This window comes from Gobio gobio (genome assembly GCF_949357685.1).
Source record: "Gobio gobio genome assembly, chromosome: 8".
NCBI lineage: Eukaryota > Metazoa > Chordata > Actinopteri > Cypriniformes > Gobionidae > Gobio > Gobio gobio.
Window position 1 is genome coordinate 46,669,365 of NC_137114.1, and position 72,089 is coordinate 46,741,453.

Here is a 72,089-nt window from a genome sequence, read left to right on the forward strand (position 1 = left end):
TTTTCACCACCGCCGTTGTGTGACATAATTCAACTTGCGTCGGGGTCACCTATGTGGAGTGTTATAAGTGAGGAGACTGGAGACAGAGATGCGTCTTGTCAGCTTTATTATCCACTTCAATAACTTACATTACTGTACAGCGAAATGTAAACAACAGTCACACAACGTTAACCCGGAAGCACTTAACTCCAAACCCCGCTCCCTTAAAGGTACAGTCTCTGGGTGAATGTCTCTCTGTTTAACTTGTGGGTCACCTCACTTTAAAGATTTAAAGGACAGGAAAAGTCATATTATTGTAGAAATACATGTTATTTCTATTCAGATTTCTTGCATCTTTCTCTAATTTCTTTTTTTTCTCGGTTCAGATGCGCTTTATTGACATGAATGTTTCAAGAACCTGTTCACCCAAATCTTTGAACAGTATGCAATAACAGTAATATGAATATTATTTGTAATGAAGATTTATATAATTTTGTATTGTATATAATGTGTGTGCTCTGTGGTGACTAAGATTTGAAATTTTTTTATTTGATATAAAAAATTAGAGAGTTGAACAAGTTCAACTCAATGTTCCTTATTTCATTAACTTCTCTATCTTTCTCTCTCTTAGGAGTCAGTGAAGATGTTGTCCATGAAGTTCTTCCTATGTGGTTCATGTCATGAACAAATTTGTTTTTGTGTGTGTTCAAATTCAACTGTTGCAATATATTATTTCATAAAATATACACAATCTTAAATCTACCCCAGAGTCATCCTTGTGTATTCCCTCTGTACTTGAAAATGTGATTGACTGAAAAGGCTCCATTCGTTGTTTATTTTACTGGATGAGTTATTAAATTATGCAACTTGGACCCAATAATTACTCAACATTCCTAGAAACCAGATTTAATTGCAATAAAGAAAGCAGTATTTGGGAGTAATAAACCTTTAAAAACCTCAAAAAAAAAAAAATGGGTTAAAATACTGCCTTGGTGGCACTTGTTTCGGATCTCCAAAACTAGGCTCCTGGAAATGCGTTCCTGTGATTGCGGTTCTCCGAATCGGTTAGTTGACGCTGTCACAAAAAAATAGGGTCCTAGAAATGCGGTCCTGAAAGGGCAGCCTCCGGTATTGCAGACGGATAATGTTGCTCAAGACCCATAAAAGGTACTAAAGACGTTGTTACAAAGTCCATCTCACAACAGTGGTTCTACAATAACTTTATGAAGCGACGATAATAGTTCTTGTAAACAAAAAAAACCCCTAAATAACGACTTATATAGTGATGACCGATTTCAGAACAATGCATCATGAAGCTTCGAAGCGTTAGGAATCAGCGATTGATTCTGAAACCGTTTAAGAATAAGCGGCCCCTTTAAGAAAAATGACGCGCACTGAGCATGCGCAGAAGAGAGAAACGCGAGAGAGGAGAGCAGACACTCCAGTTGAAGCTGAAAGCGACGCTGTTAACGAACGTGAATGAAGGACAAAAGTGGAATATTTCTTTCAGATGCCTTATATTTCCAGTCTGCAGGTGAGAGATGTTTCTCAGATTACAGAGTTTAACATTAATCAGCTCCAGAGTTTACATGTTTAAGGACCAATGTAATGAAATGCGTTGTGTGTCCTGGTTTATTATTAGAGTAATAATATGTTGGCAGAGAGTTTTTCACAGACTCTGACTCTATTACACCAATAAAATGTGCTTAATGTGCCACTTTACAGAAGATCTCAGACATCAGCATAATGAATGAGGTGAAAACAGGGAACTTTTGGAGGCAAAGAGGCTTTTCAGCAGCTCAGCTAAACATGGTCCTGTTGTTTCTCTCAGACTTTGGACAAGAGTTGAACAAACCTTGTTTTTAATGCAAATAATATCTAACTTGTATCAAAATACTACATATTTCTGACAGAAAACATATGTTCACTTCGTTTAAATGTAATTAAAGGGTCATTCCATGTCACAGCAGCAACCATTTTACCCAATGAAAATAATTAAGAATAGAAGGATCTCAAGATATCTTTAAAGCTGTTGTCCGTAACTTTTTTTGTGTTCAAGAATTACAAAAATTATACAATGAGAATGTACAACATGAATCCATTTTCCAAACCGTGTTTTATCTTACTCTGAATCAGTATGGTACACTTATAATAAGTGTTTATATTGGGACTATTTCAGACCGGTCTGGTAGGAGCCGCTGTGGAGGAGCACAGTCCCTGCGTGACTCGCCATAGACATAAACAGAGAGAAGTAGCTCCAGCTGCAATGTTTTTCTGCAAGACGCATGCAGTTCTGTTTATTAAAGGTCCCGTTCTTCGTGTTTTTTTGAAGCTTTGATTGTGTTTACAGTGTGCAATATAACATGTGTTCATGTTTCGCGTGTAAAAAAACACAGTATTTTTCATACAATGTACTTATCTGTGTACCGCTGTTTTCACTGTCCTAAAAACGGCTGGTGATTTCCTCTTTCTATGAAGTCCCTCCTTCAGAAACACGTAACGAGTTCTGATTGTGCAAGCGCTTACCGTGTTGTAATTCGACCGCAGCTTAGCGCAGGTGCCAGCAGTTCCTGTGTTGTGATTCGACAGCAGCTTAGCGCATGTTGGAAAGGTCACGCCTCTTAACGGAGAGATGTATGCGTTCAATAATCTCTACAGCGTCCCTGGGAAAGCCAAACAAAGGTGATTTGACTCCTGGATGAAAATAACAGCGTCTCGACGACATGGCGATAAACACACTCAACGCAACAGTTCCTTTTCTCCACGCGACACGTCCGCTTCTCCACGTGGGACAGCAACAAGACCGCGCCCCCTTTTTCGCGTTTCTTTGTGGGCGGAGGTTAGTCTGTTCTACTGCTCTACTGACGTAATTAAAGCAGGAAATACCAGGATGTAGTCCAAGCCAGCCGTTCACTGTAGGCTTTGAAAGGGAACTTCTGTTAAATAAAATATCTCGCTTGGCATTGAACTTTCAGCTTTATAATTTTACAGGTATTATTTATGCTCTAACAGCAACATTACACACTAACTAAAGTTTGAACAATGGGATCATGCGGAATGGGACCTTTAACCGATAGAGCGCAAAAAGTTACAGACTGCAGCTTTAATACTTTTAGAGTGACAGGCACATAAACTTTGGAAAAATAATATTTATGGCTCTCAGGTATATTATGTAATTGTGTTGATAGAAAAAAACGAGATCCATTTCTAGTTTCAACATTATTTGTTCAGATATTCCTCTGTAAAAGACAAAAGTATCAGCTGTATGCAAAGTAACCCACGTTTGGTTTTTGACCACTGAAAATGTGAACAATTGACCAATTTACTCATGGAACAACATCAAGATCTCCATATCTCTGGCATTTTACCATATTGGGCCTTTAAAATGAAGAAACCAAAATAAATGCTTGATAAGAACCAGAATATAAGAGGATTTTGGGATATCATTAATACTTCTTGAGTTACAGGCATGCAAACTTGGGGCAGTGTTTTTTCCCATTTTAAATGGCCATTGTTGGCATATAATGCAACAATTTTTCTAATTTGGCTCCAAATCTCAGATTATTTCACCCAATATTCACCCAACGTAAAAAAATTTTTTTTTTAAAACCTGTGCGTTACTCAGTAAATATACAGCCATGACATTTAATATTTCGGTTTTCATCAGTATTTATGTTTGTCTTGAAAAAAAATATTAACAAAATAAAAATTGAGCTGGGTCTGGTCAACTCTGGTAATCCAGTATAAATTTCAGTAATTTATCTTTGATTTTTCCAGATCTGGTCCTGTGGGCGTCAGTATCTCACAGTGATCACAGTTCACACCTGCAGTGAAGCCCCTCCCACAACAATTCACCAATAAATACTGGAAATATTCACATCATCCTACAAGAGAAGGACAAACTCCAGGTGTAGCAGCTGAAATTTGTGTGACTGTTAAAGATGGAGTTTATTAAAGAGGAGATTAAAGAGGAGATTGAAGACATGAGTTATCCAGATCCATCCAGAATAAAACATGAAGATACTGAGGAACAAATAGGTTGGTGTCCATTCTTGATTCTTCATTATTGACTGCTTTAGTAGCTGTGAAATAATAATCAGTATATGGATGATAAATGATAGAGAAATGCATCTAAATGATCATATTTTATCAGTTTTAATCGCAGTGAATTACAGAACTGACCTTTGCACATCAAATATCGGTGTATGAATGGATGAATGTGAGGCAATATGTAAAGTGCTTTGGATGGCCATGGGTCTGTTGAAAGCGCTATATAAATGCAGTCCATTTACCATTTTTATTTTAAAGATACTTTAACACTTTACAATAAGGTCTCATTTGTTAACATTAGTTAATGTATTAACTAACAATCAACGAAACATTTGTTACAATATTTATTCATCTTTGTTAATGTTAGTTCAGTCAGGTCCACTTAAGTCAAAAACACCATAGGCTAACATTTAATCAACTTTTTATTGGCGATATGGCTCTGTTCTAAATTCTCCATCCTTTTCATGAGCTCCATGAAAAGCCAAGACTGGGAAAAGCATCTTCTAGGGACAACCTCCCATTTTATAAACTGGGAGGGCAGCATAAATCCCCCTTTGAGAACAGAGCATGCATCAGTCAGTACGTTTACATAGACAACAATACTCCGATATTAATCTGATTAAGACCATACTCTGATTAAGAAACTACCATGTAAATAGCGATTTCTAATTACCTTAATCCGGTTAAAGCCATACTCGAATTAAACACAAATCGAATTAAGACATGTGGAGTATGCCTATTTTAATCGCATTATCGAAGTGCATTGTAGACATGGACTACGTTTACATGGACAGCAGTAATCTAATTATTGACCTTACTCTGAATAAGACAATATTCTGATTAAGGCGTTTACATGAGTTGCTTTTAGAATATTACATTCATGTTCCCGTTTTACATGTTACAGAACATAGCTCGATTAATGGTACGTCATTACGTCCCCATGCCACACTACGCTGTCCGGCGTCCAATCATAGCGCGACTTTCGTGGGTCTGTTCAAATCAATGGGCTCAGGCAGGCAACCCACTGTAACTTTACCTGCGGGTGTCGCTGTTGAACAGTGTGACTATATAAAAACGAGTGATTTTTATACTTTTTAATGTAATTTATATATTTATATATATATATATATATATATATATATATATATATATATATATATATATATATATATATATATATATATATATTAGTTTTATATATTGTGTCTTTCAGTTTTTTTTAAGAGACACTGCCCATCTTGCCTCCTTCTTGACAGCCTACATTTCGAATAATAGCTTTGATTAATGATGAAAATTGAGGTTTCAAAATCGTGATTGTTTGGATTGTTTTTTTCTGCCATCGAGCCACAAGAGTTCACTGAATGGCATATGGCTCGCGAGCCTAGAGGTTCCCGACCGCTGTTGGCAGCAGACAATTATGAATCTGGGATTACAGATACAAACTTATTGTATTTTACTTTTACAATGAGCAGAATTATTACAACACAAAGAAAAAAAATATAGAGGAGGCCGACCGTCCGAGTGAGCAGTCAAGCAAGACACGCAGTCACTCACCATAGCAACATGTCATGGCAACAACATTTAAGACTAAAAGACACGTAAAAGATAAACGGGAATTTGAGCGCATTTTTACTGTTTTGTACGCGCGGTTATATTAATTATAATTCAAATTTTATTTGTCACAATATTATTGATGATTGTTTAGAGGGGCGCTTTATATACTTTTGATACGAGCCTCCAAAGCCCTCCCCTCTGCACTTGCCTGGTGTGTGTGCCTGGTGTGTGTGTGTGTCCTGTCACAAAATGCGGCGAAAACTCCTACACGACGTTAATAGTTTGATTAAGGTGTGTACATGTCTACAATGCACTTGGATAATGCGACTAAAATAGGCATACTCCACATGTCTTAATTCGATTTTTGTTTAATTCGAGTATGGCTTTAACCGGATTAAGGTAATTAGAAATTGCTGTTTACATGGTAGTTTCTTAATCAGAGTATGGTCTTAATCAGCTTAATATCGGAGTATTGTTGTTCATGTAAACGTACTGATGGACACATCTTAATCTAACTATTAACGTCATGTAGGAGTTTTCGCCGCATTTTGTGACAGGACACACCAAGCCTGTAGTGCTCCTGTCAGAAACTGAAGCTTCCGTGTCTCGATCGCCCCCCAGTGGCTGGTCCCAGTATAGCTCCTAAACCCCACCCCTCCATGCATTTGAATGGACGCGAGACACACTAAACAATTCAATTACACTTCAAATAATTGTTTCCTAAAGATGGTTTCTGTCATTTTAGGCAGTTTTTATTACGATGATTTCATTTCAAGTGTTCGTTTTTTAAATAAGTTTAGTTTTAGTGAGTTATGTGATGCTATAAAAACGGGGGGTGTGAGGTCATGATTGACAGCTGAGATTGACGGCTTCTCTGAGTGAAGTTTTCACTGAGGCACTAACAGACTTTTTTCGGATTTTTGGGAGGAGATTGGAGCTTTAGCTTTAATTTCTATGTAGAGGCCAAAGTGCAATTCATGGTAATGTAAATAAGAATTAATGTTAAATAGTACTTAAAATGTTAAAAGCATGCTAGAATTCATGTGTTTGTAAGTTTTAGTTCATATTGGTAAAATAGTGTACTGCCGCTTTATGAAAAGCGCTTCTCCGGCTGCATAATGTTGATTTCATTATGTTAGTCTGATCTTGAGAACGGTGGAAGCGAACGGTTTTCTTTCATGATAACTGATAACTGCTACAATAAGTGTATTAGTCAGCTCACATTCTTTTTTGTATACCTAAAAACAAGGAATAAACCGGAGATTTCGTATTTCATTTCAACAACGTTTCTGGAGTGAATTTTTTGAACTGTGACGCTGTGCTAGCAATGGAACTAGCTGCTTGGAACAAGGTTATATAGTTATCAGCGTAAGCCATCGCATTTCTCAAGTTTTCAAACCTCTACATTCTACATTTCTATAACTGTTTATTTCACACCAACATAATGAATTATTTTGCATCTGCGAGAGTGTGGGCGGGCTCTTGATAATCGCGCCTCTACTTCCTGCTCTCTACTGCGCAACTCCGGTCCCGAGATCGCTACTGCGCAGACTCGGTCCCAAGATGTCAGCGCCGTGAGCGGGCATACGAAAGCTTCAACTATGGTCAGCGGAAGTCAATGAAGTCGCGTCGTCCATATTTTTTTACGGTCTATGGGGGACACACACCAGGCAAGTGCAGAGGGGAGGGCTTTTGGGGCTCGAGCCCCTGCCCTTTTAAAAAATGTATCAAAAGTGCCCCTCTCAACAATCATCAATAATATTGTGACAAATAAAACAGAATTTGAATTATAATTAATATAACAGCTCGTACAAAACAGTAACAAAGCGCTCAAATGTCCCATTTATCTTTTACGTATCTGTCAGTCTGAAAAGTCGTTGCCATGACATGACATGCGTGTCTTGCTTTGACTGCTCATTCTGACACGGTGTCCTCTATATTTTTTTCATTGTGTTGTAATAATTTTTCTGTTAAGTGTTTGTAATTTTCACATTTAACCTCATTGAACTGATTCTGACTACTTTATATGTTTATTTTAGACCAGACGGAAGTGAAGGAGCAACGACACAAACTAAATGACATAAAGAAACTCTGTGACTTCACAACTAAAAAAACAAAAGACAAAAAGCGGCACACCTGCTCTCATTGTGGAAAGAGTTTCAGACAAAAAGTAAGCTTTACCAGACACACAAGAATTCACACTGGAGAGAAACCGTATACATGCACTCAGTGTGGAAAGAGTTTTACTCAAGCATCAGGTCTCAGGAATCATCTGCTCCATCACTCTGGAGAAAAACCATTCAACTGTGATCAGTGTGGTAAAGGTTTTATTTCATCATCAAGTCTAAAACAACACATGATAGTTCATTCAGATGAGAGACCTCATGTGTGTTCTCTCTGTGGAAAGAGTTTTCCACGGCTGATCAGTTTTAAACTGCACCAGAAAACACACACAGGTGTGAGAGATCATGTGTGTTATGACTGTGGGATGAGCTTTACTAGAGCTGACGGTCTGAAACTGCACCAAAGAATTCACACTGGAGAAAAACCTTACAAGTGCTCATATTGTGACAAGAGTTTCACTCATTCTGGAAACTTGAAACTACATGAGCGAGTTCATACTGGAGAGAAGCCGTACTACTGTACTCAGTGTGAGAAGAGTTTCAGAAATGCTTCAGGTTTAAAAAATCATCTTCACGTTCACTCTGGAGAAAAGCCATTTATCTGTGATCAGTGTGGTAAAGTTTTTAAATTATCATCACATCTAAAACAACACCTGACAATTCATTCAGGTGAGAAGCCTCATGTGTGTTGTGACTGTGGGAAGAGCTTTACTTTATCTAGTCATCTGAAACGACACCAAAGAATTCATACATGAGAAAAACCTTTCAAGTGCTCATATTTTCTATATATTGTAATCATTACGTTGACAACTTCCAATAAATACTTCAATGAGCTCACAGTTTCTGGCTATAATTAATACATTGTTAGCTAACTGCGTGATTTGTGTTGCGGCAAAAAATTAACTCAATTATTTGTTCCCAGTTATTAACTGCTTTTTATTTGTTGTTTATAGTTTTACAGTTAGTTTCTTTCATTTTCTTGTGCTTTGATATAATTCTGCAACTGTCAGTTGTTGTTATTTGACATACATTTGTGTCAATAAACTGTGGCAAGATGTGAAGGGGGAGGAGAATTAATACGTGTGTCATGTTTAGTCGATAAAACACTTCCGCAAAGGATACACCCGTGTATCCTCGCTCATGACTCCTCAGGAAGCCTCCTCACTCCTCGATCCTCGCCTCCTCACGGTGCAATTAGAGAATTGAGATGTCCTACAAGATGGCTGAGCTCGGTCGGTTTCTGGGTCATAGGATGGAGGACAGAGGAGCGAGGAAACGAGGAGGGATATTGAGAAGCACCCATAGATGTTCCCTTATTCCCTACATCGTTCGCAGTGCCCTCTGAACTGAACATATTCCCTCCCTTCGGATTGGAATCTCACTTAAGATTGCAGAAAACCCTGTGAACTCCACTTCGCAGTCCACTTACGGTTGAATGGAACGCACCTCTTGTCTTGATTGATGTATTTAATGAACACTAATCATCACAGCTTTTCGTCATCTAGGTTATCACCATGTGTGTATTAGTTCCTCACATCACTCGTAATTCTTTCTTAATACGGTAATATGTTTGGGATGTACAGTATTATTGTCAACCAAATGATCAGATCTTGTATCACACAAAGAGTTGGAGTTCATTTTTGTCCTTCATTATTGCTGCATCCAAACCAGAATTCTGGCCACAAATGTTTTATGATATTTAGGGCATATTTGCCCTAACAGCTCAACTGTGCACCAAAAGTGACCCAAATTATTATTAATTATGTAGTAAGTAAAGTAAGTAAGTAACATTTATTTGTATAGCACATTTCACAGATAAAAATCACAAAATGCTTCACAACAGTACAGTACCTAATCAAACAAGTAACAAAAACAATAAATAGATAAGAAAAATAAACAGAAATGCACTAAAGACCGACCTAACCACCCTACAGTCTAGGTGAAAGACTCTTTAAATAGAAGAGTTTTCAACTGTGTTTTAAAATTTTCAACTAAGTCGAGGCAGCGTAAGGAAGGAGGCAATGCATTCCACAGCCTAGGTGCCATAGCTTGAAATGAACGGTCCCCTCTAGTTTTAAAATGTGTGTGGGGGGCCATTAAAAATCTTTGACCTGTTGATCTTAGACTACGTGAAGACGTACGCAGCTGTATCTGGTCAGAGATGTAACAGGGCGCCTGTCCTTGTAGGGCTCTAAAAGTAAGAACCAAAATTTTAAAGTGCATTCTAAATTTCATTGGTAACCAATGAAGTGAAGCTAAGACCGGTGTGATATGTGCTCTTTTACTGGTGTGGGTTAAAAGCCTTGCAGCAGAATTCTGGACAGTCTGGAGGTGACAAATCTTTCTTATTTAGACAATAATAAAAAGAGGCTGTTACAATAGTCTAAACGGGATGAGATAAATGCATGAATAATCATCTCCAATTCGGCCTTTGACACCAAGGCTCTTATTTTCTAAATGTTCCTTAATTGAAAGAAACCGTTTTTAATAAGTTGATTCGAGTGTTTCTTCAAGGACATGGCAGAATCAAAAACAACACCTAGGCTCCTAAGACTCGGCTGGACAGCTTAGGGCACCAATATGTTGTTTTATCTGAGGGATGCTTTGCTCAGGGGCAATGATCAGTGTTTCAGTCTTAGCTGAGTTCAGAAGTAAAAAGTTATAATTTAGCCACTGCTTGATACTGCTCAGACAGCTGATTAAAGAAGACAGTTTATGTAACTCAGTAGGGTTAAAAGAGCAGTACAACTTAATCTGCATACAGATGATAGGAAACATCAGTAAACTGGCCAATTATCTGTCCTAGAGGCAGTATGTACAGAAGGAAAAGAATCAGTCCCAGGACAGAACCCTGAGGTGCACCACTCAGTAAAACCTGCAGTATCTGACATGATCTGATTAAGACACTAAAACTTCTACCGGAAAGGTAAGAGGTAAACCATTTTATAGCTAATTCAGATATCCTTACTATATCCTGAAGTCTATTAATCAAAATATTATGATCAATAGTGTCAAAGGCAGATGTAAGGTCCAGTAAAAACGAACACTGTATGCTTCCCAGAATCAGCTGACATCAAAATATCACTGGAGACTTTAATTAATGCAGTTTCCGTAGAATGTTTTATATGGAAACCTGACTGATATTTGTCAAAAATATAATTTATCTCTAAGAAAGTAGTAAGCTGCTCTGCTACCACTTTCTCTAAAATCTTAGTTTGGATATAGGCCTATAATTCATGGGTTTCGATGTGTCTAAACTGGGCTTTTTAAGAACAGGTTCAACAATAGCATGTTTAAAGAAGTTAGGAATCACAGCAGTCAAAAGTAGTATTGATCATTTCTACAACACAGGGGCCAATACTATCAAAAACCTGCTTAAACAGCATAGTCGGGAGAACATCACTGTGACAGGAAGAAGGTTTCAACTTATCTAGCAGAGTGGTGACCTCATGTAATGTCACTAGTTTAAAAGAAAAACACGGATGGGAAGGAGACAAAATACATGCCTTGATACAAGCAGGTGGAGGTAAGATACTATCTCTGATATCCCTAATCTTCTCAACAAAGTTAAGGAATACATTACTATCTGATGGAGAGATAACTGCAATTGGAGGTATAGATGGCGAAACAATAGAGTTAATGGTGTCAAACAAGAATTTGGGTTTTTTCTTATTAGAGTATATTAGCTGAGAGAAGTATTCAGTTCTAGCACTTTTCAGAAGTTCATTTAGGGAAGCAGTTAATTCCCTAAGATGGAGCTTGTGAACTTTGATTTTAGTTGTTTTCCATAACCACTCTATCCAACGTTTACTTCTACAACTCTGGATAGATTTATTTATCCAGGGGCAGGGCTTTTTAAGTGAAACAATGTTTGATTTTACAGGTGCCACTTCATCTAAAATTTCTAAACATTGGCTGTTAAAAGACTCAGCATGCACATTTGCATCACTGCAACCCTTTAGGTGGCATGGATCAAACAAAATAGAAAACTTCCCAGCAACATCCTGGTTAATAACTCTCCTTTGAGCCTTAATTCTCGGGGGCAGGGGGTCCCGAGGTAAGTTCAGGTTAAAGAAAACACAACTATGATCACTCATATGTACATTCTCCACACACACATTTACTATCTCTAGACCTAATGAGAAAACAAGGTCCAGGGTGTGCCCCTTTAAATGTGTAGGTCCTGAGATGTGTTGCGTAAAGTTAAAAGAGTCCGTAATAGATAAGAGATCTGTAGCTGCAATACATGAGGTATCATCAATATGAAGATGAAAATCTCCAATAATTAAAACTTTCTCCAGCTTGATTATAGAGGATAAAAAGTCAGTAAAATCAGTGAGGAAGATGCCTGTAGGACCAGGAGGGCGGTAAATTACCACACAATAAAACATATTAACAGAAACGACCTTAATCATCTGTGACTCAAAGGAGGAGAATGTTTCGGAGTGAATTCCTCTGCATAAGAATCTGTCACAATACACAACAGCAAGGCCGCCGCCTCGACGTGCCATTCGAGGTGTCCCCATCACAGGGCAGAGCTCATTTAAATGTACAGATTCCTTATCCTTTTGCCATGTTTCTGTAAGAAACATAAAATCCATCTTTTCCTTGGTAAAAAGATTGTTGATGGCATGTGCCTTATTACTTATTAGTGATGGAACGAGCATTTAGCAGCGCTAAATGGCGCGACGATGGCAAGACGGTCTCCTTAATGGCAGGTTGTAGTGGCCGCAAACAACTAATACAATCACGCGGTTTCCAACGGTGCCGAGTGGTCAGTCCCTGGTCAGGCAAGTCGGCTACAAACTGCAATTCCAGACTGCTTCTCTTCCACCGGCCCACAATGACCGAAGGGGATCTCGTCCAGCGGGCACCTGTATCCCGGGGAAAAACAGGCAGCAGCCGCCGCGGCCGCCACCCGCATGTAAGCTTGGGCACCCCCATCCACGAAGACAGTCTCATTCCGACCTGAACGCCAGCTCTGCAGCCCCTTCTCTTTCGTCTCCTCTTGGGATTACGGCCCCGAAACAAAAATGGGAATTCATGTAAGCTGGGTACACACACCAACGGGGGCGGAAAAGTTTGACTATAACTTTCCCAGTTGTTACAAAGTCCTTCCATATACACTCCAATGTTCATCAGGGTGAAACGATCGTATGTCCGAACAGCAGAGACACAGTAGATTAAAGGCAGGGTTGATGTGACCATAAGATAGACGAAAACAAACAAATAAAAACTACATAAATGTGACGGAGCAGCGGCCATGCCAAACAAAGGCGCCATCTTGCTTCGAGCAGCCATGTACGTAGGTCATATTTGCCATATCAAATGTGGGTCACTTTAGGGCCACATTTGCTATGCCATGTGTTGGCCACATCAGGTTCACATTCAGATTCACCAGTGATTACTGTCCCACATCTTTGCCAAAACTGGCACAGATATGTTTCAAGATAACTGGGCCACATTTGGTTTGTACACCAGATTAGCCAATTAATGTATTATATACGATGCGTTTTTGCAGCTGTGAGCAATGTAGCCAATCACAGAAATAGTTGTTGATCTCTTGAACACAATGGCCAATCGGAATCCACCCACCGCTCAAAACGCCAGAGTTTTTATGCAGCAGGCTCACGAAACCTCTCATTAACAAACAAAGTGTAGACACGATATAAGTAAGAGATTTATTGAGCATTGTTGGCAGCTTCATTGATTATAACGGAACTTTGTGAGATGAACTGACAAAGCAACAGCGTTTTAGTGATTGTAAAGGGAGACATCTTTTATCACAGATGAACAAAACATTTATTCATTTTGAAGCCTAAATGCAGTCACCAGAAGTAAAAAGCTAAAGGTAAGCTATAAATGGACTACACCACGGTCACTCGACTTCAAAGTCACCATCACTAAGCTTCTGATAACGCTTTCAGTTTTTATCTCAAAACATTTTCCCAGAACATTTGAGTTAGACTAATTTATAAGAGCACAATTATGAGCATAACGAGGCTGTAAAAGCGGACTGAGCTTACCTTTTCGGCGTGATGACATTTAATCTCCCCGACAGCCTCTGTAGTCCCATTGATTGATTTGGCATCCAAAAGTTGCGTTCGCTGGTCAGTTTGTGTGTAAATGTACATTATTGACCAACATTGTTCACTTCTGATATAGTTTCTAGCGAGAAATTACTAATGTAGTATATTTTTTTAGTTCTCGCCAAAGTTCTCTCTATTTTGCTGTAGATCATTAAACTGTTACACTGCCTTATTAGAAGTCTGTCCGAAATCAGTTTCGTGAGGTGCCTTCATGCACAAACGCTGCCTTAAAAGCCATCGTCTGATAAGGCAGCGAGGCAACAGGTCAGCTGTCTAGTGCCCCTTTTTCACCAAGGTGCTGGTAAAATAGCAGCTAATGGAGCTAACACCTGCTGTTCGTTTGTAATCTCCGTCTATACAAATTACGTTAGCGTTGCTGAGAAAGATGAGATGTATACAGTGACGTAAGACCTGGCTCTGTTGTGGCTCTCATTCTGATTCTAAAAAGCAAACGGTTCTTAGAAGGCTCCTCAGTCGAACCAACTATGAACTGGGTCTGAACACTGGCTCTGAACTAGCACCCGGTTCCTTCTGGTGGAAAAGGAGTACAAGTGTCTTATTCAAAATAAGATTCTGGAACCGGGTCAGCCTGTTTAAGAATACGCGGCCCCTTTAAGAAAAATGACGCGCACTGAGCATGCGCAGAAGAGAGAAGCGAGAGACTGCACGAGTGCTGAGACCAGTTGAAGCTGAAAGCGACGCTGTTTAACGATCGTGAATGAAGGACAAATGTGGAATATTTTCTCTGGATGCCTTATATTTCCAGTCTGCAGGTGAGAGATGTTTCTCAGATTACAGAGTTTAACATTAATCAGCTCCAGAGTTTACATGTTTAAGGACCAATGTAATGAAATGCGGTTGTGTCCTGCTTTATTATTAGAGTGTAATATGTTGGCAGAGAGTTTTTCACAGACTCTGACTCTATTATACCAATAAAATGTGCTTAATGTACCACTTTACAGAAGATCTCAGACATCAGCACAATGAATGAGGTGAAAACAGGGAACTTTTGGAGACAAAGAGGCTTTTCAGCAGCTCAGTTAAACATGATGGTCCTGTTGTTTCTCTCAGACTTTGGACAAGAGTTGAACAAACCTTGTTTTAAATGCAATTAATATCTAACTTGTATCAAAATAATCCATATTCCTGACAGAAAACATAATTTAATTTAAATGTAATTAATGGGTAATCAACAATTGTACCCATTGAAATGATTTAAGAATAGAAGGATATCAGATATCTTTAATACTTTTAGAGTGACAGGCACACAAACTTTGAAAAAAAAAAATCATATTTATGGCACTCACGTATATTCTATGCAATTGTGTTGACAGAAAAAAACGAGATACATTTTTAGTTTCAACATTATTTGTTGTTCAGATATTACTCTGTAAAAGACAAAAGTATCGGCTGTATGCAAAGTGACCCACGTTTGGTTTTTGACCACTGAAAATGTGAACAATTGACCAATTTACTCATGAAACCACATTAAGATCTCCATATCTCTGGCACTTTACCATATGGGGCCTTTAAAATGAAGATACCAAAAGAAATGCTTCATAAGAACCAGAATATAAGATGATTTTAGGATATCATTAATACTTCTTGAGTTATATGCATGAAGACTTGGGGCCAAAAACACAATAAGTGTTTTTTCACATTTTAAATGGTCACTGTTGGTATATAATGCAATAATTTGGCTAAATTTCAGATAAAATAAAGTCATATTGACCCCCCCTGTAAAAAAACAAAAACCTGTGCATTACTCAGTAAATATACAGCAATGACATTTTATATTTTGGCTTTCATCCTTATTTATGTTTGTCTTAAAAAAATTATGAACAAAATAAAAAATGTTGAGCCAGGTCTGGTCAACTCTTGTAATCCAGTATAAATTCAGTAACTTTGATTTTTCCAGATCTGGTCCTGTGGGCGTCAGTATCTCACAGTGATCACAGTTCACACCTGCAGTGAAGCCCCTCCCACAACAATTCACAAATAAATACTGGAAATATTCACATCATCCTACAAGAGAAGGACAAACTCCAGGTGTAGCAGCTGAAATCTGTGTGACTGTTAAAGATGGAGTTTATTAAAGAGGAGATTGAAGACATGAGTTATCCAGAACCATCCAGAATAAAACATGAAGATACTGAGGAACAAATAGGTTGGTGTCCATTCTTGATTCTTCATTATTGACTGCTTTAGTAGCTGTGAAATAATAATCACTATATGGATGATAAATGATAGAGAAATGTATCTAAATGATCATATTTTATCAGTTTTTAGTGAATGACAGAACTGACCTTTGCACATCAAATATACTTTAACACTTCACAATAAGGTCTCATTTGTTAACATTAGTTATAGAGATGCACGGACTGCAATTTTCTTGGCCGATTCCGATTTTTTTGTTAGTGAGATCGGCCGATACCGATTTTTGTCGATTCCGATTTTCTTTCTAAGAACTATAATTGACAGCATTCAAACAAAAATCCACTTTTTCTTCAAAGCAATTTTTTTTAAATAAAATAAATTATTAAACATTACAACAGGATCTTCTCTCACTTAAACAACTCTCAAAAAATAAGTGTTCTGTGCCTGGAAAGAAGTAGAAATAACAAATAACTGAAAATCAGTTGCTTTATGAAACAAAACATTATAAATTGACCTTTTTCTCTTTTTTACTTGTCTTACAAAAGTCAAAATATCCTATGATTGAACAAACCTGAAGTGTACAATACTCCTCCAAATAATAGTTCAGAAATAGGGTAAAAAATGTTGCCAGCTAGGGATGTCACGGTACCAACATTCCAAAGCCCGCGCACTAAACGCCTGTCAAACACGTAGTCTTACTGCACTAATACTGTCACACACAAGGTTAACATAAACACAGTCGGTTATGTCTAAAGTGAAAGTAAAATCGGTGTGTGTCTGTATATTAGATGCACGCAGGTATTAGGCTCAAAGTGCTTTACACAGAAATGAAGTTAAAATAGTCATAAGTGAATAAAATAAAAATAAAAATATATAAAGTATAACAGTATTAATAGGAATTAAAAGAAAATAAAGATGAAATCCCCTATCTGTGGTGGAAGAAAATGGAGAGTCAGGTTTACTTTAAAAACATTTGTCAGGTAACTGTGCGTTTAGACAGTACCCTTACAGACAAATCTTCTTGGCCTAACTTGAGGAGGGCGTTCTCTAGATATTTTACCCGTCAGAGCAGATCTAAACGGGTCTTCCTCGCACCGGAGGGGGTACTCAAAAAATATTTGTCAGGTAACTGTGCATTTAAACATTACTCTTACAGACAAATCTTCCTGGACAGGAACACCAGGGCTATCTCTACTTTGTTTGACCGTCAGAGCGGATCTACACGGTCCTTCCTCTTACCACCAAGGCTAAACAGATCTATCCGTCAGAGCAGATCTAAACTCATTCTCGCGCCGGAGGGATTTCGATTTATCGCTCCCCCGTCTCTCAACCTCTTCCACCCAGACAGCCTTAACAAAATAAAAAATAAATTAAAAGTATAATTAAAAATAAAACGGTTAAATTAGAACACATAATTAAAGTGCAAGCAGTTCGGACAAAGCACAGAGCTCATTCAGTAAATGCATAAGATAAGGTGCAATCAGTCGGACGTACAGTTGCACAGCTCATTCAGTAAATGCACAGATGAACAGATGTGTTTTGAGTCTGGATTTGAAAGTGGCTACTGTTGGAGCACATCTGATCTGTTCAGGAAGCTGGTTCCAGCTACGGCTGGCATAATGGCTAAAAGCAGACTCTCCTTGCTTTGAGTGAACCCTTGGTATTTCTAACTGACTTGATCCTGATGATCTGAGTGATCTGTTGGGTATGTACTTTATCAGCATATCTGCAATGTATTTAGGTCCTAGGTCATTGAGTGATTTATATACACGTAATAGTACTTTAAAATCGATCCTAGATGTAACTGGAAGCCAGTGTAAAGATCTGAGGACTGGTGTGATATGGTCATATTTTCTGGTTCTGCTCAGAATCCTGCCAGCAGCGTTCTGTATGAGCTGCAGCTGGTCTTTTTGGGAAGGCCAGTGAGAAGACCATTACAATAGTCCACCCTGCTGGTTTCCAAATGTAGTGATTTCAGTTTTGTCTTTGTTTAACTGAAGAAAGTTTTGGCACATCCAACTGTTAACTTCATCATTGCATTTGCACAGAGAGTCAATGGGGCTGTAGTCATTAGGTTATAGGGCTAAGTAGATCTGGGTGTCGTCGGCATAGCTGTGGTAAGCCATTTTGTTATTTTTCATTATTTGGCTCAGTGGCAGCATGTACAGGTTGAATAGGAGTGGTGCAAGAATTGACCCTTGTGGGACTCTGCATGTCAGGGAAGTCCACTCAGACTTATGGTCACCTATACTCACATAATAACCTCTCTCTTCTAAGTATGACCTGAACCATTTGAGGACCATTCCAGAAAGCCCAACCCAATTTTCTAGCCTGTCAAGAAGTATGTTGTGGTCAACAGTGTCGAATGCAGCACTGAGGTCGAGTAGTACCAGAATCAATGTTTTGCCTGTATCTGTATTGAGGCGAATATCATTTATTATCTTTATGAGCGCTGTCTCTGTGCTGTGATGCGGTCGGAAACCAGATTGAAAATTGTCAAAGTATCCAAATTGAAAAGTATTAAATTGACAGCAGGCAGCCTAGTGAACACGCTGTCCTTAAAGGGACAGTTCACCTCTAAAATTATGTCATTATTTACTCACTCTGATATTGTTCCAAACCTGTATTAATTTCTTGATGACAGAATTTTCATTTTTGAGTGAACTATCCCTTTAATGTTAATACAACAACAAAAGACAAAGAGAAAATCACTCACTGCTCTTGACTGAAAAACTAATACAGTAGCTTTATTAAGAATCAATGTATATTTTATAGTGAAGTCTATGTAGTGTTTAATTTTTACATTTATTCATTCAATTTCATACTTAAATGCTGCTGTACAGCTCTGAGCTGCCAATGTAAATCTTTATATATATTTATTTTATATTATACAATACACTAGGAATGTGTACAAGGGTTTTTTTTTAAGTAAAGTTTTAAGTTTAAGTAAGGTTTTTCAATTATTTTAAGTAAAATAAAGAAAGAGTATTGCAGTAAAAAAAACATTATTTTTTCTCCTTAAGGCCTGTACACACCGGGACGAATATCGCGCGTGCTTATCGCCAGCGTTTTTCGTGACGTTTTTCGGTGCGTCTTGAGTGTTCACACCCAAGCGATTTTCACTGGCGATGCGCAGAGTGAACGTGCACATTCAGTAGATAACGATTACCGGTTTCACGATAAACCACGATAAAATTTAGTGACGGTTAGTAATATCGTTTAAAATTTAATTATCATTAAAACCGCGTGTGATTATCACGATTTTGAAAACTTGCTGTAAATCTTGTCAACGTCAGTCTGGTGCAGGTGCAACGCGCAACGCTGTTTTTGAATGAGAAGAAATGGCAGAAGGCAGTGACAGCACCAGGAGATTGTTCAGCTTTCTAAAAGAACTAAATCTGAGGTGTTGTCATATTTTGGCTTTTACAAAAGTCCTGAGGAAACTTAATCGAAGATGGTCACCCTGTCTGCAGAACATGCCAGAAGAAAGTCGCTGTAATAGGGGAAAACACTTCAAAACTACGAACGCAAGGCAAGTGGACTTTGACCTCAATACCAAAACTACGTCTGGGAAATAATACCGTGAAGCAAACAAACAAGTTCAGACAAGACTAGGGTGACATTCAAGGGATAATAATCAGGGCTTGACATTAACAACCGCAATTTGCGGGTGTAACATTATTTCGGCTGCACACTAGCCACTCTGGCAGTTGAACTTATTATAGTCTTCTAAAAAGCCATCTATTATAATCGCGTTGCACATTATAACCAATCACACGTGTTTCTATTGAGTTTATGAATGCAATGTCTCAGAGGCGTTCAGATTAGCCAGTTTTGTTCAGAGTGTGCGCCGCTCTCAATCGCTGACATCTAAACTCAAAGCAGAGATAAACGTGCGATGTACGCAGGAGATTCACTAATCATACCGTGGTTGACTGTTTTTTTTCTATTTCAGCAGCAAAAATAGTTTCAAACAAACACAGCAGAACCACAGCGCATCTGATATGACTGGCATAAAGTTGGTGAATTTAGTTTCAAACTTAAATAGCATTTGAAGAGAATGACTTAGTCATAAAACGGACTGTAAAGTGTTCATCTAGGTGTCAGGTTTGATGCACACATTTTGATATTTAATCAAATAAACTGTCAAATCATATGAAAATATGGATATGCATTATTTCACTAGGATACCGTTTGGGCTCATACACAAAATATGCTGATTTAAATGCATCATAGCTGAACACTGATGAGAATAGTGCTTGAGAATATATTTACAGAGACAATATTAGAGATTATATTTACGCCAAATTATTGTTATTTGCGTGATGAGTTGCTATTGATGACGGCCATTATATGGAAGGAAATCCCACAGAATAGAATCTAGCTTAAAAACGTGCATAGAGCTGCTTTATTTATTTGTTGTTTGTTGATTTTCAAATATAACACTTGTTGAAATGTTTAAAGTGTGTGCATCTGTTCTTTTTGAACACTTTGATCTCATTTGAACAAAACAGTGATAATATTGATAACCGTGATAATTTGGGTCACTATAATCGTGATGTGAAATTTCCATACCGTTTCATCCCTACTCCCGGTACACAACGTGGTGCTGCGGCACTTTACGCTTCTGACACTCGCTTGTCACACACAAGAAAGGAGAGACAGTATTTACGTGCTTGCCAAAACCACAGATATATTATGTCTATGGCCAAAAATTCACACACTTTTTGCTAACTGGCAAGCAGCATTAGCAGCTCATTTTCTTCTTTGTCTATTTACTACTTCTTCGTCGTATCAATGTGTGCTCGGCAAGACCGATTTTGTGCTTGAGCGCCACCAAGTCAGGTTTTACTGTCACTTCAGCAGCCCCAGCCACGTGAACAAAAGCGCTGATCTCATTGGTCGGCCAGTTTTTAACTCGCCGCGTCAAAATAAAAAAATTAACCTGATTCGTTTTTTTTTAAATTACGCTTTTACACCCGGCTTTTGCGCGTCGGTGTGCACACTCCCATTGGTGCCCATTGTTTAGTCAAGAGGCGTTAAACGTCGGCGATAAACACGCTCGAAAATCATCTCGGTGTGAACGGGCCTTTAACCTCTTGCTGTTCCTGTCGCTTAAAAATAGAATAGCAAAAAACTGATGTGACAAGCCATCAGAACCGAACCAACCCGAAAACCTTGGTTAAAAACCGAGGTATGTATTGAACCGTGGACTAACTGTATTGTTGCATCCCTAGTAGAGATGAATTTGTATTACATAGAGGCAGCGTTAAATCTACTGTAGGCTACAACAGTAGCCTAATATATTTCTGTCAATTTCATTTTGTTAAACCAAACTTTTATTTTGACGGGTTGCCGTGAAGACCCTTGAGTGTCTGTTCACAGTTTTAGCTCACAGTAAAAAAAACGTCTCGGTTACGTATGGTAACCCTCGTTCCCTGAAACAGGGAACGGAGATGTACGTCGGACGTAACCGACGAATTGGGATCCCTTCAGAGAGCCCCTATCAGCTTCAAGATACAGAGAACGGGCCAATGGCCATTGGCATGCAAGATTTGCATCTCGTGCTCCACCCCGCGGTTATAAACAGGAAGCGAGAGCAGCGCACTATTGTTTTTCACTGAGGAGCCGAACTTAGTGGCTCAGGCCTGCAGTGATGGTACAGCAACTGTGGCGACGGGACGTAACCGACGAATTGGGACCCTTTGGAAAACGCCACAGTTACTACCACTTCCAGCGCCCAGCGAAGAGCCCCTCAGACCCCGTCTGTATCGGGCGGGAAACTCAGGCAGGGAGAGTCACACTGCTGTTCTGCAAGACCCATTCAGCAGACCTTTATTGGATAACGCTCGCTGGGAAAGCGTGCCCGGAGGGCCACTGCAGAAGCCACATCATGCCCGGAGGGAGTTACCATGTGGAGAATACACGTATGGACTGGCCTTGGGCAGTGCAACATACGGAAGTCCCAGGGGTGGCCCCAGCCAATTTTATGACACCGTCCTGGGACGGCAGAGGAGACTCTGCCAAGGGAAAGACACGAGCTTGCCGTAGGGAGCTGTACCGTTGAAGAATACACATATGGAATCCAGCCTAACACCGGTTCCACCAATGCATACGAGAGTTAGACCTGGCGTCGGATGCTCCGCCACATCCGACTGCCGCGTGTTGCGGAGGACTCGACAGGGTTCGCCTATCCCTAGGGGAACTCGACTGGAGCAGAATAAGCGCACGTATCCGTTCCATGGGGAAGGGAATGGCGCAGCAAGCCGATGCTAGAACGGGCACTCCGGTGTTACTGACTATGGGAAGCGAGCACACAGGAAGCTCTACACGTAGGCAATAGAACCTAGCGAACGTGTTAGATATCGCCCAGCCCGCAGCTCTACAAATATCTGTCAGCGAGGCGCCACGAGCCAACGCCCAGGAAGAAGCTACACCCCTAGTGGAGTGGGCTCTTAACCCGAGCTGGCAGGGCACGTCTCGGGTTTCATACGCCAAGACGATGGCATCCACTATCCAGTGGGCCATCCTCTGCTTGGAGACAGCCTTTCCCTTCTGCTGTCCTCCGTAACAGACAAAGAGCTGCTCTGAGGTCCTGAAGCTTTGCATTCTGTCTACATAGGTCCGCTGGGCGCGGACCGGACAGAGAAAAGCTAGGGCTGACTCTGCCTCCTCCGAAGGGTAAGACTTTGTACTGATATGCTCGTCCGTCGAACGCAAAGCGAAGAAACTGTCTGTCGAGGGAGAATCGAGACATGAAAGTACGCGTCCAACGGCACCACAGACGTACCCGCAGCGGGGCAGCATGCAGGGACCCGACTCAGACGGCCTGGTGGCGGCCCGAAGTGGGGTCTGAGTGTGCTGAGCAACACTTACCTGCTTCCGCTGAGGGGGTGTGTGAGTCTGGGAAGGCCTCTGGAGTGCGTCCCCACAGCCGGCACCCCCTGCTGGCGAACAGAGAGGCGTCTGAGAGTGATCGGTATTGTTAAGGTTTTAATGGTATTACTACTCTTAACGATACTGCTTATCGATCCGGTACTTTAACAGTATTCTTATCGGTTCTTTTTATTATACTTTATTTATTTATTTTTATAAAAAATAAAAAAAAAATAATTAAGAACATAATTAACATGGCTTTATAATCTGAAAAGTTAAATATCTATAGCAAAAGAAACCGCAAAGTTTGAACAAAAATATAAAACATCTATTTGTAAATGGACCAGTGTGCAGGTATTCGGAAGGTCTGCTAACATTAATATTGCTTAGAAAGAACAAACATACAAAGAAATCTTTTAAAGTAATGACATGTAAAATAACACTGCATAGTTTTCACTGTATAAATTGATAGATTAATGCTTATAAAAGCTAAAGTTATTAATTCAAGAGATGTGAATATTTTCTATTTGCCTTTTGTTCGAGTCGAATTAATGGCTCAATCGTCAGCAGGTTTATTAGACGCTGCCCCTTTAAGACCGATCGAATGTAGAACTAATAATATCATATTCTCCTATTTCTCCAAACTATTTACGCCCATTTAAGATATAAACTGTTAAAATAACTACTCTCCAATCCGGTCATTTTGACACCGGCTATTTGTTGTTTATTTGATGGTTTAGAGACGCGCACACAAAGCCTAAAATATTAAGTGCAAGTCGGTACATTTCGCAGCACACACACATAAGCCGCGTTGAAGTTGGAAACAGCGTCTCTTGCGCGGATTATTGTGCATTTAATAGCTCTTTATTATCAAACACATCCCGCAGTTTAGCAACAGTAGAGACTGCAGTTTACAACAATCACTAAATCTTGCGTTTAGTTTAGGTTTAAGGAGAAATGACAGCGCAAGGCTGTGAAGGGAAGGATGTCGCGCTCGACTGAACACGGCTATAGGAATAGTTTTACCTCATATCATCTTTTTATAATTCTTGGAATCCAAAATCGAAAATAAAATTATATTAATATCACAGCACATCCCTAAAGTTTAAGCACACTCTCAAATTTTTGTCGCAAAATGCGACCATTTAGTCGCACTCTGGAGCCCTGGCAGTGTCACACCCGTGTTGCTCTTTTGTGAGGAAATGCTCTTAAAGATGTGCTGAAGCACCCAGGGAAGACCGCGACAGAATACAGGAGATCGTGCAGCCTGTATCTGTACTCACTGTACAACCTCACCTCAACAATAGTGCGCTGCTCTTGCTTCCTGTTTATACCCGCGGTGCGGGGCGGAGCGCGAGATGCAAATGGCCATTGGCCCGTTCTCTGTATCTCGAAGCTGATAGGGGCTCCCTGAAGTGATCCCAATTCGTCGGTTACGTCCGACATACGTCGAACATGACCGACTGAAAGGGAACTTCCATGCCAACTACATGTTTGCTTTCGCGGCCGCGCTCGTGCTCACTGCCGCATGTAGACGGATCGGCTCAAAATCAGAGACACGTGAGACTGATCGGCCGATCAGGGCTGATCCTGCTGAAAATCGGCCAATTCCGATCCCTGGCCGATCAATTGGTGCATCTCTAATTAGTTAATGTATTAACTAACAATCAAAAATAAATTTGTTACAATATTAGTTAATGGTAGTTCAGTCCGGTCCACTTAAGTCAAAAACACCATAGGCAAACATTTAATCAACTTTTTATTGGCATATTTTGCAAAATGTACATTTGGCGATATGGCTCTGTTCTAAATTCCCCATCCTTTTCATGAGCTCCATGAAAAGCCAAGACTGGGAAAAGCAGCTTCTAGGGACAACCTCCCATATTTTAAACCCATTGAGAACAGAGCATGCATCAGTGACAACAGAATGACATTGATTAAGTTAAACACAGTTTAAAGGGGGGGTGAAATGCTGTTTCATGCATACTGATCTTTTTGCACTGTTAAAGACTTGGATTCCCATGCTAAACATGGACACACACTGAAAAAACAGGAAAACACATGTTGTCCAATTTACTTAATCGTATTATTTGTGATCTACGCAACAAATTTGTGTTTCTCTTCTAAACATGATTTCATTGCTTTCGATTAATGTAATTCTCTAAAATGTGCAATCTACTAGATCAAATTATTTGGGGTGAATGTGAACCAATTAAGTACTCGAAAATGATTTTTGCTGAAACTGTAGTTCCCAGCATGCTTTGCTTGGGACTTGACGACTAGAGTAAAATTGTTGAAATTAAGTGTTATTTTATGTGTTTTTGGGCAAAATGAGAAAAAGGGGGAGACTTTATATTGTTTATTAGTGTTTCATGTTTAATTATGTTGGAATTATTCGAACCATTTAAATTACACTGCTTACCATAGTGGAGAAGAGCGGAGCGATTGCTTAGGCTGTGGACTGACTCAGCACTTGACATTAAAGAGCATTTCACACTTGGCACATATATGATGTGCTATTGCTGGCAAATATAATGTAAGCTACTGAGTACTGTATATAGATCAGTCAAGTGACAACAAAAATATACAAAAATAAACATCTGTATTGATTAAAGAGGCAGGGTCTCAAACCCCCGTGTGCACCACTGTTGTTAGGGAGCCATATTAAAATCATTGTGAGACTACTCAATTCGGTTACTTAAAAATTACTTAATTCCATTATGTTGAAATTATGTGAACAAATTATGTTTGTTTAATTTAATTGAATCATGTGGAACCGATGTACATGATTAAATCATGTAAATCCAACACACCATTTTTTTCAGTGCAGTTTCAAAAGCTAAGGTGGACGTTTGATGGGAGTATTTCTTTGCCAAAATTAGTACTTCCTGTTAGTCATAAGTTTCGGAAAGTTTTTTTCGATCATGGGTCCGCTTGACGTCAACAGGACGGAATTTCCTTGTATGGGCCGTACGGACAATTCTACCGGAAGAGCTCGCGCGCGAGAGAGAGAGAGAGAGCGCGTGAAAGCAATAGGCTACGCCCATCAAAGCGCTGGCTCGTAGCCAAATAACCCCGCGTTAAGGCAAAAGTGGATGGAATTTGCTTTTCCGGATCAGCAACTGAGTTGCGCAAATATTTATGTCTGTTCCCTGCATTTCGGTGCCGATTGTTTTATAAACAAGGCCCAGTTCGACGCCGGATTTTCAAATCGCCTAATACTGAAGGATGGAGCGGTCCCAATGATAAAGGTCCCAACGTTGGAACCGCAGGCAGTGAGTAAGACTGCTTCAAATGTCTGTTTTTGCCTATGCCCATCAAGTAGCCCAAACATGATCACGTATTGATCAATGGAGCATGCGATGTATAGTGTGTACATTTGTTTAGCTGGCCTCTATATGTGTATGTTTGTGTATTGTAAAAGCACTCCAAACAACAATACACAAAGAGTGGGGAAATATGTTGAACTAAATAAGCGCGCTTCTTCATTCAAATGCGCTACTATTCCATGTCTTTCTATGTAAACACTAGCCTGACGCGCAAAACCAGTCCGCTTACTACAAATCATGTCTACACAAACCACGCGTAAACACACACACACAATATAATTAAAGTATAAATGTGTAAATAACACAAGCCGCTAAGCATATTATATAGTTAGTGTAACTTATACCACATTGAGACGTCCTGCTCTAGTCGTTTTTGCTGCTGCTCCTGTTCAACTTCAGCCTCTGGGTCTGATTCCGGATCATAGATGTATGGCTGTATCTGATTAAAAGCCATTTTTTATGTTGAATAAAGTTTTTTCCCGCTTTTAGGGATGACGCAGCTTTCAGACGCACTCAACACAGTAACAGCGGCGCGCGCTCGACATTCTTTAGCTCCGTCCACACGATACGCCCCCCGCCGCACGGCTTTTTTCGGAAAGACTCGGAACAGCGCATCTTCCTTTTATAATTATAATAAAAATAAAGACTTTTCGGAGATATGCAGGATGAAATGCTACTCTATAGGTACTCAAGATTGACATGAGACTGACTGAAACTGAGTGTTCCCCCCCCTTTAAGGAGTAGCTGGGGAGGAGGTGGGTTGCAAAGCAGTGGAAGCAGCCAAGCAGGCAGACTGAACTGAAGCTGCGCTTAAGTAAGGCGCTCTGTTTGAGAGTTGCCAATTGAGAGCAAAGGAATCGGATCAGCTGGGTTGGAATTTTTCCAATCAGCTGATAGCGGAGCTTGACTACATGGCCTGCCTGAACTAACACAGAATGCTTGATTTAATAAAAGTCCAGCTGTTCATTGTTGGTTCACGTTACTTAACAAATGTTAACAAATACAACTTTTGTAAATGTTGAAATTAACATGAACTAATATTAATAAATGCTGTAGAAGTGCAGTTCATTATTAGTTCATGTTAACTAATGAAACATTATTGTAAAGTGTTACCGATACTTTATACTCACATCTTGTTTTCGGCTAAGTGTTTATAATTTTCACGTTTAACCTCATTGAACTGATTCTGACTACTTTATATGTCTATTTTAGACCAGATGGAAGTGATGGAGCAACAACACAAACTAAATGATGTAAAGAAAGAGGAGGAGGAACATCATAACCTTAAAACTCAAAGAACAAAAGCCAAAAAGCGGCACACCTGCTCTCAGTGTGGAAAGAGTTTCAGACAAAAAGGAAACCTTAACACACACATGAGAATTCACACTGGAGAGAAACCGTATACATGCACTCAGTGTGGAAAGAGTTTTACTCGAGCATCAGGTCTCTGGAATCATCTGCTCCGTCACTCTGGAGAAAAACCATTTAACTGTGATCAGTGTGGTAAAGATTTTATTTCATCATCAAGTCTAAAACTACACCTGATAGTTCATTCAGATGAGAGACCTCATGTGTGTTCTCTCTGTGGAAAGAGTTTTCCACGGCTTAACAGTTTTAGAGATCACCAGAAAACACATGATGAAGTGAGAGATCATGTGTGCTGTGACTGTGGGATGAGCTTTACTAGAGCCGACTGTCTGAATCGGCACCGGAGAGTTCACACTGGAGAAAAACCTTACAAGTGCTCATATTGTGACAAGAGTTTCACTCAGTCTGGACACCTGAAACTACATGAGCGACTTCATACTGGAGAGAAGCCGTACCACTGTACTCAATGTGAGAAGAGTTTCGGTGATTTAACAGGTTTAAAAAATCATCTTCGTGTTCACTCTGGAGAAAAACCATTTAACTGTGATCAGTGTGGCAAAGATTTTAAATTTTCATCAAATCTAAAACAACACCTGATAGTTCATTCAGATGAGAAGCCTCATTTGTGTTCTCTCTGTGGAAAGAGTTTTTCATGGCTGAACAGTTTTAAACTGCACCAGAAAACACATGATGGTGTGAGAGATCATGTGTGTTGTGACTGTGGGATGAGCTTTACTGCATCTAGTCAGCTGAAACGGCACCAAAGAATTCACACTGGAGAGAAACCGTATACATGCACTCAGTGTGGAAAGAGTTTTTCTCGCCCATCAGGTCTAAGTGATCATCTGCTCCGTCACTCTGGGGAAAAAACATTTAAATGTGATCAGTGTGGAAAAGATTTTAAATCGCCATCATGTCTAAAAAAACACCTGATAGTTCATTCAGGTGAGAAGCCTCATGTGTGTTCTCTCTGTGGAAAGAGTTTTTCATGGCTGAACAGGTTAAAACGGCACCAGAAAACACATGATGAAGTGAGAGATCGTGTGTTGTGACTGTGGGATGAGCTTCACTACATCTAGTCATCTGAAACGGCACCAAATAACTCATACTGGAGAAAAATCTTTCATGTGCTCATATTCTCATATTATGTTGACAACTTGTAATAAATACTTCAATGAGCTCACTGTTTCTGGCTTAAATTAATACATTGTTAGCTAACTGCGTGATTTGTATATGTATATTTCTGAAATGCATAACTTGGACACAGTCTCCTGATAACAGATCACTCTAAATTGTAATGTAGACAAATGCAGTTTCTGTAAAGCTGCACTGAAACGATATGTATTGTGAAAAGCGCTGTACAAATAAATATTAATAGAATTGTGACAAGTTTTTCCACTCAACAGTCAACAACTCTCACAGTGTAAATAAAGTCGGATTGGATTGTGTCTAAAGAGTTCTTACTAGAATTAGATATATTCATGGACAACCCCAAATCAGAAAAAGTTGGGACAGTATGGAAAACGCAAAAAAAAAAGAAAAGTGATTTCTAAATTTACTTTGACTTGTATTTCATTGCAGACAATATGAACACAAAATATTTCATGTTTTGTCTGGTCAACTTCATGTAATTTGTAAATATGCATCCTTTCCTGTCATTCAGACCTGCAACACATTTAAAAAAAGTTGGGACAGGAGCAATTTAGGGCTAGTAATGAGGTAAAATGGTTAAATAATGATGTGTTTTGAAACAGGTGATGTCAACAGGTGATTGTAATTATGATTTGGTACAAAAGTAGCATCCAAGAAAGGTCTAATACTAATATAGGAGCAAAGATGGGCAGGGGATCGCCAGTTTGCCAACAAATACTTGAGAAAATTATTGAAATATTTAAAAACAATGTTCCTCAAAGAAAGATAGGAAGAGATTTGGATATTTCACATTCAACAGTGCATAACATAATTAAAAGATTCAAGGAATCTGGAGGAATTTCAGTGCGTAAAGGACAAGGGCGCAAGCCTAAGCTGAACAACAGTGATCTCCGATCCCTCAGGCGGCACTGCATCAAGAATCGTCATTCATCTATAAGCGATATCACCACATGGGCTCAGGACTACTTTGGCAAACCTTTGTCAAGTACCACAATACGTAGTTACATCCACAAATGCCAGTTAAAACTGTACTGTGCCAAAAGGAAGCCCTATGTTAACAGTGTCCAGAAGCGCCGTCGACTTCTCTGGGCTCTGAGGCATCTGGGATGGACCATTACACAGTGGAAACGTGTACTGTGGTCAGATGAATCAGTATTTGAGGTATTTTTGGGAGGAATGGACGTCGTGTGCTCTGGACCAAAGAAGAAAAGGATCATCCAGACTGTTACCAGCAACAAGTCCAAAAGCCAGGGTCTGTCATGGTATGGGGTTGTGTCAGTGCCCTTGGCAAAGGTAACTTGCACTTCTGTGAAGGCACCATTAATGCTGAAAAGTACATAGAGATTTTGGAGCATAATATGCTGCCTTCAAGAAGACATCTTTTCCAGGGACGTCCATGCACATTTCAACAAGACAATGAAAAACCACATTCTGCACACATTACAAAGTCCTGGCTGCGGAGGAAGAGGGTACGGGTACTTGACTGGCCTGCCTGCAGTCCCGACCTGTCTCCAATAGAGAATGTGTGGCGCATTTTGAAGCGCAAAATGCGACAACGAAGACCCCGTACTGTTGCCCACCTTAAGACTTGTTTGCAGGAAGAATGGGACAGAATTACACCTGAAACACTTTATCACTTGGTGTCTTCAGTCCCTAAACGTCTTTTAAGTGTTGTGAAAAGGAATGGCAACATTACAAAGTGGTAAATGCTTTACTGTCCCAACTTTTTTTGAAATGTGTTGCAGGTCTGAATGACAGGAAAGGATGCATATTTACAAATGACATGAAGTTGACCAGACAAAACATGAAATATTTTGTGTTCATATTGTCTGCAATGAAATACAAGTCAAAGTAAATTTAGAAATCACTTCTTTTTTTCTTTTTTTTTTGCATTTTCCATACTGTCCCAACTTTTTCTAATTTGGGGTTGTAATTTAATTATGTATTAAATTGTCTTTTGATAAATGCAGTTATGAGAAATAAAACAGAAACAACATCTCGTCTTGATTGATGTATTTAATGAACACTCATCATCACAGCTTTTCGTCATCTAGGTTATCATCATGTGTGTATTAGTTCCTCACGTCACTCATCATTCTTTCTTAATACTGTAATAAATATGTTTGGGATGTACAGTATTATTGTCAACCAAATATACTCTGGCCATATTTGCTATGTCATGTGTTGGCCACCTTAGTTTCACATTCAGAGTCACAAGTGATTACTGTCCCAGATCTTTGCCAAAACTGGCCCAGATATATTTTAAGATAACTGAGCCACATTTGCTGCAACACCTGTGAGCCACATTTGGTTTGTACACCAGATTAGCCAAATCAAATGTATTATTTACAATGTGTTTTTGCAGCGGTGAACAATGTAGCCAATCACAGACATAGTTGTTGATCTCTTGAATGCAATGGCCAATCAGAATCCACACACCGCTCAAAACGCCAGAGTTTTTATGCAGCAGGCTCACGAAACCTCTCATTAACAAACAAAGTGTAGACACGATGTAAGTAAGAGATTTATTGAGCATTGTTGGCAGCTTCATTGATTATAACGGAACTTTGTGAGATGAACTGACAAAGCAACAGTGTTTTAGTGATTGTAAAGGGAGACATCTTTTATCACAGATGAACACAACATTAATTCATTTATTCATTTTGAAGCCTAAATGCAGTCGGCAGTAGTAAAATCTAAAGGTAAGCTATAAACAGCACGATCACTAAGCTTCTGACAACGCTTTTTTTATCTCAAAACATTTTCCCGGAACATTTGAGTTAGACTAGTTTATAAGAGCACAATTATGAGCATAATGAGGCTGTAAAAGCGGACTGACAGCCTCTGTAGTCCCGTGTAGCCACTTAGCAAAAACCTTTTTCAAGATACGTAACAGTTTAAAAAAAATCACGATGGGGTAATACTGATGTATTTTATGTCATAGAATAAAATGTGAAAGTGTCTTGAGCACTGGTGTAGCCAGGAATCACAATGTAGGTGGGCCCAGAGAAAATCGAGTGGGCCTAGCCTAAAATGCATCTGTCAGAGTCCTGCACGGGTCCGATTTTGAAAACCCGCACCCGCCCGTACCCGCAGTGCTTAAACCCGCATCCGACCCGTTTTCCGACAACAGCACTAATTAAAATCCGCACCCGACCCAACCCGCTTAAAATAGAACCGACACCCGACCCACACCCGCAATAAAATCAGTTTAGCATATCACATTATTGACACACTTACAAAAATGTTTATTGCCAGCATACAGAAGTTATTACACGACCATTAACACAAGGACAACTTCTGCCGGGAGCTTAACGTGGCTTAATGTACTGTTATTAAGAGACCAAACTCAGTAAACATAATACTAATAACGTATACTATGTACAAAAAATCAGATGAGCCCAGAATATGAACGCAACGCGTATAATTACATGTTAAACGTTTTCCTACCATAGAAAACCATTATAAAAAAACACTTAACGTGGCTTAATGTAGGCTACTAAGACAGTGTTATTAAGAGACCAAACTCTGGAAACATAACACAAATACTGTTCGATTGAACTGCGTGTGCTTGGTTTGTTACCACAGTTATCTGCGTGCTTCCTCAGCGATGAAGTTCCACATTTGCGGCTATCTTTTCTTAAACTCCTCATGATTCATCTTGACGGCTGCAGTGCAGGCAGAGCGCGCGCGCGGTTGTGATTCTTCTGTGAGGGCACCCGCACGCCGCTCGGCCACAGATGAACTGATATGGATTTGAAATTATTTTATCAACTTGGAATACAGGCAAGGCATATTTTTGTATTTTTAGGAACACATCTACAATATACATGCATATATTGTTTATATATAGGCCTATATTCGTTTGCACGTGACTGTTTAAAAACCCTGTTTAGACCCGTGTTTCTCCCTTGTCCGACCCGACCCGCACCCGCATCCGACACAGTAGGATGTTTTTCACCCGTTTCAGCAATATTCGCGGGTACCCGCATCCGTGCAGGACTCTGGCATCTGTTATAAAAAATAGCCCAACACAACATCTGATTGAATACACTACTGTTTAATCAGAGCCACATGCCTGAATGTCAGTGTTAAGAAGATAACGGCAAGAACAGCATTAGCACGGTGCGCGGCCACATCTTACAGACGCAACACAACACTATCATCAAATCAGCACGACAGTAGTGGAAAGCACAGTAACGTTAGTGGACAGTATGTAAGAACGATACTCGTCATAGTTTGGCTCAGCGGCCACATAAACCACATGAAATAAAGAAACAGTGACTAGGCAACTACATAGTAGATAAATGCAGATAGCTTACTTTTGGTGATTATAACAGGAGACGACGGGGCTTAGAGTTGAACACTGCAATTATTTCATTATAGTCCAACGATTCAGTCAATTCTCGTTCAAAGGAGAGCAGGGACAAAGAGTTCAGTCTATGTGTCAACATTGCTGCTCGGATACCAGTTTTTATCCAATTTACAGTTGAAAACAATCGTTCGACAGTACAGCTTGTTATGGGTATTGTGATGAGAGCTCGTAGGAGACGGTTCATTCTTGGAAAGATGTCGTGCGGGCATGCATCGAGCACCTCCACAAGTGATGGAAATGACACTTTTCTTTCCAGCTGCTGAACAAACACCTCATGTTCAGAATCCTTAACAGCGATGTTAAAGTGTGCACCGACAGGCTGTAATAAAGTCTTTTCGCAGAAGGTGTTCGATTGAGGCAAGCAAGCAGCGGCAGCTCTCATTAACCCGTACGTGTCATCCTTAAAACGGTGTTCAGTTCCATGATCTGTTTGTCTAGCATGTCATTCCACAATTGTTTCAGGTCAGAGTTGTCCTTGACAGGTGCTTTGCCCACGGTAGAGTCTATCAGCGTATCGCCCAACTTAGCTGGCAGCTTCCTCTTTCGCACCCCAGTGACGTCCCAATTCACAATGTCATGCCTTTTCATCAAATCATCAGTTCTTTATCGAGGTCACGTTCTTCATTTCTGAATGAAGTGTAGCTCTCTTTAAGCCCTTCGATTAGATCAATGCAATCTGTTACTGATATAGTAGCACTGGCAGACTGCAAGCCCTTAGTGGCATAGTCACTCGTTTCAAACAACTTGTTGAACGTTACAAGTAGAAAACATTTGTAGCAGTAGTGAGTCGGCCTCAAGTTTTGTCTTCCCTGAGCTTTCATAAAATTCAGCAAGAGTCTCCAATATAGGACCCAAAAGTGTCAGGACTTTCCTTTCTGCAGTTGACCACGAGCGTCATCTGACGTCACATGACCTCTCTAGCTCCAAATTCGTTTTCCCTGGCCGCAGCTGTTGCTGGATTTCCATAAATCTAGCATGTCGATGAGACCCCTTCATGAAACTATGCAAGTTGTTAATGACATCAAAAAATGTTGATATGCTAGGAGACACCTTTGATGCTGTGCACAGGACGAGGTTAAGGCGGTGGGAATTACAATGCACATATACTGCGTGAGGAAAGGTTCTCTTTAAAATCACATGTACCCCTCCTTTATTGCCAGACATAACCGATGCCCCATCGCACAAAGCTGGATCCAGCTGCAACGGCTCCAATACTTCCAGGATCTTTGCTGATATAGCACTTGTGCTCATGTCCCCTGTCTCTACAAACCCCACAGCCCTTTCCTTCAACAGCCCTTTATGTATGTATCGGATACACACTGCCACAAGTTCTTTTTTTTGACAAATCTTTATATGCGTCTGCCAAAATTGCATAGTATGTGTCAGTCTCGTCGTGCAAGTCCGCCTTTATTTTGCGGATAATTAATGATGCTGCGATTTCCAGTATTTCATTTTGGATATCAGGGCTAGTGAGTTTCGCGTTTCAAGGCAATTCGTCCAGTCGCCTTTTTATTTCGGGGGTCGTAGCTGGAGAGCAGCTTTAATAATTCTAAGAAGTTGCCTTTGTTCAGTACCTCTTCATTTTCAGTCTCACGATGTCCACACAAGGGAATGTCTTGTTTTGCACAGAATAAAATAAGATATTAAAACTTTAATGTGTTCTCTATTCCTTTCCACAAACGATGAGACAGCATCTTTGTGCAGCTGGTTAATTATATTTCCCCATCCTGGTTTATGGCTTTGACTGTATCCTTCAGACCTGCCCAGTGCTGTAGCATGTTCTCTGCCAGCCTCGTGTTAAACACAACACTGGGAGAGATGCTTCCAGTCTCGAAAGCCATTTTTTGTAAATCGGCTTTTTGTGGCTGCTTCAAGGAAATGGCAACATGGCTTACAAAACACAGCATCTCTCGAAGTTCTGTACTCTAGCCATGGGAACTTTTCATACCAACGGACATTAAAACTTCTTCCTTTGCCTGCTATAGTGATGACTGGAAATGTACTTCATTTTGGCTGGGTTGCAGGGTCATCAATGGTGGACAAGTCGGATGGATCTGTTAGGTTCTCAGTGCTGGCCCTAGGCTTAGTCGAGTCTGAAACAATGAATGCGCTGCTAACGTAAATTATGATTCATTCATTTTCATGATTGCGCATTTGTATGCCTATTAATTAGCCTAATACATGGCTGTATGTACCTGTACACTGGCGTGGAGGAGCGGAGGTAGACGTTGGATGTTGGAGCGCTGCTGGTGATGAATTAATGTTAACACTAACAGAGCTGAGCTCCTTACTACTCGAGATTGATAGCTCCTGAATATTTGAATCATCTTCCTCCTGCGTTCGTGGTCTTTTTGACACAAACTTTAGTAAGTTGCTCTGCTTCTTTTTAATTTAACTAACCATACCTAGCTGGTGTCCCTCTGTGTAACGGCTAATGTGCTCGTTGCTGTGAAGGGGGGCGGGGCAAGGGGCTGTTCGCAATCTGACTTTGAAATGTGCTTCGGGCATTTCATCATCATTACATTAAATGGCAAACAAGAATTAAGAAATAATACGATTTATTTTTTTGGTAAAGTATTGTGATAATTGCAACAGAATCACTCATTAGGCTGTCTTGAGATTGGCTCAAGGCCCACCCAGGCCCACCCGTAGCTACGCGAGTGGTCTTGAGATTTTGTTCACCACAGACCTTATTTCAGCCATTTAAACAAAATCCCATTAAAAAACCCATTGACTTCGAGACAATGGAACCGGAAGTGTTAAAATGCTAACTAGCTTCCATGTTTTGGCGTACAAAGTGATGTCATACCTGCACAACTCTCTTTCAGAAACACTCTGTGGCAGCATCTGAAACCTGAATAATGCTGCCTTCGGAGGACACATTTCAAAGTAGGAAGGCATCAAGGCACGTCCAAATCTAATGTTAGCTTCACTTCCTGCCTCCTGAGATACCTTCATCTGATCGAGTTTTGAAGGCAGCATAAATGTATCCTTTGCTGCCTTTAATATCCCACAATCCTGTGCGTTCCATTCTGTGCATAGTTGCCAAGTCCGCGTATAACACGCGATTTTGGGCTTCTTTTTTTGGCAAGTCGCGTTAAAAAATCACGAGTCGCGGGTTGCGGTTTTTTGGGCTTATTTTAAAAAATGTGGTTGCTTGTTTGGAAAATATAATAAGCAACTTCGTTTCTTTACATTTATGGTCGCTGTTTTGTCCAATACATTGACTGACACTGTCTTCTCACAGCAAATAGCCATTCAGTTCAACGATACACGTGCTGTAGTAATCCGTCCTTTTATATCCCTCCTTCTTCTCCCCTTCATTGAAGAAAAATCGCGTTCAACGTGCAGGCATGTGACGTTATAAATGCACGTAATGATAGTTAGTAGTCTTAAATAGACGTATACATTTTTACAAACCATGCCACCAGCAGAGATGTACAGAGATGGAGAGGAAACGGAGGAGGCACCCAATTTAATTAAAAAAATATTTTTGTAATGTATTTAAAATTACAGGCTATTATTAAAAAAACATGTATACTAATAATAACAGTAGGTATGGTTCGAATTTATTTTATTATAAATATGTGGCTAGCGCTCCCTTGCTTGCCTGTGTCCCAGTGTGCATAGGCTACTATCAATCGTATCGGAATAAATAGTATGTGACATTAGTAATTTTCAATACTATTTAGGGCAGATAGTATGCATATTGAGATGTAGGGCTTATCTTTTACAAGGTTTTCAGTGTGTGTTCACTACTTACTGCCCATAATATGTGTGCACTAACTCCGACTATGGGTTACCATAATTGGCCTTCACGTCACTTTTTCTCTTTTTCCATCTCCAAACCTCTTCTGTTCACAGCTGATCGGAGGATATTGTGTGCCCTTTATTGCAATTTGATGATTTTTGTAAAATCACATCTGTTCACACAGAAAAATAGGGTGACAAAATTGTACCTTTAGGGGTACAACAGCTTGTCGCTGGGGCAGTACCCTTAAAAGGACACATTTGTACCTTTTTTACCACAAAAAGGTTCATAGTAGGACCTTAAGGTACGTATTTGTACTCTAAGGTACTAATATGCACCTTTTAGGAGTAAAACAGGTACAAATGTGTCCTTTTAAGGGTACTGCCCCAGCGACAAGCTGTTGTACCCCTAAAGGTACAATTTTGACACCCTATTTCTCTGTGTGTTTTTGCTTTTCAAACACCGAAAGGTTTCAGTGTTATATGTTGCAGGCCCATTTATTATTAAAAAAATATTTATATAAATAACTGATGATAATAGATAATATAATAATATTGGGCTTGTTTTTGAAGCTGCGGTTGCTTATTTGTCTCGCGAGAGTTGGCAACACTGATTCTGTGACAGTTGAGCTAGAAAAAAAAGATGGCATCCAAAAGTTGCGTACACTGGTCAGTTTTTGTGTAAATGTACATTCTTGACCAACATGGCCCACTTCCACGGGCGTCGGAACCATTGTATGTGGGTGGGACAAGACCCACCCACTTTTTACTACCAGTGATATTGGACCCACTCCCTTTTATCATCACTAATTCAGCACATGTCTGTTTACCTACCCCTAACTGATAAACACTTATTATTAAACAAGTTAGATGCTTTATTTCAATTTTTTAATATTTTCTTCATTTTTTTTGAAAATAAATGCATTTCCGATCTAATATGCGATGGGAAAAGTGAGTGTGAGTTCGGCAAAAGGCTGATTTGAACCTCGGGTTGATTTGAGTCAAAATATTCTGCCATACGTCTCACCCCTACACTATTGCCACTGTAAATGATTCAGTGATTTTCGTACTTTTGTCTGGCCCAACCAGATATTTAGTAAACAAGGCGATATATTTGTAGGCTACTTAATGTAAATTAAATCTACTCCAGTAACATTTTTCTGTGAGAGGACCCACCCACATTTTTTACTAATGTAGTAAATAAATATTAGTTTAGTTCTCACCAAAGCTCTCTCTATTTTGCAGTAGATTATTAAACTGCTACACTGCTTTATAGAAGTCTGTCCTAAATCAGTTTTGTGAAGTGCCTTCATGCACAAACACTGCCTTACAAGTCATTGTCTGAAAAGGCAGCGAGGCAACAGGTCAGCTGTCTAGGTTTTCGGACGCAGCCCGTGATTTGATTCTGGAACCGGGCTGTTTAAGAATATGCGGCCCCTTTAAGTAAAATTACGCGCACTGGGCATGCGCAGAAGAGAGAAGCGCGAGAAAAGCTGAAAGAAAAGCTGAGAGAAGCTGAAAGTAACGCTGTTTAAGACAAAAGTGGAATATTTTCTCCGGATGCCTTATATTTCCAGTCTGCAGGTGAGAAATGTTTCTCAGATTATAGAGTTTAACATTAATCAGCTCCAGAGTTTAAAGGACCAATGTAATGAAATTCGTTGTGTGTCCTGGTTTATTATTAAAGTGTAATAATATGTTGGCAGAGAGTTTTTCACAGACTCTGACTCCATTACACCAATAAAATGTGCTTAATGTGCCACTTTACAGAAGATCTTAGACATCAGCATAATGAATGAGGGGAAAACAGGGAACTTTTGGAGACAAAGAGGCTTTTCAGCGGCTCAGTTAAACATGATGGTCCTGTTGTTTCTCTCAGACTTTGGACAAGAGTTGAACAAACCTTGTTTTAAATGCATTCAAACTTGTATCAAAATACTCCATATTCCTGACAGAAAACTTGTGTTCACTTCATCTAAATGTAATTAAAGGGTCATTCCATGTCAAATCACACTTTACCCATTGAAAATAATTAAGAATAGAAGGATATCAAGATTAGGATATTTAATACTTTTTGAGTGACAGGCTCAAAACTTTGGAAAAAATAATATTTATGGCACTCAGACAGGTATATTCTATGCAATTGTGTTGATAGAAAAAAACTAGACCCATTTCAACACTATTGTTCAAATATTCCTCTGTAAAAGAGCTGTATGCAAAGTGACCCACGTTTGGTTTTTGACCACTGAAAATGTGAACAATTGACCAATTTACTCATGAAACCACATTAAGATCTACATATCTCTGGCATTTTATCATATGGAGCCAGTGTTCGCCCCCCCCCCCCCCCCCCCCAAAAAAAAACGACCCGTGAAAAAATATTTCACAGAAGTTGATAATTTGCGCATTTTTAAGCCTTGCCAATTTAAATATTCAAGCGCACATACGCGAGAAAGTGTCTCTCAGTTTGCTATTCGCAAAGCGCAGCAACAACACACATAAACATGGCCATGCGTCTCACAGCACGCGAATATTCACACAATTATATCAAAATGCCTGTCATGTTGAGTATCATCGTAAACATAGTCGGTTATGTCGTTAACGTAAACTTGAAATTTGCCAGTCACCGCCAGCATTTATGGTAATTTTCACAAGTTTCATGGCCCACAGAATATCTAAACATGCAATATATCAAACAGAAAGAACATAGGCCTACCCTCTGCTTTATTCTAGCTTCATACATAATTTTTTTTAATCAACACTTGTTGCAAGTTTCATGAAAAAGCAACATTTTGAGCATAAAGCTGAGAAAATCAAGTTTTTGTAAAAGACTACACCGATGAAGGATGATCAAACACAGATGGAGTAGATCAAGTTCATCAACACCCCAAAGCTTCACAGTCCTAGAGCTCGTTGTGGGTTGACATTTCATTCAATAACATTAGGCAGTTTTGATTTATATGCTGTTTAATGTTGATGATCGTGTAATTTACATATTCATTTGCTTACATATGATATCGTACATTGCTGCTTCTTCGGCTGTGTTTTGATCATATCTCATTTTATGCAGACTATGCAGTGATATTTTACATTTGATTACTTTTTTTGTACCTGACAATCTAGCTTAGACCTACATGAAAATAACTGTTTATTTCATTTGTATATGTTTGTTCTGTTGTATTTATTTGCACTTTTGCTCATTATTTGATTATTTGTTCTTATTTTAAGACTGTCTTTAACAATATAAAAAATATAGTTAGGATAATAGTTTTAGTTTAGTCATAACCTTATTTATTAAGGTTACATGGATCAAAAATAACAATAACAATACTAGGCCTATTTTATTTTATTTATGAGTTTTTCTGTGGTGGGGCCAGTGAATATTTTGGCAGGGCAGGAAAAAATGTGAACCCCTGGAAAAATTTCTTATTCATTGAGCCCTGAAATATATTTAAAAAGAAATGGATTTGCGAGCTCCATGTAGAAACTTTAGCGGTAAAAATGTGACAAAACAAAAAAGCATCAAAATCCGGAGAAACAACTCAAGCAAAGCCAACCGCTTTTGTGTTGTAAATAGTTGTGTGATGTATAAATAAATGTTGTTTATATTTATTTACCAAACTTACCGCCTACTGCACGCCGCGTCTATGACAACACCACGTATCCGCGACACTAGTAGTTTCGGGAGGTCTACCACCACCCCTGGAAAAAATCCTAGGGGAAACACTGTGGAGCCTTTAAAATGAAGATACCAAAATAAATGCTTGATAAGAACCAGAATAAAAGAGGATTTTAGGATATCATTAATACTTCTTGAGTTACAGGCATGCAAACCTGGGGCAAAAAACAATAAGTGTTTTTTTTACATTTTTGAAAAGTCACTGTTGGCATATAATGCAACAAAGATTGTTAAAGTCGACAGATTTTACTAATAGTCCTACCAATCTCTGTTTAAAAGTAAAATAAAGCTGCCATCTTTTTAAATTTTACCCTCCTGTAATTTGGCTCAGAATCTCAGGTGAAAATTGTCATATTGACCCCCCTCTAAAGAATTGTGGATTACTAAGTAAATATACATCCATGACATTTAATATTTTGGCTTTCATTAATATTTATGTTTGTCTTTCTTCAGAAAAAAAATATTAACAAAATGAGCCAGGTCTGGTCAACTCTGGTAATTCAGTGTAAATTCAGTAACTTATCTTTGATTTTTCCAGATCTGGTCCTGTGGGCGTCAGTATCTCACAGTGATCACAGTTCACACCTGCAGTGAAGCCCCTCCCACAACAATTCACCAATAAATACTGGGAATATTCACATCATCCTACAAGAGAAGGACAAACTCCAGGTGTAGCAGCTGAAATCTGTGTGACTGTTAAAGATGGAGTTTATTAAAGAGGAGATTGAAGACATGAGTTATCCAGAACCATCCAGAATAAAAGATGAAGATACTGAGGAACAAATAGGTTGGTGTCCATTCTTCATTCTTCATTATTGACTGCTTTAGTAGCTGTGAAATAATTATCAGTATATGGATGATAAATGATAGAGAAATGTATCTAAATGATCATATTTGATCAGTTTTTAGTGAATGACAGAACTGACCTTTGCACATCAAATATACTTTAACACTTTACAATAAGGTCTCATTTGTTAACATTAGTTATAGAGATGCACCGATTGCAATTTTCTTGGTCAATTCCGATTTTTTTGTTAGTGAGATCGGCCGATACCGTTTTTTTGCCGATTCCGATTTTCGTTCTAAGAACTATAATTGACAGCATACAAACAAAAATCCACTTTTTCTTCAAAGCAATTTTTTTAAATGATTAAATAAATTATTAAACATTACACAGGATCTTCTCTCACTTAAACAACTCTCAAAAAATAAGGGTTCTGTGCCTGGAAAGAAGTATAAATAACAAATAACTGAAAATCAGTTGCTTTATGAAACAAAACATTATAAATTGACCTTTTTCTCTTTTTTACTTGTCTTACAAAAGTCAAAATATCCTATGATTGAACAAACCTGAAGTGTACAATACTCCTCCAAATAATAGTTCAGTAATTGGGTAATAAATGTTGCCAGCTAGGGATGTCACGGTACCAACATTCCAGTAGTCGGTAACAATACCATAAAACTTTTGCGGTACTCGTTACCAATTTCAGTACCACAGCTAAATGTTTTTTATATATATTAGTGATGCACCGAAATGAAAATTCTGTCCCGAAACCGAAAATTTAGGATGCACTTGGCCGAAAACCGAAACTGAAGCCGAAAATGGCTTCTTTTAAAAACGTATACTAATTAGGGATGCACCGACACCGATACCGATACCAGTACTCGGGTGTCGGTCCGATACTGTTGTGAAGTACTCGTACTCGTAAAACTACCCCGATAAAACCGCACCCGATACCACTTTATGGCAACGCATCTTCAGATGAAAGTGAAAGTTACATAATTCGGCGTGCACACCCGCACACCGCGGCGCCAAGCGCAAAGGGGTCTCGCGCTCTCAAAGCGCACAACTGCCATAATATGGCTTCATTTTTGCCGCGTGCACCCGAGCGCTAGTGCGGACGCGGCGAGTATAAACCAAGCTTAACCGCTCGTGAGGCAGTCAGATACCTCTTGGTAGTGAGTGCTGAAAGTGAAGGGCTGTTTAGTAGGAATGTGCGCAATGACTAGCCTAACCCCGGTAGTATAACAAGCCTAAGCAAACTTAATTGTTATACTAGTTTGACATGACATGGAAGAAAATGGAAAAGTTTTGTGTTAAGCTTTCAAAATCCTCCTTCACCCGAGTGGAGATTTATCTGAAGCCTCCGCGAGCGCCAGAGAAAACCAACGCATGCAAAACCTGAGGTAAAATTAAATGATTTTGTTTTGCTGCAGATATACACTTTTCAAAATAATATATTAATTTCAAGATATAACATTAACACGACAGTGATTTAAACATAGCCTTTGTAATATATATATAAATATATATATTTAAAGCAAAACCTTAAATGTGCCAAAAAAATGTAAACGACTAGTATTTTCCAAGTCGTCTTGCAGCACTAACGTTTAAGCGACTAGTCTCGCACATCCCTAATCAGTGTCACACATTGTAGATGAAAACAGGCTCATAGCTATAATGGAGAGAAGCTTCTTTTCATCAAAAAGAACCTGCCTCTCACTTTTCCGAAAAGGGCTGTATGGCTATGATAACATAATCATTTAATTCAGTTGTTCTGCTACTATGTTGTGTGGTACTGGAATCCACTGAATGCCTTACAGGTTACATTTATGTGAAATGGGCAGCAGTGCCATGTTTGTTTAGGAAAACACCAAGTTGAATGTTAAAATGTCAGCAACAGCATCAATTTGTGTATTTACTTTGTTACAGTCAGAAAGTGAAAAACATCGGATGAAAATAAAACATTGTTATAAGAACTGTAATGGTATTATTAAGTATTCATATCAGTACTGGGTATCGGCAAGTACCCAAATGTAAGTACTTGTACTTGTACTTGATCTAAAAAAAAAGTGGTATCGGTGCTTGAATTTAATGGATCTGAAATAAAAAAATCAGGAACCAATAGAATAATCCAATTTTTATTAAGTTACATAATAAAACCTAAAATATTTTTTAACAATAAATAGAATTAATAATACCAAATAGGCCTGATATTATTCTTCAAGTTTTATGTTCCATCAAATAAAATAGTTTTTTAACAGTTGTGCAAAAAAAGATCCACAATTATCTGAATAACTGCACACAAAATCACAGAATGGTTCTCATTAAGAACATGAGATGCTGGACTGAATAGTCTCTCACTGTCTGTCACTGTTCTCCGGGAAAAATGGCATTTGGGGGGTAAAATATGGGGGTTTTTTTTGGCATAGTTGCCTGCTAAAATTTGCATTCCTGGGTCTAAATATTACATAATTGGGGTTGCATCAACCCGCAGACATGGAAAAACATCCTGCGGGAAAACCGCGGACTTGGCAACACTGCTTGGGGCAGATAATACCTGCGTGCAATCCGCGCAAGCAAGGCGGCCTTCGTTCGCGCGCCAGTAGTCAAGGGGATTGTCGCTTCTGGGCAATGGGTAGTTCAGCTGGAGCCTGGATACGTCTCTATTTGTTCTCATACCGCTGGCATGCCTAATCTTTGATCTATAGGCAGACACGTCGCGTGATAACATCTCGACCGTGAGTGAAACCTAAGCGCTTGCGCACGGATGGGAGGGGCGGGTGACATTCATTTTCGGTTTACGTTTTCGGCTGTATTTTTTTATTTCGGTTCGAAACCGATAATGCCATTTTCAGCCGAACATTTTCGGCGGCCGAAATTTCGGTGCACCCCAAATATATATTTTTTGTTTAATCATTTAAATTTTTTTATTATATGTATTAAGTTTATTATTTATGATGATAATCATTATAAGTAAATAATACATAAACATTTAAAGGCTGTTTGCTGTTTAAAAGTAAACATTGTTTATAAAAAAAGATCAAGTGAAAAATAATCAACCATCTAGGCATAATTATTATTATTAGTAGAGATTAATTATTATTACATAGAGTAGAGATGGCGTTAAATCTACTGTAGGCTACAAGAGTAGCCTAATATATTTCTGTCAATTTAATTTTGTTAAACCAAATTTTTATTTTGACGGGTTGCCATGAACACCTTTGAGTGTGTGTGTTCACAGTTTTAGCTCACAGTAAAAAACTTCCATGCCAACGACGTGTTTGCTGCCGCGGCCGCGCTCGTGCTCACTGCCGCATGTAGTTAAACACAGTTTAAGGAGGAGCTGGGGAGGAGGTGGGTTGCAAAGCAGTGGAAGCAGCCAAGCAGGCAGACTGAACTGAAGCTGCGCTTAAGTAAGGCGCTCTGTTTGAGAGTTGCCAATTGAGAGCAAAGGAATCGGATCAGCTGATATGGGTGGGGTTGGAATTTTTCCAATCAGCTGATAGCGGAGCTTGACTACATGGCCTGCCTGAACTAACACAGAATGCTTGATTTAAAAAAAGTCCAGCTGTTCATTGTTGGTTCACGTTACTTAACAAATGTTAACAAATACAACTTTTGTAAATGTTGAAATTAACATGAACTAATATTAATAAATGCTGTAGAAGTGCAGTTCATGTTAACTAATGAAACCTTATTGTAAAGTGTTACCGATAATTTTTACTCACACAGACTGTCTTGTTTTCTGCTGAGTGTTTGTAATTTTTACATTTAATCTCATTGAACTGATTCTGACTACTTTATATGTTTATTTTAGACCAGATGGAAGTGAAGGTGCAACGACACAAACTAAATGATGTAAAGAAACTCTGTGACTTCAAAACTCAAAAAACAAAAGCCAAAAAGCTGCACACCTGCTCTCAGTGTGGAAAGAGTTTCGCACAAAAAACAAACCTTAACACACACATGAGAATTCACACTGGAGAGAAACCGTACACATGCACTCAGTGTGGAAAGAGTTTTTCTCAAGCATCAGGTCTCAATGTTCATCTGCTCCGTCACTCTGGAGAAAAACCATTTAACTGTGATCAGTGTGGTAAAGATTTTATTTCATCATCAAGTCTAAAACGACACCTGATAGTTCATTCAGATGAGAGACCTCATGTGTGTTCTCTCTGTGGAAAGAGTTTTCCGCGGCTTAACAGTTTTAGAGATCACCAGAAAACACATGATGAAGTGAGAGATCATGTGTGTTGTGACTGTGGGAAGAGCTTTACTAGAGCCGACTGTCTGAATCGGCACCGGAGAGTTCACACTGGAGAAAAACCTTACAAGTGCTCATATTGTGACAAGAGTTTCAGTCGGTCTGGATCCCTGAAATCACATGAGCGACTTCATATTGAAGAGAAGCCGTACCACTGCACTCAGTGTGAGAAGAGTTTCAGTGATTTAACAGGTTTAAAAAATCATCTTCGTGTTCCCTCTGGAGAAAAAACATTTAACTTTGATCAGTGTGGCAAAGATTTTAAATTTTCATCAAATCTAAAACAACACCTGGAAGTTCATTCAGATGAGAAGCCTCATTTGTGTTCTCTCTGTGGAAAGAGTTTTACGCGGCTGAACAATTTTAAAGATCACCAGAAAACACACACAGGTGTGAGAGATCATGTGTGCTGTGACTGTGGGAAGAGCTTTACTAGAGCTGCCCATCTGAAACTGCACCAAAGAGTTCACACTGGAGAGAAACCGTATACATGCACTCAGTGTGGAAAGAGTTTTTCTCGCCCATCACATCTCAGTAGACATCTGCTCAGTCACTCTGGAGAAAAACCATTTAACTGTGATCAGTGTGGTAAAGATTTTAAATCGCCATCATGTCTAAAAAAACACCTGGTAGTTCATTCAGATGAGAGACCTCATGTGTGTTCTCTCTGTGGAAAGAGTTTTTCATGGCTGAACAGGTTAAAACTGCACCAGAAAACACATGATGAAGTGAGAGATCGTGTGTGTTGTGACTGTGGGATGAGCTTCACTAAATCTAGTCATCTGAAACGACACCAAAGAATTCATACTGGAGAAAAACCTTACAAGTGCTCATATTCTGTTAGTTGACATCTTATGTTGACAACTTGTAATAAATACTTAAATGAGCTCACGGTTTCTGGCTTAAATTAATACATTGTTAGCTAACTGCATGATGTGTATATGTATATTTCTGAAATGCATAACTTGGACACAGTCTCCTGATAACAGATCACTCTAAATTGTAATGTAGACAAATGCAGTTTCTGTAAAGCTGCACTGAAACGATATGTATTGTGAAAAGCGCTGTACAAATAAATATGAATAGAATTGTGACGAGTTTTTCCACTCAACAGTCAACAACTCTCACAGTGTAAATAAAGTCGGATTGGATTGTGTCTAAATAGTTCTTTCTAGAATTAGATATATTCATGTAATTGAATTATGTACTAAATTGTCTTTTGATACATGCAATTATGAGAAATAAAACAGAAACAACATCTTGTCTTGATTGATGTATTTAATAAACACTAATCATCACAGCTGTTCTTCATCTAGGTTATCATCATGTGTGTATTAGTTCCTCACGTCACTCATCATTCTTTCTTAATACTGTAATAAATATGTTTGGGATGTACAGTATTATTGTCAACCAAATATACTCTGGCCATATTCGCTATGCCATGTGTTGGCCACCTTAGGTTCACATTCAGAGTCACCAGTGATTACTGTCCCAGATCTTTGCCAAAACTGACCCAGATATATTTTAAGATAACTGAGCCACATTTGCTGCAACACCTGTGAGCCACATTTGGTTTGTACACCAGATTAGCCAAATCAAATGTATTATTTACAATGTGTTTTTGCAGCGGTGAACAATGTAGCCAATCACAGACATAGTTGTTGATCTCTTGAATGCAATGGCCAATCAGAATCCACCCACCGCTCAAAAAGCCAGACTTTTTATGCAGCAAGCTCACGAAACCTCTCATTAACAAACAAAGTGTAGACACGATGTAAGTAAGAGATTTATTGAGCATTGTTGGCAGCTTCATTGATTATAACAGAACTTTGTGAGATGAACTGACAAAGCAACAGCGTTTTAGTGATTGTAAAGGGAGACATCTTTTATCACAGATGAACACAACATTTATTAATTTATTCATTTTGAAGCCTAAATGCAGTCGCCAGAAGTTAAAAGCTAAAGGTAAGCTATAAATGGACTACACCACGGTCACTCGACTTCAAAGTCACCATCACTAAGCTTCTGACAATGCTTTTTTTTTTATCTCAAAACATTTTCCCGGAACATTTGAGTTAGATTATTTTATAAGAGCACAATTATGAGCATAATAAGGCTGTAAAAGCGGACTGAGCTTACCTTTTCTTACATAACATCTCCCTGACAGCCTCTGTAGCCACCCAGCAAAAACCTTTTTCAAGATACGTAACAGTTTAAAAAAAATCACGATGGGGTAATACTGATATATTTTATGTCATAGAATAAAATGTGAACGTGTCTTGAGCACTGGCGTAGCCAGGAATCACAATGTAGGTGGGCCCAGAGAAAATCGAGTGGGCCTAGCCTAAAATGCATCTGTTATAAAAAATAGACCAACACAACATCTGATTGAAAACACTACTGTTTAATCAGAGCCACATGCCTGAATGTCAGTGTTAAGAAGATAACGGCAAGAACAGCATTAGCACGGTGCGCGGCCACATCTTACAGACGCAACACAACACTATCATCAAATCAGCACGACAGTAGTGGAAAGCACAGTAACATTAGTGGACAGTATGTAAGAACGATACTCGTCATAGTTTGGCTCAGCGGCCACATAAACCACATGAAATAAAGAAACAGTGACTAGGCAACTACATAGTAGATAAATGCAGATAGCTTACTTTTGGTGATTATAACAGGAGACGACGGGGCTTAGAGTTGAACACTGCAATTATTTCATTATAGTCCAACTATTCAGTCAATTCTCGTTCAAAGGAGAGCAGGGACAAAGAGTTCAGTCTATGTGTCAACATTGCTGCTCGGATACCAGGATACCAATTTTTATTCAATTTACAGTTGAAAACAATCGTTCGACAGTACAGCTTGTTATGGGTATTGTGATGAGAGCTCGTAGGAGACGGTTCATTCTTGGAAAGATGTCGTGCGGGCATGCATCGAGCACCTCCACAAGTGATGGAAATGCGCTGCCATTTGACACTTTTCTTTCCAGCTGCTGAACAAACACCTCATGCTCAGAATCCTTAACAGCGAAGGTGTTCGACTGAGGCAAGCAAGCAGCGGCAGCTCTCATTAACCAGTACGTGTCATCCTTAAAACGGGTGTTCAGTTCCATGATCTGTTTGTCTAGCATGTCATTCCACAATTGTTTCAGGTCAGAGTTGTCCTTGACAGGTGCTTTGCCCACGGTAGAGTCTATCAGCGTATCGCCCAACTTAGCTGGCAACCTCTTTCTGACGTCGCAATTCACAATGTCATGCCTTTTCATCAAATCATCAGTCAGTGTCATTACTTTATCGAGGTCACGTTCTTCATTTCTGAATGAAGTGTAGCTCTCTTTAAGCCCTTCGATTAGATCAATGCAATCTGTTACTGATATAGTAGCACTGGCAGACTGCAAGCTCTTAGTTGCATAGTCACTCGTTTCAAACAACTTGTTGAACGTTACAAGTAGAAACAGAAATTTTTTTCGTCTGCATTTGTAGCAGAAGTGAGTCTGCCTCAAGTTTTGTCTTCCCTGAAGACAAATTCAGCAAGAATTTCAGAAAATTCAGCAAGAGTCTCCAATATAGGACCCAAAAGTGTCAGCACTTTACTTACTGCAGTTGACCACAAGCGTCATCTGACGTCACATGACCTCTCTAGCTCCAAATTCGTTTTCCCTGGCCGCAGCTGTTGCTGGATTTCCATAAATCTAGCATGTCGATGAGACCCCGTCATGAAACTATGCAAGTTGTTAATGACATCAAAAAATGTTGATATGCTAGGAGACACCTTTGATGCTGTGCACAGGACGAGGTTAAGGCGGTGAGAATTAAAATGCTCATATACTGCGTGAGGAAAGGTTCTCTTTAAAATCACATGTACCCCTCCTTTATTGCCGGACATAACCGATGCCAGCTACTGTAACGGAGACTAGCTAGTAGTTGCTGTGCGAGTAAACCTCACTCCTCTGATCTCAAGAGACTCTCTAGTGACTGACGCTAGAGGTTGCAGCCTTTAGCCTCCTTGTTAGAGCGTCTGACTCTCATGCCGGCAGATCCGGGTTCGAGTCCCGCTTAGAGCAGGCCGGTTCAAACAGGAGGGGTTACACTACAACGGCTCCAATACTTCCAGGATCTTTGCTGATATAGCACTTGTGCTCATGTCCCCTGTCTCTACAAACCCCACAGCCCTTTCTTTCAACAGCCCTTTATGTATGTATCGGATACACACTGCCACAAGTTCTTTTTTTGACAAATCTTTACATTCGTCTGCCAAAATTGCATAGTATGTGTCAGTCTCGTCGTGCAAATCCGCCTTCATTTTGCGGATAATTAATGATGCTGCGATTTCCAGTATTTCATTTTGGATATCAGGGCTAGTGAGTTTCGCGTTTCCAGACAATTCGTCCAGTCGCCTTTTTATTTCGGGGTCGAAGCTGGAGAGCAGCTTTAATAATTCTAAGAAGTTGCCTTTGTTCAGTACCTCTTCATTTTCAGTCTCACGATGTCCACACAAGGGAATGTCTTGTTTTGCACAGAATAAAATAAGATATTAAAACTTTAATGTGTTCTCTATTCCTTTCCATAAACGATGAGACAGCATCTTTGTGCAGCTGGTTAATTATATTTCCCCGTCCTGGTTTATGGCTTTGACTGTATCCTTCAGACCTGCCCAGTGCTGTAGCATGTGCTCTGCCAGCCTCGTGTTTAACACAACACTGGGAGAGATGCTTCCAGTCTCGAAAGCCAGTTTTTGTAAATCGGATTTCGGTGGCCGCTTCAAGAAAATGGCGACATGGCTTACAAAACACAGCATCTCTCGAGGTTCTGTACTCTAGCCATGGGAACTTTTCATACCAATGGACATTAAAACTTCTTCCTTTGCCTGCTATAGTGATGACTGGAAATGTACTTCATTTTGGCTGGGTTGCAGGGTCATCAATGGTGGACAAGTCGGATGGATCTGTTAGGTTCTCAGTGCTGGCCCTAGGCTTAGTCGAGTCTGAAACAATGAATACGCTGCTATCATACATTATGATTCATTCATTTTCATGATTGCGCATTTGTACGCCTATTAATTCGCCTAATACATGGCTGTATATACCTGTACACTGGCGTGGAGGAGCGGAGGTAGACGTTGGATGTTGGAGCGCTGCTGGTGATGAATTAATGTTAACACTAACAGAGCTGAGCTCCTTACTACTCGAGATTGATAGCTCCTGAATATTTGAATCATCTTCCTCCTGCGTTCGTGGTCTTTTCGACACAAACTTTAGTAAGTTGCTCTGCTTCTTTTTAATTTAACTAACCATACCTAGCTGGTGTCCCTCTGTGTAATGGCTAATGTGCTCGTTGCTGTGAAGGGGGGCAGGGCAAGGGGCTGTTCGCAATCTGACTTTGAAATGTGCTTCGGGCATTTCATCATCATTACATTATATGGCAAACAAGAATTAAGAAATAATACGATTTTTTTTTTTTTGGTAAAGTATTGTGATAATTGCAACAGAATCACTCATTAGGCTGTCTTGAGATTGGCTCAAGGCCCACCCGTAGCTACGCGAGGGGTCTTGAGATTTTGTTCACCACAGACCTTATTTCAGCCATTTAAACAAAATCCCATTAAAAAACCCATTGACTTCGAGACAATGGAACCGGAAGTGTTAAAATGCTAACGCGCTTCCATGTTTTGGCGTACAAAGTGATGTCATACCTGCACAACTCTCTTTCAGAAACACTCTGTGGCAGCATCTGAAACCTGAATAATGCTGCCTTCGGAGGACACATTTCAAAGTAGGAAGGCATCAAGGCACGTCCGAATCTAATGTTAGCTTCACTTCCTGCCTCCTGAGATACCTTCATCTGATCGAGTTTTGAAGGCAGCATAAATGTATCCTTTGCTGCCTTTAATATCCCACAATCCTGTGCGTTCCATTCTCTGACAGTTGAGCTAGAAAAAAAAGATGGCATCCAAAAGTTGCGTACACTGGTCAGTTTTTGTGTAAATGTACATTCTTGACCAACGTTGCCCACTTCCATGGGCGTCGGAACCATTGTATGTGGGTGGGACAAGACCCACCCACTTTTTACTACCAGTGATATTGGACTCACTCTCTTTTATCATCACTAATTCAGCACATGTCTGTTTACCTACCCCTAACTGATAAACACTTATTATTAAACAAGTTAGATGCTTTATTTCAACTTTTCTAATATTTTCTTCATTTTTATTGAAAATAATTGCATTTCTGATCTAATATGCGATGGGAAAAGTGAGTGTGAGTTCGGCAAAAGGCTGATTTGAACCTCGGGTTGATTTGAGTCAAAATATTCTGCCATACGTCTCACCCCTACACTATTGCCACTGTAAATGATTCAGTGATTTTCGTACTTTTGTCTGGGCCAACCAGATAAGGCAAACAAGGCGATATATTTGTAGGCTACTTAATGTAAATTATATCTACTCCAGTAACATTTTTCTGTGAGAGGACCCACCCACATTTTTTTTTACTAATGTTGTAAATAAATATTAGTTTAGTTCTCACCAAAGCTCTCTCTATTTTGCAGTAGATCATTAAACTGCTACACTGCTTTATAGAAGTCTGTCCGAAATCAGTTTTGTGAAATGCCTTCATGCACAAACACTGCCTTACAAGTCATTGTCTGAAAAGGCAGCGAGGCAACAGGTCAGCTGTCTAGGTTTTCGGACGCAGCCCGTGATTTGATTCTGGAACCGGGCCTGTTTAAGAATATGCGGCCCCTTTAAGAAAAAATTACGCGCACTGGGCATGCGCAGAAGAGAGAAGCGCGAGAAAAGCTGAAAGAAAAGCTGAGAGAAGCTGAAAGTAACGCTGTTTAAGGATCATAAATGAAGGACAAAAGTGGAATATTTTCTCCGGATGCCTTATATTTCCAGTCTGCAGGTGAGAAATGTTTCTCAGATTATAGAGTTTAACATTAATCAGCTCCAGAGTTTACATGTTAAAGGACCAATGTAATGAAATGCGTTGTGTGTCCTGGTTTATTATTAAGAGTGTAATATGTTGGCAGAGAGTTTTTCACAGACTCTGACTCTATTACACCAATAAAATGTGCTTAATGTGCCACTTTACAGAAGATCTCAGACATCAGCATAATGAATGAGGTGAAAACAGGGAACTTTTGGAGACAAAGAGGCTTTTCAGCGGCTCAGTTAAACATGATGGTCCTGTTGTTTCTCTCAGACTTTGGACAAGAGTTGAACAAACCTTGTTTTAAATGCATTTAAACTTGTATCAAAATACTCCATATTCCTGACAGAAAACGTGTTCACTTCATCTAAATGTAATTAAAGGGTCATTCCATGTCAAATCAATCTTTACCCATTGAAAATAATTAAGAATAGAAGGATATCAAGATATATTTAATACTTTTTGAGTGACAAGCTCAAAACTTTGGAAAAAATAATATTTATGGCACACAGACAGGTATATTCTATGCAGTTGTGTTGATAGAAAAAAACGAGACCCATTTCAACACTATTGTTCAAATATTCCTCTGTAAAAGAGCTGTATGCAAAGTGACCCACGTTTGGTTTTTGACCACTGAAAATGTGAACAATTGACCAATTTACTCATGAAACCACATTAAGATCTCCATATCTCTGGCATTTTATCATATGGAGCCAGTGTTTCCCCAACCATTGTTTTGGGGGGGAAACGCTTATTATTAAAATAATTATTTGCCCCCCCCCCCCCCCCCCGCCCCCCCTGAATGAATGATAAAAATTATTTGTCATTACGGTCGACAATAATAATTGTCCGATGGTCCAGTGCCAGCGTGAAAGACACTCGTGCCAGTGCAGCAGCTTCTTCACAGAAGTTGATAATTTGCGCATTTTTAAGCCTTGCCAATTTAAATATTCAAGCGCACATAGACGAGAAAGTGTCTCTCAGTTTGCTATTCGCAAAGCGCAGCAACAACACACATAAACATGGCCATGCGTCTCACAGCACGCGAATATTCACACAATTATATCAAAATGCCTGTCATGTTGAGTATCATCGTAAACATAGTCGGTTATGTCGTTAACGTAAACTTGAAATTTGCCAGTCACCGCCAGCATTTATGGTCATTTTCACAAGTTTCATGGCCCACAGAATATCTAAACATGCAATATATCAATAGAAAGAACATACAGTGCCTTGTGAAAGTATTCGGCCCCCTTGAACTTTGCGACCTTTTGCCACATTTCAGGCTTCAAACATAAAGATATGAAACTGTAATTTTTTGTGAAGAATCAACAACAAGTGGGACACAATCATGAAGTGGAACGAAATTTATTGGATATTTCAAACTTTTTTAACAAATCAAAAACTGATAAATTGGGCGTGCAAAATTATTCGGCCCCTTTACTTTCAGTGCAGCAAACTCTCTCCAGAAGTTCAGTGAGGATCTTTGAATGATCCAATGTTGACCTAAATGACTAATGATGATAAAGAGAATCCACCTGTGTGTAATCAAGTCTCCGTATAAATGCACCTGCTCTGTGATAGTCTCAGAGGTCCGTTTAAAGCGCAGAGAGCATCATGAAGAACAAGGAACACACCAGGCAGGTCCGAGATACTGTTGTGGAGAAGTTTAAAGCCGGATTTGGATACAAAAAGATTTCCCAAGCTTTAAACATCCCAAGGAGCACTGTGCAAGCGATAATATTGAAATGGAAGGAGTATCAGACCACTGCAAATCTACCAACACCTGGCCGCCCCTCTAAACTTTCAGCTCATACAAGGAGAAGACTGATCAGAGATGCAGCCAAGAGGCCCATGATCACTCTGGATGAACTGCAGAGATCTACAGCTGAGGTGGGAGACTCTGTCCATAGGACAACAATCAGTCGTATACTGCACAAATCTGGCCTTTATGGAAGAGTGGCAAGAAGAAAGCCATTTCTTAAAGATATCCATAAAAAGTTTCGTTTAAAGTTTGCCACAAGCCACCTGGGAGACACACCAAACATGTGGAAGAAGGTGCTCTGGTCATATGAAACCAAAATTGAACTTTTTGGCAACAATGCAAAACGTTATGTTTGGCGTAAAAGCAACACAGCTCATCACCCTGAACACACCATCCCCACTGTCAAACATGGTGGTGGCAGCATCATGGTTTGGGCCTGCTTTTCTTCAGCAGGGACAGGGAATATGGTTAAAATTGATGGGAAGATGGATGGAGCCAAATACAGGACCATTCTGGAAGAAAACCTGATGGAGTCTGCAAAAGACCTGAGACTGGGACGGAGATTTGTCTTCCAACAAGACAATGATCCAAAACATAAAGCAAAATCTACAATGGAATGGTTAAAAAATAAACATGTCCAGGTGTTAGAATGGCCAAGTCAAAGTCCAGACCTGAATCCAATCGAGAATCTGTGGAAAGAACTGAAAACTGCTGTTCACAAACGCTCTCCATCCAACCTCACTGAGCTCGAGCTGTTTTGCAAGGAGGAATGGGCAAAAATTTCAGTCTCTCGATGTGCAAAACTGATAGAGACATACCCCAAGCGACTTACAGCTGTAATCGCAGCAAAAGGTGGCGCTACAAAGTATTAACTTAAAGGGGCCGAATAATTTTGCACGCCCAATTTTTCAGTTTTTGATTTGTTAAAAAAGTTTGAAATATCCAATAAATTTCGTTCCACTTCATGATTGTGTCCCACTTGTTGTTGATTCTTCACAAAAAATTACAGTTTCATATCTTTATGTTTGAAGCCTGAAATGTGGCAAAAGGTCGCAAAGTTCAAGGGGGCCGAATACTTTCACTAGGCACTGTACCCTCTGCTTTATTCTAGCTTCATACATTCTATTTTTTAATCAACACTTGTTGCAAGTTTCATGAAAAAGCAACATTTTATGCATAAAGCTGAGAAAATCATGTTTTTGTAAAAGACTACACCGATGAAGGATGATCAAACACAGATGGAGTAGATCAAGTTCATCAACACCCCAAAGCTTCACAGTCCTAGAGCTCGTCGTGGGTTGACATTTCATTCAATAACATTAGGCAGTTTTGATTTATATGCTGTTTAATGTTGATGATCGTGTTATTTTACATATTCATCTGCTTACATGATATCGCACATTGCTGCTTCTTCGGCTGTGTTTTGATCATATATAATTTTATGCAGACTATGCAGTGATATTTTACATTTGATAACTTTTTTTGTACCTGACAATCTAGCTTAGACCTACATGAAAATAACTGTTTATTTCACTTGTATATGTTTGTTCTGCTGTATTTATTTGCACTTTTGTGGTGGGGCCAGTGAAAATTTGGCAGGGCAGGAAAAAATTTTTACCTCTGGAAAAATGTCTTATTCATTGAGCCCTGAAATATATTTAAAAAGAAATGGATTTGCGAGCTCCATGTAGTAACTTTAGCGGTAAAAATGTGAAAAAACAAAAAAACATCAAAATCCGGAGAAACATCTCAAGCAAAGCCAACCGCTTTTGTGTTGTAAATAGTTGTGTGATGTATAAATAAATGTTTATATTTATTTACCAAACTTACCGCCTACTGCACGCCGCGTCTATGACAACACCACGTATCCGCGACACTAGTAGTTTCGGGAGGTCTACCACCGCCCCTGGAAAAAATCCAAGGGAAACACTGTGGAGCCTTTAAAATGAAGATACCAAAATAAATGCTTGAAAAGAACCAGAATAAAAGAGGATTTTAGGATATCATTAATACTTCTTGAGTTACAGGCATGCAAACCTGGGGCAAAAAACAATAAGTGTTTTTTTACATTTTTGAACAGTCACTGTTGGCATATAATGCAACAAAGATTGTTAAAGTCGACAGATTTTACTAATAGTCCTACCAATCTCTGTTTAAAAGTAAAATAAAGCTGCCATCTTTTTAAAAGTAAATTTTACCCTCCTGTAATTTGGCTCAGAATCTCAGGTGAAAATTGTCATATTGACCCCCCTCTAAAGAATTGTGGATTACTAAGTAAATATACATCCATGACATTTAATATTTTGGCTTACATTAATATTTATGTTTGTCTTTCTTCAGAAAAAAATATTAACAAAATGAGCCAGGTCTGGTCAACTCTGGTAATTCAGTGTAAATTCAGTAACTTATCTTTGATTTTTCCAGATCTGGTCCTGTGGGCGTCAGTATCTCACAGTGATCACAGTTCACACCTGCAGTGAAGCCCCTCCCACAACAATTCACCAATAAATACTGGGAATATTCACATCATCCTACAAGAGAAGGACAAACTCCAGGTGTAGCAGCTGAAATCTGTGTGACTGTTAAAGATGGAGTTTATTAAAGAGGAGATTAAAGAGGAGATTGAAGACATGAGTTATCCAGAACCATCCAGAATAAAAGATGAAGATACTGAGGAACAAATAGGTTGGTGTCCATTCTTGATTCTTCATTATTGACTGCTTTAGTAGCTGTGAAATAATTATCAGTATATGGATGATAAATGATAGAGAAATGTATCTAAATGATCATATTTGATCAGTTTTTAGTGAATGACAGAACTGACCTTTGCACATCAAATATACTTTAACACTTTACAATAAGGTCTCATTTGTTAACATTAGTTATAGAGATGCACCGATTGCAATTTTCTTGGTCAATTCCGATTTTTTGTTAGTGAGATCGGCCGATGCCGTTTTTTTGCCGATTCCGATTTTCGTTCTAAGAACTATAATTGACAGCATACAAACAAAAATCCACTTTTTCTTCAAAGCAATTTTTTTAAATGATTAAATAAATTATTAAACATTACACAGGATCTTCTCTCACTTAAACAACTCTCAAAAAATAAGTGTTCTGTGCCTGGAAAGAAGTATAAATAACAAATAACTGAAAATCAGTTGCTTTATGAAACAAAACATTATAAATTGACCTTTTTCTCTTTTTTACTTGTCTTACAAAAGTCAAAATATCCTATGATTGAACAAACCTGAAGTGTACAATACTCCTCCAAATAATAGTTCAGTAATTGGGTAATAAATGTTGCCAGCTAGGGATGTCACGGTACCAACATTCCAGTAGTCGGTAACAATACCATAAAACTTTTGCGGTACTCGTTACCAATTTCAGTACCACAGCTAAATGTTTTTTATATATATTAGTGATGCACCGAAATGAAAATTCTGGCCCGAAACCGAAAATTTAGGATGCACTTGGCCGAAAACCGAAACTGAAGCCGAAAATGGCTTCTTTTAAAAACGTATACTAATTAGGGATGCACCGACACCGATACCAGTACCAGTACTCGGGTGTCGGTCCGATACTGTTGTGAAGTACTCGTACTCGTAAAACTACCCCGATAAAACCGCACCCGATACCACTTTATGGCAACGCATCTTCAGATGAAAGTGAAAGTTACATAATTCGGCGTGCACACCCGCACACAGCGGCGCCAAGTGCAAAGGGGTCTCGCGCTCTCAAAGCGCACGACTGCCATAATATGGCTTCATTTTTGCCGCGTGCACCCGAGCGCTAGTGCGGACGCGGCGAGTATAAACCAAGCTTAACCGCTCGTGAGGCAGTCAGATACCTCTTGGTAGTGAGTGCTGAAAGTGAAGGGCTGTTTAGTAGGGATGTGCGCAATGACTAGCCTAACCCCGGTAGTATAACAAGCCTAAGCAAACTTAATTGTTATACTAGTTTGACATGACATGGAAGAAAATGGAAAAGTTTTGTGTTAAGCTTTCAAAATCCTCCTTCACCCGAGTGGAGATTTATCTGAAGCCTCCGCGAGCGCCAGAGGAAACCAACGCATGCAAAACCTGAGGTAAAATTAAATGATTTTGTTTTGCTTCAGATATACACTTTTCAAAATAATATATTAATTTAAGAAATAACATTAACACGACAGTGATTTAAACATAGCCTTTGTAATATATATATAAATATATATATTTAAAGCAAAACCTTAAATGTGCCAAAAAAATGTAAACGACTAGTATTTTCCAAGTCGTCTTGCAGCACTAACGTTTAAGCGACTAGTCTCGCACATGCCTAAGTTAGCTCAGTGTCACACATTGTAGATGAAAACAGAAACAGGCTCATAGCTATAATGGAGAGAAGCTTCTTTTCATCAAAAAGAACCTGCCTCTCACTTTTCCGAAAAGGGCTGTATGGCTATGATAACATAATCATTTAATTCAGTTGTTCTGCTACTATGTTGTGTGGTACTGGAATCCACTGAATGCCTTACAGGTTACATTTATGTGAAATGGGCAGCAGTGCCATGTTTGTTTAGGAAAACACCAAGTTGAATGTTAAAATGTCAGCAACAGCATCAATTTGTGAACAAAAATATAAAACATCTATTTGTAAATGGACCAGTGTGCAGGCATTCGGAAGGTCTGCTAACATTAAAATTACTTAGAAAGAACAAACCTACAAAGAAAGCTAATTAAGTAATGAAATGTAAAATAACACTGCATAGTTTTCACTGTATAAATTGATAGATTAATGCTTATAAAGCTAAAGTTATTAATTCAAGAGATGTGAATATTTTGCCTTTTGTTCGATTCGAATTAATGGCTCAATCGTCAGCAGGTTTATTAGACGCTGCCCATTTAAGACCGATCGAATGTAGAACTAATAATATCATATTCTCCTATTTCTCCAAACTATTTACGCCCATTTAAGATATAAACTGTTAAAATAACTACTCTCCAATCCGGTCATTTTGACACCGGCTATTTGTTGTTTATTTGATGGTTTAGAGACGCGCACACAAAGCCTAAAATATTAAGTGCAAGTTGGTCCATTTCGCAGCACACACACATAAGCCGCCTTGATGTTGGAAACAGCGTCTCTTTCGGATTATTGTGCATTTAATAGCTCTTTATTATCAAACACATCCCGCAGTTTAGCAACAGTAGAGACTGCAGTTTACAACAATCACTGAATCTGACGTTTAGTTTAGGTTTAAGGAGAAAAGACAGCGCAAGGCTGTGAAGGGAAGGATGTCGCGCTGTAGCTCCACGTGAGAGAGCTCGTTCGCTTTCTCTCTCTTCTGGATTGCGAATGGCAAAAATGCATCACGGACAAATGGTTTAATATTATCTCATATAGAAACGGCTGGCAAAGATAGAATTTGCCAGACATAACGTCTATCAATTATAATTAGTAAGTGTATTTTCTTAATTTTTTCAGTACCGACAGCAGGCAAATTTACTGGTCGCACGTGCGACTGGATGTAAAATTTTAGTCGCAAAATGCGACCATTTAGTCGCACTCTGGAGCCCTGCGTTAAATCTACTGTAGGCTACAACAGTAGCCTAATATATTTCTGTCAATTTAATTTTGTTAAACCAAACTTTTATTTTGACGGGTTGCTGTGAACACCTTTGAGTGTGTGTGTGTTCACAGTTTTAGCTCACAGTAAAAAACTTCCATGCCAACGACATGTTTGCTGTCGCGGCCGCGCTCGTGCTCACTGCCGCATGTAGACGGATCGGCTCAAAATCAGAGACACGTGAGACTGATCGGCCGATCATGCAGAAAATTGGCCAATTCCGATCCCTGGCCGATCAATTGGTGCATCTCTAATTAGTTAATGTATTAACTAACAATCAAAAATAAATTTGTTACAATATTTTTTAATATTTGTTAATGTTAGTTCAGTCTGGTCCACTTAAGTCAAAAACACCATAGGCAAACATTTAATCAACTTTTTATTGGCATATTTTGCAAAATGTACATTTGGCGATATGGCTCGGTTCTAAATTCCCCATCCTTTTCATGAGCTCTATGAAAAGCCAAGACTGGGAAAAGCAGCTTCTAGGGACAACCTCCCATATTTTAAACCCATTGAGAACAGAGCATGCATCAGTGACAACAGAATGACATTGATTAAGTTAAACACAGTTTAAGGAGGAGCTGGGGAGGAGGTGGTTTGCAAAGCAGTGGAAGCAGCCAAGCAGGCAGACTGAACTGAAGCTGCGCTTAAGTAAGGCGCTCTGTTTGAGAGTTGCCAATTGAGAGCAAAGGAATCGGATCAGCTGATATGGGTGGGGTTGGAATTTTTCCAATCAGCTGATAGCGGAGCTTGACTACATGGCCTGCCTGAACTAACACAGAATGCTTGATTTAAAAAAAGTCCAGCTGTTCATTGTTGGTTCACGTTACTTAACAAATGTTAACAAATACAACTTTTGTAAATGTTGAAATTAACATGAACTAAGATTAATAAATGCTGTAGAAGTGCAGTTCATTATTAGTTCATGTTAACTAATGAAACATTATTGTAAAGTGTTACCGATACTTTATACTCACACAGACTGTGTCTTGTTTTCGGCTAAGTGTTTATAATTTTCACATTTAACCTCATTGAACTGATTCTGACTACTTTATATGTTTATTTTAGACCAGACGGAAGTGATGGAGCAACGACACAAACTAAATGATGTAAAGAAAGAGGAGGAGGAACATCATAACCTTAAAACTCAAAGAACAAAAGCCAAAAAGCGGCACACCTGCTCTCGGTGTGGAAAGAGTTTTAGACAAAAAGGAAACCTTGACACACACATGAGAATTCACACTGGAGAGAAACCGTATACATGCACTCAGTGTGGAAAGAGTTTTACTCAAATATCAGGTTTTCATCTGCGCATTCACTCTGAAGAAAAGCCATTTAACTGTGATCAGTGTGGTAAAGATTTTATTTCATCATCAAGTCTAAAACTACACCCGATAGTTCATTCAGATGAGAGACCTCATGTGTGTTCTCTCTGTGGAAAGAGTTTTCCGCGGCTTAACAGTTTTAGAGATCACCAGAAAACACATGATGAAGTGAGAGATCATGTGTGTTGTGACTGTGGGAAGAGCTTTACTAGAGCCGACTGTCTGAATCGGCACCAAAGAGTTCACACTGGAGAAAAACCTTACAAGTGCTCATATTGTGACAAGAGTTTCACTCAGTCTGGACACCTGAAATCACATGAGCGACTTCATACTGGAGAGAAACCGTACACATGCACTCAGTGTGGAAAGAGTTTTACTCAAGCATCAGCTCTCAATGTTCATCTGCGCATTCACTCTGGAGAAAAGCCATTTAACTGTGATCAGTGTGGCAAAGATTTTAAATTTTCATCACATCTAAAACAACACCTGGAAGTTCATTCAGATGAGAAGCCTTATGTGTGTTCTCTCTGTGGAAAGAGTTTTAGGCGGCTGAACAATTTTAAAAATCACCAGAAAACACACACAGGTGTGAGAGATCATGTGTGCTGTGACTGTGGGAAGAGCTTTACTAAATCTAGTCAGCTGAAACGGCACCAAAGAGTTCACACTGGAGAGAAACCGTATACATGCACTCAGTGTGGAAAGAGTTTTTCTCGCCCATCACATCTCAGTAGACATCTGCTCAGTCACTCTGGAGAAAAAACATTTAACTGTGATCAGTGTGGTAAAGATTTTAAATCGCCATCATGTCTAAAAAAACACCTGATAGTTCATTCAGATGAGAGACCTCATGTGTGTTCTCTCTGTGGAAAGAGTTTTTCATGGCTGAGCAGGTTAAAACTGCACCAGAAAACACATGATGGAGTGAGAGTTCGTGTGTTGTGACTGTGGGATGAGCTTCACTAAATCTAGTCATCTGAAACGACACCAAAGAACTCATACTGGAGAAAAACCTTACAAGTGCTCATATTCTGTTAGTTGACATCTTATGTTGACAACTTGTAATAATACTTAAATGAGCTCACGGTTTCTGGCTTAAATTAATACATTGTTAGCTAACTGCGTGATGTGTATATGTATATTTCTGAAATGCATAACTTGGACACAGTCTCCTCTGATAACAGATCACTCTAAATTGTAATGTAGACAAATGCAGTTTCTGTAAAGCTGCACTGAAACGATATGTATTGTGAAAAGCGCTGTACAAATAAATATGAATAGAATTGTGACAAGTTTTTCCACTCAACAGTCAACAACTCTCACAGTGTAAATAAAGTCGGATTGGATTGTGTCTAAATAATTCTTTCTAGAATTAGATATATTCATGTAATTGAATTATGTACTAAATTGTCTTTTGATACATGCAATTATGAGAAATAAAACAGAAACAACACCTTGTCTTGATTGATGTATTTAATAAACACTAATCATCACAGCTTTTCGTCATCTAGGTTATCATCATGTGTGTATTAGATCCTCACGTCACTCATCATTCTTTCTTAATACTGTAATAAATATGTTTGGGATGTACAGTATTATTGTCAACCAAATGTACTCTGGCCATATTCGCTATGCCATGTGTTGGCCACCTTAGGTTCACATTCAGAGTCACCAGTGATTACTGTCCCAGATCTTTGCCAAAACTGACCCAGATATATTTTAAGATAACTGAGCCACATTTGCTGCAACACCTGTGAGCCACATTTGGTTTGTACACCAGATTAGCCAAATCAAATGTATTATTTACAATGTGTTTTTGCAGCGGTGAACAATGTAGCCAATCACAGACGTAGTTGTTGATCTCTTGAATGCAATGGCCAATCAGAATCCACCCACCGCTCAAAAAGCCAGACTTTTTATGCTGCAGGCTCACGAAACCTCTCATTAACAAACAAAGTGTAGACACGATGTAAGTAAGAGATTTATTGAGCATTGTTGGCAGCTTCATTGATTATAACAGAACTTTGTGAGATGAACTGACAAAGCAACAGCGTTTTAGTGATTGTAAAGGGAGACATCTTTTATCACAGATGAACACAACATTAATTAATTTATTCATTTTGAAGCCTAAATGCAGTCGCCAGAAGTTAAAAGCTAAAGGTAAGCTATAAATGGACTACACCACGGTCACTCGACTTCAAAGTCACCATCACTAAGCTTCTGACAACGCTTTTTTTTTTAATCTCAAAACATTTTCCCGGAACATTTGAGTTAGATTATTTTATAAGAGCACAATTATGAGCATAATAAGGCTGTAAAAGCGGACTGAGCTTACCTTTTCTAACCTTACATCTCCCTGACAGCCTCTGTAGCCACCCAGCAAAAACCTTTTTCAAGATACGTAACAGTTTAAAAAAAATCACGATGGGGTAATACTGATGTACTTTATGTCATAGAATAAAATGTGAACGTGTCTTGAGCACTGGCGTAGCCAGGAATCACAATGTAGGTGGGCCCAGAGAAAATCGAGTGGGCCTAGCCTAAAATGCATCTGTTATAAAAAATAGACCAACACAACATCTGATTGAAAACACTACTGTTTAATCAGAGCCACATGCCTGAATGTCAGTGTTAAGAAGTTAACGGCAAGAACAGCATTAGCACGGTGCGCGGCCACATCTTACAGACGCAACACAACACTATCATCAAATCAGCACGACAGTAGTGGAAAGCACAGTAACATTAGTGGACAGTATGTAAGAACGATACTCGTCATAGTTTGGCTCAGCGGCCACATAAACCACATGAAATAAAGAAACAGTGACCAGGCAACTACATAGTAGATAAATGCAGATAGCTTACTTTTGGTGATTCACGAGTTCACACTTACATATCATTTATGGAGAATAGTTTAAATGCGTATTTGGCGTGCTGTCCGGGGGGAGGGCTTCGAGCTCGGAATTTGGCCCGAACCCAGAGTACCCCCCGTGTATGTAAGTAGTTGATAAAATAAAAGTGTGGAGAAGGGGTGGTGGAGGGATGCTGGAAACTGTCAATGAATGGAGGCAAGACTGCTGCGTGTATATATACCTCTATTGTTGATTAGCTGAGTGCTCTCCACCTGTGTCAATTATCTGAACGTGCTCCTCCCGAACTTTGTTCATAAAACATCATTTCACGAGTTCACACTTACATATCATTTATGGAGAATAGTTTAAATGCGTATTTGGCGTGCTGTCCGGGGGGAGGGCTTCGAGCTCGGAATTTGGCCCGAACCCAGAGTACCCCCCAAAAATGCTAAAGCATAGGACAGCCGCCTGGCTAAATACCCCCCAAGAAGTGCAGAGCTTGGCGGGCTGGCATTCAAGAAAGGGCCTGGTTGCTTGACCGGTAAGCCCCTGAGGGCGGTTGTGGCGCATCGTGCCGGGGGATTGCCTGCAAGAGAAACGGGAAAAGAGAAACATGGGAGAGACAACAATATTAAAAATATTATTAAAACATTTACTTGCTGCGTGGAAGCCTTCCACTCTGCGTGGAAACATCAACTCTTCGTACTACGTGGAAACTTTCCACTCTTTCGTACTACGTGGAAACTTTCTACTCTTTCGTGCTGCTTGGAAACTTTCCACTCTTTCGTGCTGCGTGGAAACTTTCCACTCTTTCGTGCTGCGTAGAAACTTTCCACTCTTTCGTGCTGCGTGGAAACTTTCCACTCTTTCGTGCTGCGTGGAAACTTTCCACTCTTTCGTGCTGCGTGGAAACTTTACACTCTTTCGTGCTGCGTGGAAACTTTACACTCTTTCGTGCTGCGTGGAAACTTTACACTCTTTCGTGCTGCGTGGAAACTTTACACTCTTTCGTACTTTACACTCTTTCGCGCTGCGTGGAAAATTTACACTCTTTCGCGCTGCGTGGAAACTTTCCACTCTTTCGTACTTTCCACTCTTTCGCGCTGCGTGGAAACGTTCCACTCTTTCGTACTTTCCACTCTTTCGCGCTGCGTGGAACTTCCACTCTTTCGCGCTGCGTGGAAACTTTACACTCTTTCGTACTGCGTTAAAACTTTACACTCTTTCGCGCTGCGTGGAAACTTTACACTCTTTCGTACTGCGTTGAAACTTTACACTCTTTCGCGCTGCGTGGAAACTTTACACTCTTTCGCGCTGCGTGGAAACTTTCCACTCTTTCCACTCTTTCACGCTGCGTGGAACTTCCACTCTTTCGCGCTGCGTGGAAACTTTCCACTCTTTCGTACTGCGTGGAAACTTTCCACTCTTTCGTACTGCGTTGAAACTTTACACTCTTTCGGGCTGCGTGGAAACTTTACACTCTTTCGCGCTGCGTGGAAACTTTCCACTCTTTCCACTCTTTCGCGCTGCGTGGAAACTTTACACTCTTTCGTACTTTCCACTCTTTCGCGCTGCGTGGAACTTCCACTCTTTCGCGCTGCGTGGAACTTCCACTCTTTCGCGCTGCGTGGAACTTCCACTCTTTCGCGCTGCGTGCAACTTCCACTCTTTCACGCTGCGTGGAACTTCCACTCTTTCGCGCTGCGTGGAACTTCTGCCCTTTCGTGCTGCGTGGAACTTCCGCTCTTCCGTACTGCGTGGAAACTTTCTACTCTTTCGTACTGCGTGGAACTTCCACTCTTTCATACTGCACGGAAACGTTCCACTCTTTCAAGCTGTAAGGAACTTCCCCTTGAGCTGCGTCCATGGAAACTTTCCATTTCTTACTGGAACCTGAGAACATAAAGGAGAAAGATAAGAGTGTTTGGTCGGGAGATTCTTACTGTGTACTAGTCAATAAGAGTTTGGTGGGCTTTTTTGATGTGGAACCGATTGGTCCTGATATAGCTTTGGAAAGCGTCGGAGGACCATCTCCTGAGAGCTTGGATCTGCTGTTGGAAGAGGACTTTTTGAGCTGCTGAGGTTGCTGCCCCAATACGGAAGGAGTGGCTTGAAAAGTTCTTTGCTGGGACCCCTGATGGTTGGAGAACGGATTTGAGGTGTTTCTGGAACCAAAAGCGTGTCACAGTTTTGTTAGATTCATCTGAAACTGGGGTTCCAGGGGAGAACTTCTCCATTCAAAATTAAGCCAGAACTGACTGGTCAGTCATCTCGCCTTTAGTTAAAGCGCTTTTTACGATGCCGATTGGTTCAAAGCAGCTTCACAGTGTTAAACAGAAAATAATGCAGAATTTGATTCTGACTGATATGATTAGATTGGCGATGAGAGGTTGAAAATGTAGATGAAATCCAAGCATCTAAGGAAACCAGAAAAGCTAGGAGGACATGGCGTTGAGTGTTCGGGCGGTATTGAGGGGCTGGTAGTCTGTGCGGAGGGTGTCAATACCTTTGAGGATACCAGCGTTATAGGTTGTCTAGTGTCGGGACGGGTGGGCTGGGATCTTTGAATCCCTTTGATCAGAGAGAGGTTGGTGAATTGTTTATCTTGGGGGAGGAATTGCCGTACATCAATTGTGGAAAAACTGGATGCAGCTCAAGTAACCTTTGATGTATTAAGGTAGAAAATAAATGAGGTGATTGAAAGGAGAGTAAAATCAGGGAACGGTATGTTTATAAGAGAAGTAAAATGCTTTAAACATCTCCAGGCCGTCATGTAGGATTGAGGTTTCTGGGAAAGAACATCACTGCTTTGGCAGTGGAGAAAATTAGCCAGAGAAACTGAGCTCCTGTGAGAGCAGAGGGGTCAGCACTGCTGTAGCAGTGGAGAAAATTAGCCGGAGAACCTGAGGGAGCAGAGAAAATGGCACTGCTGATGCAGTGGAGAAAATTAGCCGGAGAAACTGAGCTCCTGTGGGAGCAGAGGGAACAGCACTGCTGTAGTAGGAGAAATTAGCCCGATTAAACGAAGCTCCTGTGGGAGCCAAGGGAACAGCACTGCTTTGGCAGTGAAGAAAATTAGCCAGAGAAACGAAGCTCCTGTGGGAGCAGAGGGAACAGCACTGCTGTAGTAGGAGAAATTAGCCAGAGAAACGAAGCTCCTGTGGGAGCAGAGGGAACAGCACTGCTGTAGTAGGAGAAAATTAGCTAGAGAAACAAAGCTCATGTGGGAGCCGAGGGAACAGCACTGCTGTAGTAGGAGAAATTAGCCAGAGAAACGAAGCTCCTGTGGGAGCCGAGGGAACAGCACTGCTGTAGTAGGAGAAAATTAGCCAGAGAAATGAAGCTCCTGTGGGAGCCGAGGGAACAGCACTGCTGTAGTAGGAGAAATTAGCCAGAGAAATGAAGCTCCTGTGGGAGCCGAGGGAACAGCACTGCTGTAGTAGGAGAAAATTAGACGGAGAAACGAAGCTCCTGTGGGAGCCGAGGGAACAGCACTGCTGTAGTAGGAGAAAATTAGACGGAGAAACGAAGCTCCTGTGGGAGCCGAGGGAACAGCACTGCTGTAGTAGGAGAAAATTAGCCAGAGAAACTCAGCTCCTGTGGGAGCCGAGGGAACAGCACTGCTGTGGCAGTGGAGAAAATTAGCCAGAGAAAACTGAGTTCCTGTGGGAGAAAAAGGAGAAAAAGTTAGACGGACAAATGGAGAAACACATTGTGTAACCGAATGGACTCTTATTTTGAAATGTTTATGTCTTATTATTGCAGATGCTCATTCAAATTCATATGAAAGAGATAAAACAACAACAACAACCTTTATTTCTATAGCACGTTAAAAAACAACATAAGTTGACCAAAGTGCTTTACTCTCTCAACAGTACTAATAAAACGTTGACAAAACACCCCGATATAAACACACAAAACACAAACACACACCTCAAACTCCCAGTCCTTATGGGCAGTTGTAAGCAAGAGAGAAGAGATGTGTTTTCGACACAGATTTAAAACATCCTAAGGATTCACAAGATCTGATATGCCGAGGGAGGCTATTCCGGAGGCGTGGCGCAGCCACAGAGAAAATTCAGTCTTATAACAGTATACACCGTTTTCTTTACTGTGATTTATATCGTAATATGTTGTCATTGTTGATACGAATTCGCTTTGCATAAATGTATGCTATTCATTGATTGTGAAATGCTCTGAACTGAAGCATTCTGAAGCATTGTTCAAGCCAGTAGAACGCACAACGGTGCCACATTCAGAAACGTGATCGCTCACATTAATTCAATGAAATCATAGCTTTTGTATTTTTTCTGTTTCATAAAAATATATATATATATTTATATAAATATTTAAGATGGTATAACAATCATTGATACGCTTGTTATACAATAGCCTGCCCAACTATAAGGTATTGATGTTACATTTAAGAAAGCGTGTGCTCCCAAATACATTGTTCAGTTCGCACATGTCTATTTATAGTCACAAAGCGAGTATGGTCGCACTGTGTTGAGCCCTGTGAGCTTATGTGAGCGTCAAGTTGAGAAGTATTGAATCAAGGCGGTGATTATCAGCTGATTCCAACTAGTAGCTGATTGTTTGGCGTAATATGCACTGTTGCATTGACAGCATTTTAGTGATTTAGCCTCACAATACGTTCGCTCGCTTTACCAGCAGCAAGTAAATTGATCGTTCATCACCACGGCGACCGCATGCGCGTACATGATGAACGCATTTCTCCTGTGTGAAAAGTATCTGCCTGTACTGTAGTACACAGAGGCGGAAAGATCGCAAGAAAAGAAAAGTAAAAGAGCTGTAATACATTATCTTAAGACAGGAACTGTTGTAGTTCTCCCTGTTGCAAGTCTGTGCTGTGTGCACTCCTTTACACTGTCCGAGCACTGCTCTCGCGGTTGGCTCGTGAATGCTGATGGAAGCGGCCGAAAGGGGTTTTTAGATAGCTTATAAATTTGTAAGGAAAAGATTTTAGTATTGTAGAGTTGCTTCGAGCCGTGCAGACAGCGTGGGCGGGCAGGCCGGGCGACCAGCCGGAAATGCCCTCCATGCTGGAAACTGTCAATGAATGGAGGCAAGACTGCTGCGTGTATATATACCTCTATTGTTGATTAGCTGAGTGCTCTCCACCTGTGTCAATTATCTGAACGTGCTCCTCCCGAACTTTGTTCATAAAACATCATTTATAACAGGAGACGACGGGGCTTAGAGTTGAACACTGCAATTATTTCATTATAGTCCAACGATTCAGTCAATTCTCGTTCAAAGGAGAGCAGGGACAAAGAGTTCAGTCTATGTGTCAACATTGCTGCTCGGATACCAGTTTTTATCCAATTTACAGTTGAAAACAATCGTTCGACAGTACAGCTTGTTATGGGTATTGTGATGAGAGCTCGTAGGAGACGGTTCATTCTTGGAATGATGTCGTGCGGGCATGCATCGAGCACCTCCACAAGTGATGGAAATGACACTTTTCTTTCCAGCTGCTGAACAAACACCTCATGTTCAGAATCCTTAACAGCGAAGGTGTTCGACTGAGGCAAGCAAGCAGCGGCAGCTCTCATTAACCCGTACGTGTCATCCTTAAAACGGGTGTTCAGTTCCATGATCTGTTTGTCTAGCATGTCATTCCACAATTGTTTCAGGTCAGAGTTGTCCTTGACAGGTGCTTTGCCCACGGTAGAGTCTATCAGCGTATCGCCCAACTTAGCTGGCAACTTCCTCTTTCGCACCCCAGTGACGTCCCAATTCACAATGTCATGCCTTTTCATCAAATCATCAGTTCTTTATCGAGGTCACGTTCTTCATTTCTGAATGAAGTGTAGCTCTCTTTAAGCCCTTCGATTAGATCAATGCAATCTGTTACTGATATAGTAGCACTGGCAGACTGCAAGCCCTTAGTGGCATAGTCACTGGTTTCAAACAACTTGTTGAACGTTACAAGTAGAAAACATTTGTAGCAGTAGTGAGTCGGCCTCAAGTTTTGTCTTCCCTGAGCTTTCATAAAATTCGGCAAGAGTCTCCAATATAGGACCCAAAAGTGTCAGTACTTTACTCACTGCAGTTGACCACGAGCGTCATCTGACCTCTCTAGCTCCAAATTTGTTTTCCCTGGCCGCAGCTGTTGCTGGATTTCCATAAATCTAGCATGTCGATGAGACCCCGTCATGAAACTATGCAAGTTGTTAATGACATAAAAAAATTTTATATGCTAGGAGACACCTTTGATGCTGTGCACAGGACGAGGTTAAGGCGGTGGGAATTACAATGCACATATACTGCGTGAGGAAAGGTTCTCTTTAAAATCACATGTACCCCTCCTTTATTGCCAGACATAACCGATGCCCCATCGAACCCAAATCCAACGCACAAAGCTGGATCCAGCTGCAACGGCTCCAATACTTCCAGGATCTTTGCTGATATAGCACTTGTGCTCATGTCCCCTGTCTCTACAAACCCCACAGCCCTTTCCTTCAACAGCCCTTTATGTATGTATCGGATACACACTGCCACAAGTTCTTTGTTTTGACAAATCTTTATATGCGTCTGCCAAAATTGCATAGTATGTGTCAGTCTCGTCGTGCAAATCCGCCTCCATTTTGCGGATAATTAATGATGCTGCGATTTCCAGTATTTCATTTTGGATATCAGGGCTAGTGAGTTTCGCGTTTCAAGGCAATTCATCCAGTCGCCTTTTTCTTTCGGGGTCGTAGCTGGAGAGCAGCTTTAATAATTCTAAGTTGCCTTTGTTCAGTACCTCTTCATTTTCAGTCTCACAATGTCCACACAAGGGAATGTCTTGTTTTGCACAGAATAAAATAAGATATTACAACTTTAATGTGTTCTCTATTCCTTTCCACAAACGATGAGACAGCATCTTTGTGCAGCTGGTTAATTATATTTCCCCGTCCTGGTTTATGGCTTTGACTGTATCCTTCAGACCTGCCCAGTGCTGTAGCATGTGCTCTGCCAGCCTCGTGTTTAACACAACACTGGGAGAGATGCTTCCAGTCTCGAAAGCCAGTTTTTGTAAATCGGATTTCGGTGGCCGCTTCAAGAAAATGGCGACATGGCTTACAAAACACAGCATCTCTCGAAGTTCTGTACTCTAGCCATGGGAACTTTTCATACCAATGGACATTAAAACTTCTTCCTTTTCCTGCTATAGTGATGACTGGAAATGTACTGCATTTTGGCTGGGTTGCAGGGTCATCAATGGTGGACAAGTCGGATGGATCTGTTAGGTTCTCAGTGCTGGCCCTAGGCTTATTCGAGTCTGAAACAATGAATGCGCTGCTATCGTAAATTATGATTCATTCATTTTCATGATTGCGCATTTGTATGCCTATTAGCCTAATACATGGCTGTATGTACCTGTACACTGGCGTGGAGGAGCGGAGGTAGACGTTGGATGTTGGAGCGCTGCTGGTGATGAATTAATGTTAACACTAACAGAGCTGAGCTCCTTACTACTCGAGATTGATAGCTCCTGAATATTTGAATCATCTTCCTCCTGCGTTCGTGGTCTTTTCGACACAAACTTTAGTAAGTTGTTCTGCTTCATTTTAATTTAACTAACCATACCTAGCTGGTGTCCCTCTGTGTAACGGCTAATGTGCTCGTTGCTGTGAAGGGGGGCAGGGCAAGGGGCTGTTCGCAATCTGACTTTGAAATGTGCTTCGGGCATTTCGTCATCATTGCATTATACGACAAACAAGAATTAAGTAATAATACGATTTATTTTTTTGGTAAAGTATTGTGATAATTGCAACAGAATCACTCATTAGGCTGTCTTGAGATTGGCTCAAGGCCCACCCAGGCCCACCCGTAGCTACGCGAGTGGTCTTGAGATTTTGTTCACCACAGACCTTATTTCAGCCATTTAAACAAAATCCCATTAAAAAACCCATTGACTTCGAGACAATGGAACCGGAAGTGTTAAAATGCTAACGCGCTTCCATGTTTTGGCGTACAAAGTGATGTCATACCTGCACAACTCTCTTTCAGAAACACTCTGTGGCAGCATCTGAAACCTGGAAAATGCTGCCTTCGGAGGACACATTTCAAAGT

General features: G+C 39.9%; 4 protein-coding genes across 5 annotated transcripts; all 4 read left to right on the forward strand.

Moving 5' to 3' along the window:
• Nucleotides 1-1,383: 1,383 nt before the first annotated feature.
• Nucleotides 1,384-9,571, forward strand: LOC307129914 (uncharacterized protein). Of its 2 annotated transcripts, XR_013816957.1 has the most exons (3): nt 1,384-1,513; nt 3,757-4,017; nt 7,623-9,571. XR_013816957.1 is itself a non-coding variant. In XM_079822717.1 (2 exons), exons 1-2 carry the CDS (start codon nt 3,921-3,923, stop codon nt 8,459-8,461), a joined length of 936 nt encoding a protein of 311 aa, XP_079678843.1. In that variant the 5' UTR covers nt 3,779-3,920; the 3' UTR covers nt 8,462-8,774. The 2 variants fall into 2 exon arrangements, 1 of the variants encoding a protein (XP_079678843.1); XM_079822717.1 differs by lacking the exon at nt 1,384-1,513 and having other exon boundaries at nt 3,779-4,017; nt 7,623-8,774.
• Nucleotides 9,572-14,432: 4,861 nt separating this feature from the next.
• Nucleotides 14,433-30,654, forward strand: LOC307129894 (uncharacterized protein). Its single transcript, XM_079822694.1, has 3 exons — nt 14,433-14,568; nt 15,714-15,962; nt 27,370-30,654. Exons 2-3 carry the CDS (start codon nt 15,878-15,880, stop codon nt 28,575-28,577), a joined length of 1,293 nt encoding a protein of 430 aa, XP_079678820.1. The 5' UTR covers nt 14,433-14,568; nt 15,714-15,877; the 3' UTR covers nt 28,578-30,654.
• Nucleotides 30,655-41,137: 10,483 nt separating this feature from the next.
• Nucleotides 41,138-46,768, forward strand: LOC307129891 (uncharacterized protein). Its single transcript, XM_079822690.1, has 2 exons — nt 41,138-41,268; nt 45,083-46,768. Exons 1-2 carry the CDS (start codon nt 41,184-41,186, stop codon nt 46,375-46,377), a joined length of 1,380 nt encoding a protein of 459 aa, XP_079678816.1. The 5' UTR covers nt 41,138-41,183; the 3' UTR covers nt 46,378-46,768.
• A 9,991-nt stretch (nt 46,769-56,759) lies between these two features.
• Nucleotides 56,760-62,592, forward strand: LOC307129893 (uncharacterized protein). The gene is made up of 2 exons (XM_079822693.1): nt 56,760-56,913; nt 60,902-62,592. The coding sequence occupies exons 1-2, from the start codon at nt 56,817-56,819 to the stop codon at nt 62,101-62,103; spliced, it is 1,299 nt and encodes a 432-aa protein (XP_079678819.1). The 5' UTR covers nt 56,760-56,816; the 3' UTR covers nt 62,104-62,592.
• Nucleotides 62,593-72,089: the final 9,497 nt, after the last annotated feature.

Bases quoted from the DNA above. Each gene is read 5' to 3' on its own strand.
- LOC307129891 (XM_079822690.1), top strand. From the start codon at position 41,184: ATGGAGTTTATTAAAGAGGAGATTGAAGACATGAGTTATCCAGAACCA. The intron at 41,269-45,082 runs GTTGGTGTCCAT...TGTTTATTTTAG, and splicing joins AGATACTGAGGAACAAATAG to ACCAGATGGAAGTGAAGGTG.
- LOC307129894 (XM_079822694.1), top strand. From the start codon at position 15,878: ATGGAGTTTATTAAAGAGGAGATTGAAGACATGAGTTATCCAGAACCA. The intron at 15,963-27,369 runs GTTGGTGTCCAT...TGTCTATTTTAG, and splicing joins AGATACTGAGGAACAAATAG to ACCAGATGGAAGTGATGGAG.
- LOC307129893 (XM_079822693.1), top strand. From the start codon at position 56,817: ATGGAGTTTATTAAAGAGGAGATTAAAGAGGAGATTGAAGACATGAGT. The intron at 56,914-60,901 runs GTTGGTGTCCAT...TGTTTATTTTAG, and splicing joins AGATACTGAGGAACAAATAG to ACCAGACGGAAGTGATGGAG.
- LOC307129914 (XM_079822717.1), top strand. From the start codon at position 3,921: ATGGAGTTTATTAAAGAGGAGATTAAAGAGGAGATTGAAGACATGAGT. The intron at 4,018-7,622 runs GTTGGTGTCCAT...TGTTTATTTTAG, and splicing joins AGATACTGAGGAACAAATAG to ACCAGACGGAAGTGAAGGAG.